Here is a 72,089-nt window from a genome sequence, read left to right as displayed (position 1 = left end):
GTACTACAGAATATTATGTCTAGATTAATGAAGAAGATGAGCTAGACTGACCAAGCAGGGAAGGAATATCCTAGCTGGAGGATGCAGTGGCGGCTTTGTAAATCTATCATGATATTTTGCCACACTACCTCGTGACTACCTCCATGCACCGCCAAGTGGTTCCGGAGTTTATTGATCACATGTTGCCACCTTCCGAGGATGATGACCAAGTAGTTGAATGTATATATATTTATCCTGAGATAGAACTAGAGGAAGAGCCTGAGTTCAATGAAAATGAAGAAGAATTTGAAGAAGACCCGAGGAAGAACCGGAAGAAGAAGAAGAATATATGGGGAATGATTCCGGGGATGGTTATTAGAAGTTGGCTGATTTCACCCCTTTTCCCATTTTGTATCTTTATCCCCAACCTTCTTATTTCCCTAAGGGCAAGTTTGTTTGAGCCCATGTAATCTTATGAATATTGAAAACAATGGTGTAACATTTGCTCCCTAAGAAGCCATAAAAGAAACCTAAATCAGCATCCATCTAGAAGCATAGCAAAAAGAGGAATTGGTCGAGCTCCTTCAACAGTACATTGACGTATTTGCATAGTCGTATGACGACATGCCTGGGTTAAGCACCGACATTGTTTCGCATTGATTGCCTACCAATCTTGCTAGACCGCCAGTCAAAACACAACAAATAAAGTTCTAGACTAACTTGAGTTTGAGGAAAAAAGAAGAAGTAACCAAGAAAACAGAGGCGAACATAGTGACGGTCACTAATTATCCCACATGGTTGGCAAATATCGTACCGGTGCCAAAGAACGATGGAAAAATTGGAATATGTGTGGATTATCGAGACATTAACAATGTCGGGCTAGGAAAAGCTTCCTTTTTCAATTCTAAAAGTTAAGGAGCCTATGTAGAAGAAGTTGTAGAATAGCACCACCACGGTTCAGGTCCCGACACATGGGGGATTAATTAAGCTTCAAGGATCATGAATCAAGGGAAAGGAAGAATGAGACCATAATTTGGAAGTTTCCCCCGACCGAGACCTAGATGGAAACCTAAGCGAGTACATCATAATTGAGAAAGGGAAGACTAAGGCCAGCCCGAAGGACGATTTCCCTTTACCAAATATTCATATCCTCATCGACAACTGCGCGAAGCATGAGATGCAGTCATTCGTGGATTGTTTCGCCAAGTACCATCAGATCCTGATGCATGAAGAAAATGAAGAGAAGACAGCGTTCACTACTCTTGGGGAGTTTACTTTTACAGAGCTATGCCATTCAGCCTCAAGAATGCTCGTGCTACGTACATAAGGGCCATAAATACCCTCTTTCACGACATGATGCATAAATAAATTAAGGTATATATGGACGATGTCATCATCAAGTCTCAAAAGAGTTCAGAACATTTGGACGACTTGAAAAAGATCTTCAAATGCTTGCGGAGGTATAGTTTAAAGTTGAACCCTGCAAAATGCACATTTAGAGTCTCTACCGAAAAATTGGTAGGTTTCATCATAAGATGGAAAGAGATAGAACTGGATCCTTCAAAGATTAAAGACATTCAAGAGTTGCCACCGCCCAAGAGCAAGAAGGATGTGATGAGTTTCCTTGGTTGGCTGAATTATATCAGCCGATTCATAGCCCAGTCCACGGTAATTTGTGAACCTATTTTCAAGCTGCTGAAAAAGGATGCTGCTACAAAATGGACAAAAGAATGTCAGAAAGCTTTCAACAAAATCAAGGACTATTTGTCAAATCCACCAGTGTTGGTTCCTCCTGAACCCGGGAAGCCAATGTTGTTATACCTATTAGTTTTGGATAATGCATTTGAATGCATGTTGGGACAACATGATGAGACAGGAAGAAAGGAGCAAGCTATCTATTATTTAAGCAAGAAGTTCACACCATGTGAGGCCAAATACACTTTGATAGAGCGCACATGTTGCGCCTTGACTTGGATCGCCCAAATATTGCGCCATTACATGTCAGCATACACCACGCATTTAATATCCCGGATCGGCCCGCTCAAGTATATCCTTCAGAAGCCGATGCCTACAGGAAAATTGGCCACATGGTAGATTCTTATCAGTGAATTTGAGATTGTGTATATAACAGAGAAGGACATCAAAGGACAAGCCTTAAGAGACCACCTTGCAGAGAATCCAATGGACAAGGTTATGAGTCGCTCACTACATGATTCCTAGATGAAGAAATATTATTCATCGGTGAAGATATTGCCAAGTCATTCCCAGGGTGGAGAATGTTCTTCGACGGAGCGGCAAATTTCAAAGGAGTAGGAATTGGGGCAGTCCTAATTTCAGAATCATGGCAGCATTACCTGGCATCATCAAAGATAAGGTTCCCTTGCACCAATAATATGGACGAGTACTAAGCATCTATCCTCGGGATTAGGATGGTGGTTGACATGAACATCAAGGAGCTTCTAGTCATAGGGGATTCATATTTATTGATACATCAATTTAAAGGATAATGGACTACCAAGAACGTCAAGATCCTTCCGTACACACACTGTAAAGGAGCTATGCAAGAAATTCACAAAGATCGAGTTCAAGCACATTCCCAAGATCCATAACGAGCTTGCCGACGATCTCGCAACCTCATCATCCATGATCCAGTATCCAAATAAGAATAACATCGACCCTATCGAGATATATTAGGGATAAACATGTGTACTTATTTCATGTAGATGAAGAGCCAAATGATAAGCCATGGTACTACGATATCAAAAGATTCCTTGAGACAAGAGAGTATCCAGAGAAAGCTACTAATAGTCAAAAGCGAGCGCTCAGAAGGGCGGCAAATCACTCTTTCTTCAACGGGGAAGTCCTATATAGGAGTACCCCAAAATTGGGTCTGTTAAGATGTGTAGATGCCACTGAAGCAACCAGACTGCTAGAAGAAATACATGTAGGAACATGCGGACCCCACATGAATGGCTTCACCTTAGCCAAGAAGATTTTAAGAGTCGAATACTTTTGGATGACCATGGAAAACGATAGTATCTTCCATGTGCATAAGTGTCACCAGTTCCAGATCCATAGGGATTTCATCCGGGTTCCACCAAATGAGCTGAACGTAATGGGTTTACCCTGGTCATTTGCCGCTTGGGACATGGACGTAATCGGACCTATAAAACCCGTTGCATCAAATGGAAACTATTTATCTTGGTAGAAATTGACTATTTCACCAAATAGGTTGAAGCTTCGACATACAAGGTCGTCACAAAGAAAGTAGTGACGGATTTTGTCCGTAACAACATAGTCTGCCGATTTGGATACCCGGGTCGATCATCACTAACAACGCAGCCAATCTCAGCAGTGATCTCATGAGAGACATTTGCGAGAAGTTCATAATTTTCCACTGTAACTCTATAGCCTACAGACCGCAAATGAATGGAGCAGTTGAAGTAGACAACAAAAACATCAAAATGATTCTGTGGAAAATAGTTGACAATCATAGGCAATGGCATAAGAAATTATCCTTTGCTTTACTGGGTTAATGGACCACCATGAGGACATCCATTGGGGCAACTCCATACATGTTGGTATATGGCACTGAAGCTATGATACCCGCAGAGGTCGAGATATCATCTTTAAGGGTCATTCAAGTGGCCAAGTTGGACGATGTAGAATGGATACGGGTCAGGCAGGAGAAACTCATGCTCATTGGCGAGAAGAGAATGGACGCATTATTCCATGATCAGTTGTATCAAAATAGGATGTCCAGTGCGTTCAACAAAAGGGTGAAGCCTCGCCAATTTATACCTGGGCAGTTGGTTTTGAAGAAAATATTCCCTCATCAAGAAGAAGCCAAAGGAAAGTTTGCACCGAATTGGCAAGGTCCTTACATGGTCCACTGAGTATTGTTGGGAGGAGCTCTGATCTTGGCAGAGATGGACAGAAGAGTCAGCACGAAGACTATCAACTCAGACGCAATCAAGAGGTACTACATTTGAAGACAGTAGAATTAGGTTTTGGTTGTAACAGAAATACGCTCGACTTCATTTCCCATGGAGGGATATGTAGGCAACCCACGTAGGGTTTGATTCCCCCCCCCCCCTTTTGTATAGAGAATCCAAATACCATTTTGTATGTACTCGGAACTACGCCACAACTTGATTTACTATAGAAGGAATACGTAGGCAATCCTCATCGGATTCAAGCATCTTTTGTAATTGAACTACATTCTGGCCTGATTCCATTTGGATATGTAGGCAGTCTGAGTCAGACTCAGCCATTTCATTTCCAATATCATCATTTTGCATCTGTTGTAATTGAACTACGTTTTGGCCTAATTCTATTTGGATACATAGGCTGCCTGAGTCAAGCTAGGTCATCATCATATTTTCTTTAACAATACCCACGAACTACATTCAGACCTGATTCTATTTCGGATATGTAGGCAACCTGAAAGAATTCGGTCATAACCCTAAGAAAACCTTTGTAATGCATTAGTCTAGATTAGGACGTGATTAAAGCAGCAAGAAGCCTCGTCGTCAGAAGCATTTTGGAGGATCGACTTCAATGGGATGGAGTTTTCCAAAAATAACATTCACGCCTGAAGGACTTCCTAAACATGTCATCATCCGGAACAACGGGATTTTTCATAAAACAAAACATTTTCAAAATGTTTTATAAAATATCATAATCCGTTCCACCTACTGAACTTCATGAAGTAACCTCATCAGGACCGAGGCAAAGCCAGGACTACATTCGACACAAACTAATACCTCCATCCCGTTAAGAATGTTTCTTTAAGCGTAGGACCAACGGAATACACGGAAATGTTGAAGCACACTAGGGCAATGATGGATACACCACTCTCTCATAACTATCATCCCTTTTTCCTTATTCAAATTTTTCATTACATATAATTAAAACTAACTCTTAGATCTTTTGTAGGTATTTCAGAACCAGGCCGCCGATGCAGGCAGAGCATATTGTATATAGCAAACCATCTGCTCAACTGAAAGGAGCATGTTGTATATAACGAGCCATTGGCCCCACCAATCGGAGCCATGTATATAGCAAACCGTCAGCTCAATCAATCGGAGCACCTTGTACAAATTAAGTCTTCAGGTTCGCTAATCGAAGCCCTGTATATAGCAAAACTGTTCGCTTTGCCAACGGGAGTGTTTCGCATCGCCATTCTGCCACATTGGAGATTAGAGTAAATAATTGCAAACCTCATCACCAACGTTCTACCAATCGACGACTGCAATTTAGTTTCACAGTCAAGAGTACCTCTTGGGCATGCTCCTTATTTTATTATTGTTATCTCGAATGTTTTGACATTTTGCTCATGCAACTCATAGGCATGATTGAATTTTTCAAGTCAGAAACTCCCATCGTGCGGAGATACTTAACATTTCAATGCAACCACCCTCATCACGAGGAGATACTTTACATTTCAATGAAACTTCTCCCATCAAGCGGAGATGCATTCTACATTACAATTCAAATATTCCCATCGCGCAGAGACACTCCTAACACGAGGAGACTTAATGATCTGACAGCTGTGGAATGGTACACAGCCCAGCTAAAAATCAAGTCAAATTCAAGTATCCCATCATCCCAATCCCAAATAACGGCTAGCCGGCAGTCAGGCGTTATCATTTCTGCATCATTTATATCACATCTTAAGATATTCTGCATCGCAATATATGGGTATGTGTGTATTTTATTTTTGCAAGAACAAACATCGCAACGTGGAACTTCTTCTAAGCAGCAAACCAAGCTACAACGCAGTGAGAGACAAAAACTCATAAGCCAGCAAAGGATCCGAACTCAAGATCAAATACAATCAGTGGAACTCTAATTCTTCAAATATTTCAAATCAAGCCGCAATTCAGAAGCAATCATGGGTACCAAATCTTCCATCTCGCAGTATCGTCATAATACGATACTGGGGAAATTCTTGCGAGTATCGCCTCCCCAAAATATTCACTCCAGAACTACATGAGGCCTGATCGTCGTTAAGCCCGAGGTATGTAAGCAATTCAAAGCCAAAATTCGGTCCCAACTCTACAAAATTCTCCTGGAATCTTCCTTAACTCCTAACTCTACAACTAGTAATCTTCCTTAAGCTCATATGTTATTCTTGCAATGTATGCTTGAGGTCGGGACAAAATTGGCCTTGGTTCGATTTCTTCGCCTGAAAACTCTTTCATTGTCTCCGGTCAAATAGGGGCAGCTATTGACGACCAATTTTGACCCTCCCTTTAAAATTAATTTATTTATACTTAATAATTTGCAATAAGTATTTTGAAAATATTTTTAATCAATAATACCTATTTTACAAAAGAATGAAGTATTAATGGTGTTGAATTTAATAATTTAGTATTATAATTACAAAATATATCATATTTATTATTTTGAGATTATTAAAATAACATGTATATACATTATATAGGTTTTATAATTAATTTAATAAATTATTCCTTAATTTTTAATTAATTAGTCCAATATTCCAATAATTCAAAATCAATGTCATAATTTGGAAATTAAAGTATTTTTATAAGTAATTAATTAATTACAATAATTAGTGGTGTATTTGATAATATAATTTTACTATATTTTATTGAAAGTAATTAAGTTTATTTAAATTAATTTCAAAAGGGTTAAAAATCTAAAAGGCTACAATTGCAATCTTTTAGTTAAACCTAAAGTGGCTACCATTCAAATCAAAAACGGCCCAATAATCAAGCCAAAGCCAAATCTGACCCAGGTCCAACCCCTTTCTCTCCACATTGGCGATCCCCGTCACCCTCTCTTAGCCAATAAAAACACGCCATGTCACCCATCTCAATCACTCACAAAAGAAGCACAACTGATCTGAGTTGTCCGCCCTCTAGATCAACGGCTCCGAATTTATCTTAATTTTTCCTTTTAATTTCAATACCCATCAAACTTAATCGTGACTGTTGAAACCAAGAGATCTAACGGCCCTCATATTTTCTCCTTAAACACGTTTAAACCCAGAATTATCAAAGATCAATGACCCAGATCCCTTCTCCTAACTTTATCCCTAGAGACGGCTACCCCAATCCCCTAACCCTAAATCATTCTTCGTTTGACCCCGCCGCCCCCTTTCCATTTCCTCTCTCTATTCTCTCAAATGCCATAACCAAATCAGTCACATACCTTGCAAAAGTTTGTTCAAGGTCACAAATCTCGCCGGTGCTTCCCCATTTTGTCATACAAATTTGAAATCTCGAAGTCCTCTGACCTAGACGCAAACATGAAATTTTAGTCCTCAAATCCTTTGATGCTGCAACGAAATCCCTCATGCATGAGCCCCTCGTGATGATTATTCAAAGCCAGAGGTTAAATGCAATGACCTCTGGATTTCCAGTCTTTTTCCGTTGGTTTTCTCTCCTATAACGGCTATCACCCACTCAGGTAAAACTCTCACTGGTTTTTCCCCTCTATTCATTATGATTTTACACAATTATGCTTGCATCACCACTCCTCCATCACTCTCCACTACCGATTTGAATCTGTGAAATCCTAAGGCTTCAATAACCCCAAGTGTTTTAAAATTTAGCCATATCTCACAAGGTTTTGTAAATACAAACATTATACTTCTAAAAACTCTTTCAATCATATAGAGGTAAATATTTTTCTAAATTCTTTTATAAATCTATACCCTCTTTTCAAAATCACATGTATTATTTTTCAAGTAATAGGATTTAAAATAATATATAACATGCTATACTTTTAGCATTAATCAAGTAGAATACAGACAACTAATTCTTTAAACCTAGTGTAAGTCCTATGGAGCTACCTCGGGTAGATTATAAGGGGTGCCTAACACATTCCCCTTAGAAGAACAAGAAACCTTAAAACATGTCCCCTCCCAGTTAATACTATAATTGTCCTACTTGTTTTCTTGTTGCTTTATGTATATATCGGTACAGAATCTGCGTAGGTGTCTTGTCATAGCCTCGTTACTACCTCGTCAGGGTTAGGTTAGACAATTAGGGAGTACATTGAGTCAGTTGTACTCATACTATACTTCTGTACTTCTTGTGCAGATACTGGTGTTTGTCCCTGCGGTTTCTAGTAGTGCTTTTCTCAGATCGCATATACAGCGGAGACTTGAGGTAGAGCTGCTGGCGGTCGCAGTCCCTGAAGTCCCCATCTATTTCCATATTTACTGTTTATCTCATTTCGAACAGTTGTATTTATTTCAAACCATACTTGTAAACTTCTAGTTGCTCATATACTGGTGACACCAAATTTTTGGGATTAGAATAGACCATGTTATGTTATGGGTTTGTTTCATGTATTACAGTTCATTATCATTAATAATTGTTATTACTCTATTTAAAACTGTGAAAATGCTAAATTGGTTATCTAATGTTGGCTTGCCTAGCAAGTAAACGTTAGGCATCATTACGGCCCCGAGGTTGGAAAGTCGAGTCATAACACAAGCATGGCAATACCTTTCATGCATTTCACTCTTCCTCACCAAGCAATCATATACAACACATTACCAAGCAAGGTGGGAAGCGAATTCAACATCAACCCTAGTACTTGGACATAACTCGTCATATGAGAATCTTTCAACAACTAGTACCAATAACCAATCAACAATTCAATGATCTCAACTTCTAGCATCTCGATAATATCAACATAGGAAATAACATGAAAATGAGAAATTAAAGAATTATACAATCTATCTAAAGCATGGAAGACATAATACACAAATAACATGGCACTAATAAGGCTAATTCTACCCGCATGTTTATCCCATGGCCAACACATATACGCCCGTCATCTTGCATATATGCCTCCCCCAACAGATAGATCGTATAGCAGATAGACTCGTTTCTACCCTGATTTTCACAAATCAAGGTTCACCAAGATACTTGCCTCTTCTAGGAATACAATCAACAATCCAACACGAGTTTTCCTTTAGAACAAGCCTCCAAACCACCCGTATCTAGTCAATTATTATTCAAATAATTAAAAACAAGCTTTAGAAACTACCCATGAGTGAAAAAGGTTCAATCATTAACATAATTGAAAAGGCTAACATAAAGTCAACCCGAGCCCACGTGGTCGAAATCAAAAATTAAGAATAAATCTCGATTATCCATTCACCCTCGAGCCCGGATATGTGATTTGTTTTTAAATTTGACCTCAGTTTGAGGCGTAAATCTCAATTTTATAAAATTCCTAAATTCTACTCAAAACCCCCAATTTCTACTTTAAAATTCTTAGATATGCTGATGAAATTCATGAAAAATGAATGAAAACAAGTTAAGATTACTAACCTATGAATTTGGGAAGACATTTCTCTCCAAAATCACCTCTATGGAGTCTAGGTCCCAAAACTTTTATAAAATGAGCTAAGTCACGAAATCCTCACATTTTACCCAGATGCAGATATCGCAATTCCGAACTCTTGTTCACAATTGCGATGGTTGCAAAAGAAAATCACTATTCGCAAAAGCGAATAGTGCCTGAGCTACTCAGTCGAAGGTCCATCCCTCACAAATGCGAACCAAGCTTCACATTTGCGAAGCTGCTCAAACAATGCCCAGTGTCGCAAATACAATACCACAGTCTCAAATGCGATGATCCCCCATCGGCAAATACGATGCAGATTTTGCACAAGTGAAGTGCCCAGCCCCTAGCCCATCTTTCCAAATTCGTGCCATCCCTCGCAAAACCTTGCTTGGATTTGTGAGAAGAACTTTGCAAATGCGAGATCTGCAGAATGGCAACACCAGTATCACAATCCCAATCTCCCTCCTTAAGATGTCGTGATGGAATCTCAACAAGACACTTCCCAAACCCAGTGGAACTGAGTCATAAGCTCTACATAGTAAACTAGAATGTCCACTACATCTCTGTTTGAATGAAAATACAACAGGAAGTAAAGATAAAGGAAGGTGGCTCTGAGCGGATGCCGAGCAGGAATACCTTGAAGTCTCCGGAAGCAGCTAACAGTCGAGTAAAGATAAAGGAGACGTACCTAGATCTGCACAAAAAGATGTACAGAAGTGTAGTACGAGTATACCACAATGGTACCCAGTAAGTATCAACCCTAACCTCGACAGAGTAGTGACGAGACTAGGTTAAGATACCTACTAGGATATAATAGACAGAATGAAATGTAATAACAAAAAGTAATGGAAAGCGGAGAAATTAGTAATATGAAGCAAGTTAATAACATAGACTAATGAAAAGATTGTAAGCATAGACATAACACAAGGGAAGTGTTACATCCCATACCGTAGCATTAGGATGTGCCGTAGTAAATCCACATGAGTTCGAAGGGATTATGTCTATTAGGAGGTTATAGAGGGTTTAAGACATTATTATTATTATGAGACCCTGTAAGTTTACAACCTTGTTACCGTTAGATATTATGTTAGTGTGGTATTTTCTTTTAAGTAGAGTATTTTAGTAAAAATTTTATAAGTATAATTTTGGATAGTTACCATTATTACTATTTTCGGATATGGTAAATTATACTCATAATATAAGAAAGTTTATGAGATTTTCTTTATTGTAAAGATAGAAATTATTTTCTCACAAGAAAAGAAGGTTATCTTTTTACCATTTTAAGAATTAAGCGTATGAGAATTTTTAGTTTTTATATGAGATTAGAAAAATTATAAGTTGAGAAAATATATGTATTTTTGCATGGATGTTTTAATAAAATAATAGTGTAGGTATTTATTTTATATGGTATCACATGACCATGATAGTAAGGTGTATGAGGTATGTTAAAAATGAGTAGTATTTTAAGTCATTTGAGATAATTCTTAATTATGTGGATAATTGGATAATTATTAATTTTTAGTGGGAGATTAATTAAAATCTTTGGATAAAATTTAAGGAATATTAACGTGGCATCCTTTGCCTTAGAAAGTGATGATTCTTAAGTCATAGAGAAAGATATTCACTCTTATAAACTACATCTGTCTAGTTTTGTTTGCTAAGCATTAAAGTGTATTTAGGTGGCAAGACTTAAGGATATGTACATCTTATCTCATTTTTTTTGTTAAGAATGCTTTCAAGAAGACAAAGCAATTGTATGGCATTTTAGTGATCTCTCATTCTTATAGTAAGCAACAGAACCATTTTCGTTTTCAACATCAAATGGCATGAAAAGATTTAGAAAACCAAGTATTGTTTTATCTTTTGGTTTATCACATTTTCTTTTACAACTATTCACATATATGGAAATGATGCACAAAACAAAACGTCCAAGACAAGCAACAAGAAGCCTATTCTACTCTTGTAACATAGTCGTTGCAATTCTATGAGAACACGGTATAATCTTTCTCAAGAATATCATACAAAATTATTTTTCCCTAGTTCGATCCGCCGTTATATTTTTTTTGCAAAAGACATGTGTTAAGGCATTGTCAAGAGAATCGGCTCAGGTATGTTAAGGCTATCCCTCCTTTCTTTTGGCATGATCCAAGTAACGATACGTAAACGTAATGCTATTTCATAAGTATTTATATTCTTAGCGGTTAAGGATGTATATATTAGTTATTCCTGTAAAATGATATTCAAGCATGTCTAAGTATGTTCCTAAGTCCCTATTGAGGTATATGATAGAGATGTTAATGTTTATAATATAGTGATACATGCATCTTCATTTACCACTGTGCTACGGCCGGTCGGGCAGTCATGCATTTACCACCGAGCTATGACCGGTTGGGCAGTTACACATTTACCACCGAGCTACGGCCGGTCGGGAAGTCATGCATTTACCACCGAGCTACGGCCGGTTGGGAAGTTATACATTTACCACTGAGCTATGGCCGGTTGGGCAGTCATGTATTTACCACCGCGCTACGGCCGATCGGGCAGTTATCACTAATCAGTTGGGTAATCATGCATCATACGATATAGATAATAGTCTCAAAGAGAAGCATTATATATATATATATATATGAGTATAATAAGCATGCATATATGGTGTCACTTCAGAGATTCAGGTTGATTCTTATATGTCTTTAATTAATGTTGACTTATTGTTATATTTCAGTTCTGCCTTATATACTCAGTACATTATTCGTACTGACGTCCTTTTGTTGGGAACGCTGCATTCATGCCTGTAGGTATAGATAATCAGTTTGACGAGCTATCATAGTAGACGAGATTGGCATTCAGCAAAGGATCGGTAAAACTCCACCTCATTCGGAGTGCAGCCGAGTCTATGAGTCATAGTGTCAGAGTTTTTCTACAGACTTATGGGTAGGCCGGTACCCTGTCCCATTTGATGTCAAATAATCTTAGAGGCTTTGTAGACAGAGGTTCATTTTGTACAGTATGTTAGAGGCCTTGACGGCCCATATGTATTCATATTTTATGAAATATGGTTCATTGATACAGCGTTTGCCCACTTATAGTTATACATTATGAGTTGTGGCCATGTTGGCCCTTGATAGTTACAGAAGAAGAAAAAAATAAATGAGTTACAGAGTAGTTCGCTCGGGCTAGTACGGCACCGGGTGCCAGCCACGCCTCCCCAGGTTGGGGCGTGACAGGAAGCAATTGAAAAGAACCACAATTTTCATATACGGACAATAACTGATGGAACAAGGAAGAACAAACAACAAGAAGTGCTCCCACCAACAACTCTTTGCAATATGAGATAAACAACAAGAATCACAACGAGGTACCTCCTCGTGTACAATAAGAATCACAACTGAGGTACCACCTCGTACATAACAAGAATCACAACCGAGGTACCGCCTCGTATTCACATTTCTCAATTTCAATCACAATTCTTCCTTATACCGCCACGTGAGCCTGACATTTAAATAGTTTTAAAAACATTTGTCCCGAAATAGCCGCACACTCTTTAGTCCACCTTATGACGTTGCGTGAATTTATGTAATTACCTTACAAGAAACATGCACATAAGTCCCACTTTATGCCTTCGCATGTACATTTACCCCTATTATTATACTGCTCGCCGCATGCGCATCAATATCATATCATAATAACAACTCGCACCACAAGTGCCCATATGTCACAACTTGCCAATAATCAACAATATCAATGTTTTTACAATAATAGCCCATGGCTCAACTATAATGTGTACAAGAATATCAATAGTAACAATGAATGTAAATTTTTCAACAAGAAGTATATCTCAACAAATAACAACTTCGCCTCAACATGATAACGGCTTTCACAACTTCAACATCAATAACCCAACAATGAGAAAGATAATGTGTAACCACGATATTAAACAAGAATTACTCAAAAGAGAAGAGATAACGTGTAACAATTACTTCAAATAATGATAATAAATAATGAAAGAGATAACATGTAACAACAACTTCAAATAGTGGTAAATCAACAATGGAAGAGATAACATGTAACAACTAAAGAGGCAACAGGTTCAACTAAAGCATGAGTAAAATATCAAGTAGGATGTAGAACAAGTGTTAACAAAGTCATTTAAGGCATATAAGGATAGACTAACACAAGTAAGAGTAAATTTGACTCTGAGAATTCAGATCATGATATGACAATTCAATTAGAGCATGGAAAGAGTCTAAGTAGTCTAAACCGGTCAAATTCCACATACAACCCGACTACCCACTCGTCACCTTGCATACACGGTTTTCACATAGCACAATAACACAATCAATCCCAAATCCTAAGGGGTACTTCCCCCACACAAAGTTAAGCAAGATACTTACCTCATCTAGGCCAATTCATCCCTCGGAAATAGCTTTTCCCCTAAATTTTGCCTCCACACGGCTCAAATATAACCAAAATCGACTTAATATCATCAAACAATGCAAGAAAATTCAATTACAATAGATAAAGCTATGATCTTTACACTTTTTCCAAAAGTTAGCAAAAGTCAACTTGGGGCCCGCCCGGTCAAAACCCGGGATCAATGGTAGATTCTGACTACCCATAACCCCACGAGTTCATATAGGTGATTAGTTTCAAAATTCGAGTCCAAATCGACTCTCAAAACTCAAATTCTTGTTTTTCAAAAGCTTGACAAAGTTTCACAAACTTTCACTTTGATTCACATGATTTTCATGTTAAAATCTAAGATATATTGATGGAATATAGTTGGAAATAGATTAGAATCACTTACCCAAAGTTTGTAGATAAAAACCCCCTCTCTAAATAGCCTCCTACCGAGTCTAGGGTTCTAAAATGAGAGAATATGAGATGAAATCCAGACTTCCAGCCCTTTTGATCTGCTGCAGAGTCGCAATTGTGAAGTATTCCTCGCAAATGCGGCCATTGTCACTTCTATGAGGAGGTCGCAATTGAGACTCTGGCTTTGCATTTGAGAAGCTTGTCACCATCGCAAATGTGACTGTTTTGTCGCAAATGCAAGCTACCCCTCTACCTGAGCTTCTTCGCAATTGCGAGCCAGGTATCGCAATTGCAATACTTTAGGGCGCCGACTAATCTCGCAATTGCGAACCTGGTGTTCGAAAATGCGATACCAGAGGCACCAGACACCAGATTTTTCATTTTCAGTCCAAAACCTTCTGAAACATGTCTGAAACCCATCCGAGTCCTCGAGGCTCCAAACCAAACATCTACACAAGTCTAAAAATATCATACCAACTTGCTCGCATGATCAAAATACAAAAATAACATCTAAATCTATGAATCGAATACTAAAACGCATGAATTTCAAAGTAAATTTTAAGAACTACTAGAATTGCATCTAAGAGTCTGAACACTATTAATTCAACTCCAAATGATGTCAAATTTTGCAGACAAGTTCTAAATAGCATAATGGGCCTATTCCAAGTCCAAAATCACATTTCGGACTCGATAGCTAAAAGTTAATGTACGGTCAAACTTTTCAACTTAAAATTGCCAAATTTCGGCAAAACAACACAAATCAACCTATGAACTTTCGAATTCAATTTCGGGCATACACCCAAGTCTGAAATCACAATAAGAAGCTATCAGAGCCATCAAAACACTGTTCCGGGGTCGTTTTCACAAAAGTCAAAGTTTGGTCAACATTTCTAACATAAGCTTCTAAGTCTAGAACCAAAAGGTGCAAAACACCCCGAAATCTTTCCAAAACGAAACTAACCTATCCCGTAAGTCATAAAACCATAAGCACACATGTGTGAAGCATAAAAAGGGGTAATAGGGCGCAATTACACAAAATGACTTGTTGGGTCGTTACATTTCCCCCCTCCCCCCCCCCTAAAACAAATGTTCTTCTTCGAACGTGCATAAGGACATACATGAAGTGATGAATAGATGAGGATAATGACTCTGCATGTTGATATCGGTCTCCCAGGTCGCCTCCTCGACCAGATGACCCCTCTATTAAACCTTCACTGAAGCAATGTTCTTTGATCTCAACTTCCGGACATGTCTGTCCAAAATTGCCACTGGCTCCTCAATATAAGCAAAATCCTCGTCCAATTGGACTTTGCTGAAGTCTAAAACATGAGACAGGTCACCATAATACTTCCGGAGCATAGAAACATGGAACACCGTATGAACCACAGATAAACTAGGTGGCAATGCAAGCTTGTAGTCCACATCACCAATCCTCTCAAGGATCTCAAAAGGTTTGATATACCTAGGGCTCAACTTGCCCTTCTTTCTGAACCTCATCACACCCTTCATGGGTGAAACCCAAAGCAAGACTCGCTCTCTAACCATGAATGCAACATCATGAACCTTTCGATCCACATAACTTTTCTGTCTAGATTGGCTTGTATGAAGCTGATCCTGGATCAACTTGACCTTCTCCAAGGCATCTCGAACAAAATATGTGCCCAATAACTTAGCCTCTCCTAGCTCAAACCAACCAACTGGAGAACAACAATGTATCCCATATAGGGCCTCATAAGGAGCCATTTGAATACTTGATTGGTAGCTATTGTTGTAAACTCTGCAAGTGCCAAGAAATGATCCCAAGAACCCCTGAAATCCATAACACAGGCACGAAGCATATCCTCTAATATCTTAATGGTGCACTTGGACTGTCCGTCCATCTGGGGGTGATATGTTGTACTCAACTCAACCTGTGTGCCTAGCTCACATTACAAAGCTCTCCAAAAATGTGATGTGAACTGTGTACCCCGGTTAGATATAATGGATACAAGCACGCAATGAAGTCGAACAATTTCACGGATATAAATCTGAGCTAGCGGCTCTGAAGAATATGTAGTAACTACCGAAATGTAATGAGCCGACTTGATCAACCTGTCCACAATCACCCATACCGCGTCAAATTTCTTCTGAGTCTGTGGGAGCCCAACAACGAAATCCATGGTGACACGCTTCCATTTCCACTCGGGAATCTCAAGTCTCTGAAGCAAACTGCCCAGCCTATGATGCTCATACTTCATATGCTGACAAATTAGGCAGCGATATACATACTCCACAATGTCTTTCTTCATTCTCCTCCACCAATAGTGCTGCCTCAAATCCTTATACGCTTAGCGGCACCCGAATAAATGGATTACCGCGAACTGTGAGCCTCCTCAAGAATCAACTTACGCAAACTATCCACACTAGGGACACATAATCAGCCCTCCATCTGCAACACCCTGTCATCACCAATAGAAACCTTCTTGGCATCACTGTGTTGTACCGTGTCCTCAAGGACAAGCAAATGGGGGTCGTCATACTGACGCTCTCTAATGCGCTCATATAAAGAAGACCGAGAAACCACGCAAGCAAGAACTCCACTAGGCTCCAAAACATCCAATCTAACAAACTGGTTGGACAAGGCCTGAACATTCAATGCTAATGGCATTTTCGGTACCGGTAGATATGCTAAACAACCCAAACTCTCCGCCTTTTGACTCAAGGCATCGGCCACCACATTGGCCTTTCCAGAATGATATAGAATGGTGATATCATAGTCTTTAAGCAACTCTAACTATCTCTGCTGCTGCAAGTTATAATCTTTCTATTTAAACTGATGATGTAGACTCTGGTAGTCGGTAAAGACCTCACAAGGAACACCGCACAAATAGTGCCACCAAATCTTCAAGGCATGAACAATAGCTGCCAATTCTAAGTCATGGACTGGATAATTCTTCTCATGGGTCTTCAACTGCCGAGACGCGTAGGCATTCACCCTACCGTCTTGTATCAACATCGTGCAAAGGCCAACACGTGACGCGTCACAATACACAGTGTAATACCTCGAACCCTTAGACAATACCAACACTGGGGTTGTATTCAAAGCACTCTTAAGCTTCAAAAAGCTCGCCTTACACTCCTCGGACCATCTGAAAGGAGCACCCTTCTGGGTCAATCTGCTCATGGGTGCAGCAATAGATGAGAAACCCTCTATGAAACGGCGATAATACCTGCCAAACCAAGGAAACTCCGAATCTCAGTAGCTAAAGATGGTCTAGGCCAACTCTGCACTGCTTCAATCTTTTTCGGATCTACCTTGATCCCCTCACTCGCATGACCCAAAAACACCATCGAATCAAGCCAAAATTCACACTTTGAGAATTTTCCATACAATTTCTTCTCCCTCAAGGTCTGGAGCACGATCCTCAGATGTTGCTCATGAGCTTCCCGACTGTAGGAGTATACCAAGATGTCGTCAATAAACAAAATTATGAATGAATCAAGATATGGCTAGAATACAATGTACAGCAGGTGCATAAATGTTATTGGGGCATTGGTCATCCAAAATGACATCATAAGGAACTCGTAGTGACCATACCGAATCCTAAAGGCAGTCTTCAGAATATCTGGATCAGGAATCTTTAGCTGATAGTAACATGATCGCAAACCAATCTTTGAGAACACTCTAGCACCCTGTAGCTGATCAAATAAGTTATCTATGCACGATAATGGATACCTATTCTTCAGTGTAACCTTGTTCAACTACCGATAATCAATACACATGCGCATAGAACCATCCTTCTTCTTCACAAACAAGACCGAAGCACCTCACGGTGACACTCTAGGCCGAATGAAACCTTTATCAAGCAACTCTTGCAACTGCTCCTTTAACTCCTTCAACTCCGTTGGGACCATACGATATGGTGGAATAGAAATAGGCTGAGTGCCTGGAAATAAGTCAATACTAAAATCGATATCCCTATCGGGTAGCATGCCCGGACAATCTGCTAGAAATACATCTAGGAAGTCTCTTACTACCAGAACTGACTCAACGGTAGGAGCATCATCACTGACATCTCTCATAAAGGGTAGATAAGCATTGCACCTCATCTCAACCATCCGCGGAGCCTTTAGAAATGACACAACCCTGTTAGGAACATAATCCAATGCACCCCTCCACTCTAACTATGGAAACCCTGGCATGGCCAATGTCACAGTCTTAGCGTGACAATCCAGAATAGCATGATAGGGCGACAACCAGTCCATTCCCAAGATAACATCAAAGTCTATCATACTATGTAACAACAGATCAACTCTAGTCTCAAAACCACCAATAACAATTAAACACGATCGATACACACGGTCCACAAAAATGGAATCTCCCATAGGCGTGGACACATAAACAAGAGAACTCAAAGAATAACGAGATATACCCAAATACGGAGCAAAGTAAGAGAACACATATGAATAAGTGGATCCCATATCAAATAAGACTGATGCATCTCTATGGAAAACCAGAACCATACCTGTAATAAATGCGTCTGAAGCAATTGCCTCTGTCCTACCCAAAAAAACATAGAATCTTGCCTGCCCCCCTCTAGGGTGACCTCTACCCGCCCGTATCCCACCCCTAGTTGGTTGTGCGGGTGGAGAGGCAACTAGGGCAGCAACCATGGCCTGGGAAGTCAGTGGACCTGACTGAATCCGTGGAGCCTGAGTAGTCAGTGGAAATGTCACCCTCCTGAGTCTGCAGAAATCTCTAACCATATTACGGGTATCACCACACTCAAAGAATCTCTCGGTGGGCATGGCTGCTGGGACTGGCTCGGGCCAAGTCGGCTGGATTGATCGCTGAAGGCACCCCACGCAGGAGGTGCACTAGAAAGTGGTTGAGCAAAGTGTGCAACCTGAGATCTCGGAATTAGCAGAGCACCACTAGAAGCTGGAAGTGTTGAGTGAACTGGACGGCTCACATAGCCTCTACCATGACATGTTGTAGCTGCAGTATCGCCACGATTAAATCCTCTCGTACCTCGAGGCCTTTTGGCCTCCCTGCCCTCTATCTCACAGCCCTACATACCCTCCAACCTCCATGCAATCTCTAACACCTACTAATATGGGGTATCTATCTCCAATTCTCGAGCCATGATGAATCTAATACCATAGTTGATACCATCGATAAATCAACGGACTCGCTCTCTGACTGTAGAAACCATGGCAGTTGCATGTCTAAAAAAATCACTGAATTAAATAGCATGCTCTAACACTGTCATAGTACCCTGGAGTAGCTGCTCAAACTCTGAGCGTCATGCATCCCAAAGTGTCTGAGGAACAAACTCTCTCAAGAATAGCTCTGAAAATTGAGTTCGTGTAAGTGAAGATGCATCGGTTGGGCTACCCTCCTCGTAAACCCGCCACCTCTGATACACTGCTCTTAATAGCTAGAATGTAGTGAAAGAAAACCCGCTCATCTCCACAATACCCATGGTGTAGAAAATATGGTGGAACTCCTCTAGAAAACCATGTGCATCCTCATAAGCTAACCCCCCTGAAAGTAGGAGGGTGATACTTCTTGAATCTCTCAAGTCTAAGTTTCTCTTCCTCAGATGCTGCTGCTCTGGAGTACGGGCTGTGGGAGTTTGATCTCTTCCCCCGGCCTGAGATGTGGCCGGTGCAAGTGGAATCAACCCTGCCAAAGCTAGAGTACCAAACATGCTCAAGAACTGTGCGAGGGTCTCCTGAAGTGCAGGGGTGGCAAGAGGCACCTAAGGTGACTGACCCCCAACTAGAGCAATGGGTGGCTCCTCTATCGCAGCTCGGACAGGTGCTCTAGATGCACCATGTGCCCCTCCTCAGCCTCTACCCAGGCCCCGGCCTCTCGCAGCTCTAGCAGGGGCATGGGTGTCTGATCGTCATATCCAACAGTCCGTATCCTCACCATCTGTGAGAGAATAGAAAGTCAAATATTTAGTTTTCGAAGTCAACCAATTCGCACGATAAGGAATCAAGGAAGTGATGTTTTCCTAACAGTTATGTAGCCTCTCGAAGATAAGTACATATGTATCTGTACTGATCCGCAAAATTCTACTAAACCTGCTTATGACTCATAAAACCTATGAACCTAGAGCTCTAATACCAACTTATCACAACCCCAATTTCCCTTCTTAGGATGTCGTGATCGCACCTAGTCTCTAAGACTAGGTAAGCCTAACATCTAATAATAAATTGACAGAAATAAGTAATAAAAATACTAAAGCAAGACTAATAAACTCATATAATCTTCCAAAATAGAATCTCAACAACACACTTCCCAAAACCGGTGAAACTGAGTCATAAGATCTACAGAGTAAACTTGAATGACTACTACATCATTGTCAAAATGAAAATACAACAGGAAGTAAAGATAAAGGAAGGTGACTCCGAGTCCTGCGGACACCGTGTCGATATACATTGAAGTCTCCGAAAGAAGCTAACAGTCGATCACTAATGTCCGGCATGACCAGACGTACCTGGATCTGTACAAAAGGATGTGCAAAAGCGTAGTACGAGTACACCACAATGGTACCCAGTAAGTATCAAGTCTAACCTCGGTAGAGTAGTTACGAGGCAAGGTCAAGAAATCTACTAGGATATAATACACATAATGTAACGTAATAACAAGAAGTAATGGAAAGCGGAGAAATAAGCAATATGAAGCAAGTTAATAACATAGATTAATGAAAGGATTGTAAGCATAGAGATAACATAAGGGAAGCAATTGAAAAGAACCACAATGTTCACATACGGACAATAACTAATGGAACAAGAAAGAACAAAAAACAAGAGGTTCTCCTACCAATAACCCTTTGCAACATGAGATAAACAACAAGAATCACAATGAGGTACCGTCTTGTGTACAATAAGAATCACAACCGATGTACAACCTCGTATATAACAAGAATCACAACTGAGGTACTGCCTCGTATTCACATTTCTCAATTTCAATCACAATTCTTCCTTATACCGCCGTGAGAGCCTTACATTTAAATAGCTACACGCATTTTAGCACACCTTATGACGCCGCAGGCTTCACGTAATTCCCTTATAAGCAACACACACATAAGTCCCACCTTATGTTGCTACATGCACACTAACCCCTATCCTTATACCGTCGCATTCACATCAATATCACATCAAAATAACAACTCGCACCATAAGTGACCATATGTCACAACTTGCCAATAATCAACAATATCAATGTTTCCACAACAATAGCCCATGGCATAACCACAATGTGTACAAAAATATCAACAATAACAATGAATGTAAATTTCTCAACAAGAAGGATATCTCAACATATAACAACTTCGACTTAACATAATAATGGCTTTCACAACTTCAACACCAATAGCCCAACAATGAGAAAGATAATGTGTAACCACGATATTAAACAAGAATAACTCATAGGGGAAGAGATAACGTGTAACAATGACTTCAAATAATGATAATAAACAATGAAAGAGATAACATGTAACAATAATATCAAATAGTGGTAAATCAATAATCGAAGAGATAACATGCAACAACGAAAGAGGCAAGAAGTTTAACTAAACCATATGAGTAAAATATCAAGTAGGATGTAGAATAAGTGTTAACAAAGTCATTTAAGGCATGTAAGGATAGACTAACACAAGTAAGAGTAAATTTTACTATGAGAATTTAGATCATGACATGACAATTCAATTAGAGCATGGAAAGAGTCTGAATAGACTTAACCGGTCAAATTCCACATGCAACCTGTCTACCCACTCGTCACCTTGCGTACATGGATTTCACATAGCACAATGACACAATCAATCCCAAATCCTAAGGGGTACTTCCCCCGCACAAAGATAGGCAAGATACTTACCTCAACTAGGCCAATTCATCCCACAGATATAGATTTCCCCCTAAAATTCGCCTCCACACGGGGTCAAATCTAACAAAACTCAACTTACTAACATAAAAAAATACAAGGGAAATCAATTACAATAGATTAAGCTATGATCTTTACACTTTTTCCAAAAGTCGGCAAAAGTCAACTCAGGGCATGCCCGGTCAAAATCCGGGTCCAATGGTAGATTTTGACTACCCATAACCCCACGAGTTCATGTATGTGATTAGTTTCAAAATTCGAGTCCAAATCGACTCTCAAAACTAAATTCTTATTTTTCAAAAACTTGACAAAGTTTCACAAATTTTCACTTTGATTCACATAATTTTGATGTTAAAATCTAAGATATATTGATGGAATATAGTTGGAAATAGATAAGAATCACAAACCCAAAGTTTGTAGATGAAAATCCTCTCTCCAAATCGCCTCCTACCGACTCTAGGGTTCTAAAATGAGAGAATATGAGATGAAATCCCGATTTCCTACCCTTTTGATCAGCTGCAGATGTCGAAATTGCGAAGTATTCCTCGCGACCACTGTTAGTCCTATAAGGAGGTCGCAATTGTGACTCTGGCTTCGCATTTGTGAAGCCTATCTCCATCGCAAATGCGACTGTTTTGTCGCACATGCGAACTACCTCTCTACCTGAGCTTCTTCACAATAGCGAGCTAGGTATCGCAATTGCGATACATTGCGATACCTGAGGACCCCTAGTAGGCTCGCACTTGCGACACCTGAGGCACCAGACACCAGAGTTTTCATTTTCAGTCCAAAACCTATCGAAACATGTTTGAAACTCATCCGAGCTCTTGAGACTCCAAACCAAATATCCACACAAGTCTATAAATATCATATTAACTCACTCGCGTGATAATAACACAAAAATAACATCTAAAACTACGAATCAAACACTAATACGCATGAATATTAAAGTAAATTTTAAAAACTACTAGAATTGCATCTAAGCGTCTGAACCCTATGAATTCAACTCCAAATTATGTCAAATTTTGCAGAAAAGTTTTAAATAGCATAAGGGACCTATTACAAGTCCCAAATCATATTTGGGTCACGATAGCTAAAAGTCAGCCTACGGTCAAACTTTTCAACTTGAAATTGCCAAATTAGGGTAAAATAACACAAATCACTCTATGGGCTTCCGAATTCAATTCCGGGCATACGCCCAAGTTCGAAATCACAATATGAAGCTATTGGAGTCAACAAAATACCATTCTGGGGTCGTTTTCATAAAAGTCAAAGTTTGGTCAATATTTCTAACTTAAGCTTCTAAGTCAAGAACCAAAGGGTCCAAAACAACCCGAAATCTTCCTGGAACAAAACTAACCAACCCCGTAAGTCATAAAACCATAAATACACATGTGTGAAGCATAAAAAGGGGTAACGGGGAATAATTGCATAAAATGACCGGTCGGGTGTTTACAACCAGCTCTCCTTCAGTTGACTAAATCATCTTAAACATATCCAAAACCCACCCAAGTCCCTCGGGCTCCAATCCGCACAAGTGAAATAACATTATACAAACTTGATCGTGCACTCAAATCATCAAAATAACATCAAAAAATAAGAATTGATCATAAAACTCAAGATTTTTTATTGGCTAAAAACCCATATTTTTGCATGTAATTTGCCTTGAATTATACCTCGATCTTGTTAACTTTAGTGTGAATATTTGTGACTCGAGCTTAATAATGATATTTATATGTGTAAGAGTCAATTGGAAGTAATTTGGAAAGTTTGCATGCAAAGTGAAGTAAAAATGGAAGAATTTGGAGGAAGTAAAAGTTTAGTGCCCAGGTTCGCACCAAGCACCAACCAAAACGCCAATGGCAGTAGAGCACAAAAGTGTAAAATGTTTGGTGCCCAAGTTCACGCTAGGCGCCAACCAAAACACTGTTGACAGCGGGATAAAGTATTCTTTGTTCAACTTCGCGCCAGGCGCAAAGTGTGACGCTCAAGGGTGGATTTCGTCCTAATTCGGCTGGGACTTGGTGATTTCAACCCTACATGCTCCCAAGATGTATTAAAGGAGTTCTAAACCTACTTTTAAGGGGTTGGACATTATTTGGAGGCGAGAACATCACGTGGAATAACTTTTGGGGGGAAATCATCTAGCTATTCATTCCTTCATATTTTCTTTATAATTTGTTTATGCGAAATACTTGGAAAATTGTCACTACGAACATGAGTGGCTAAGCACTCTAGTTTTTGGGGTTGTAGTTGAAATAATTATTAACGCTTATTTATTACATTTTTGTTAATTTGAACTATCATCTTGTGGTTGTTTCTTTAATTTTAGTTTTAACTCGTGAAAATAATTCACCCTACTATCTATGTTGTGCTTGGGAAAGCCGTGTTTAGATTAGAGTAAAATTAAAGAGAGCTTGTTTCTGAACCCGTGGTTCGGGAACGATTTAGTGGTTAGGATAGGAATATACCTAACAGTCTTTCTTAGTTGAATGTCGTATTATATTCGTTCATGATAGACTCAATACCATAGGAATGTAGGATTGATAAATTGTGGATGGGCGAGTAGTATTGTGGGAACATGCTATTCATATAAATGATCCACTCAATTAGAAACCATGGATAATTTGAATTAACAAGTTTGATTATTAAATTTAATAGGATTAATAAACCGACCACAACCCTGGAATCTTCATCTCCTCTGAGTAAAATCCCACAACAAACTTCTGAGTTCTTTTTAATTTAGTCGATTGCTTATTTAATTTGCACAATAGTAGATTAATTTAAAAATATTTTTTATTATCTTGGACAGTAAATTAATCTTAGTTTGCTCAGTTAATAGTTACTCTAAGTCTCTGTGGGTTCGACATCCGACTTTCGAGTCACTTTATTACTTGACGGCCACGTATACTTGTGTGTACTTGGGGAACAAAAAAATTTTTGCACCGTTGTTGGGGACTTAGAAATTAGCTGCTTGTCTGGGTTAAGATTTTATTTGTTATTTGTTCAAGTTTTAATTTTTAGTTTGCTTTATTTGTGTTAATGCAGGCTCTTCTCTTGAATACGAAGGAGTAGAAGCGTGATCAACGTCCTTCCTCTTGATCCTAAAATAGAACAAACACCTCGCAGGTTAAGGAGGGAAGCCGAAGCTAGAACTAGAATAGCAGGAGAGTTGGACATCGTAGTTCAACCACAACCACTAGAGATGGCAAGTAATACAGAGCGACCAGTGATAGAGGCCGCAAGGTCTAATCTTACTAATATGACTCAGGATATTGTAAAGCCTGATATCATGGGTCACTTTGAGCTCAAAGAGTACATGGTACAGCTCATTCAGTCCATAGGGTAATATGTGGGTCTATCTTATGAAGATCTGCAATAACAAATTCAGAACTTTCTGGAAATTATGAATACTTATAATTATCCGAACGTTTTCAAGGACTACATCAGACTAATATTGTTTCCATTTTCACAGCTGGGGGAAGCCAAAGAATGGTTACAGAAGAAGCACGCACACTCGATCCACACTTGGGTGATATGGCACAAAAGTTCTTAATCAAGTTTTTTTCCCACTAAGAAGACAAAGTCGCTAAGGAGGCAGATTTTTGGGTTCCAACAATGAGATGGCGAGACTATTCGTCAAGCTTGGGTAAGATACAAGAAGCTACTCAGAGACTGCCCACATCATTTTCAGATTGATGAGGTGTTGGGTCACACTTTCGTTGATGGGTTGGATGAGACATCAAAGATCTTGACTTAGCTTGTGGGGGAAGTTATGGCAAGGCTGTATAGTGAAATACAGATCCTACTAACCAATTTCCCTACTAATTATAATAATTGGAAAGGAGATGGGAAACCACAAAGAGCACTTAAATAGAAGGCAGCAAGTGTAATTGTCTCGATGATTTCTCAGCCATGAGGGCAGACATAGAAACATTAGCAAATCGGATGAATAAAATGGCAATGCACCACGTACAACAGAGGCAAGATGTACATCAGATTCCTACGTGTTGCGAGTTATGTGGTGAAGGTCACACGAGGGACATATGTCCCACGAATCCTGAATCTATCTATTATGTGGGGCAACAAAGTAGAGGTTCGATAAATCAGCATGCATAATATAGGAACACATATAACCCAAATTGGAAGAATCACCCTAACTTCTCCTGGGGTGGGAATCAGACGGCTCAGAATTGTTATAAATCCCAAGGAAATTACGGTCAACCTCAATATTCACCTCAACAAGTAGAGGAGAATACGAATGACCTGTTGAAGAAGTTACAGCTTGACAATCAGCAATTCAGGACCGATTTTAGAAATCTTGAGAGACAAGTTGTGCAATTAGTGGCAAATCAAAATACTTAACAGTGATATAGAGAAGAATCCTCAAGTTAATACAGACACACTCAGAAATAGAAGGGAATTATAAGTGCCAAAGAAGAGAAAAGATAAGCTTGAACCTGAAGGGGAGTTGATTCCTAAAGCAACACATGAGTCAAAGAAAGATGATGCAATTTCAGAGCCAGTGGGTGCTGCAAGGCCACCACCGCCTTTTCCCCAAAGGTTGCAGAAGAAGAATGATGATCACATGTTTAACAAATTTCTCTCTATGTTGATCCAGGTTCAATTAAATATTTCATTAGTTGATGTATTTCGTGAAATTCCAAAATATGCTAAGTACATCAAAGATATAGTGGCTCACAAGAGGAGATTGACTGAATTTGATACAATCGCACTTACTGAAGAGTGCACTTCGAGGGTCCAAAATAAGCTTCCTCAAAAGCTTAAGGATCCTGGAAGCTTCACCATCTATGTACGGATTGGTAATGTTGATGTAGGTCGTGCTCTTTGTGATTTAGGGGCGAGCATAAAATCTGATGCCCTTGTCCTTGTTTAAGTAGTTAGGTCTGGGAGCTCCAAGACCAACTACTATAATGTTGCAATTAGCTGATAGATCCATTGCCTACCCTGAATGAGTGATTGAATATGTGTTGTTGCAAATTGGGAAATTCATCCTCCTAGAGGACTTTATTATCCTAGATTATGAGGCTAATGAACAAGTTCCAATCATATTAAAGTGACGACCTCTCTTGGCTACAGGTGATGCAATTATTAAAGTGAGAGAGGGAAAAATGATTATGAGAGAGGATAATGAGGAAGCAGTTTTCAATGTCTACAAGGCGATTCAACTCCCATGCCATTATGAGGAGCTCTCTATGATATCTGTTATAAAGGTGGATGAGTATCTTATAGATTTGAGTGTGTATCTAGACGTTTCTCTAGAGAAAGCACCCATGTTGTTCGATAGTTTAGAGATTGATAACGAGGTTGAGGAGATGATGCATATACTAGATACATCATGTCTATACATGCAGGGATTAACCCCCTTTGAGCCCCTAAATAGGCCAAGTGGGCCTCCACAAAAGCCATCGATTGAAGAGGCTCTACATTTGGAACGTAAACCCTTGTCCCCTCACCTTCATTATGCTTATTTGGGTGGTTTTGACACTTTTCCTGTTATTGTTTGCTCTGACTTGTCTAAATTGCAGGAAGAAAAGCTATTAATAGTGTTGCGTGAGCAGAAGCGAGCAATTAGGTGGACGATGTTTGACATTAGAGGCATTTTTCCGGCCTTCTGCATACATAAAATTCTCATGAAAGAAGTACACAAGCCAAGTGTATAGCACCAATGCCTCCTAAATCCAATCATAAAAGAGATGGTAAGAAAAGAAGTGATTAAATGGCTTGATGCAGGTATTGTATTCCCAATCTCTTATAGCATATGTGTAAGCTCGGTCCAGTGTGTACCTAAGAAGGTAGGGATGACTGGAGTGGTTAATGAACATAATGATTTGATTCCCACAAGAACTGTTATTGGGTGGAGAATTTTCATAGATTATAGAAAATTAAATAATGTCACCCGCAAGGACCATTTTCCCCTAACCTTTATTGACCAAACACTTGATAGACCAGCTGAACAGGAATACTATTGTTTCCTAGATAGATATTCAGGGTATAATCATATTGCCATTGCCCTAGAGGACCAAGAGAAAACCATATTTACGTGCCCCTATGGCACATATGCGTTCAAGAGAATGCCCTTTGGTCTCTGTAATGCACCTATGACTTTTCAAAGGTGTATGATGGCTATTTTTACTAACATGGGTGAAAGATTTGTAGAGGTATTCATGGATAATTTTTCTGTGTTTGGATATTCTTTTGATAACTGTTTAATGAACCTTGATAAAGTGCTTGCTAGGTGTGAAAAGACAAACTTGGTGCTAAACTAGGAGAAATGTCATTTCATGATACGAGAAGGTATAGTCTTAGGGCACAAGGTGTCCAAAAATGGTCTGCATGTGGACAAGGCAAAGGTGGAAGCGATTGAAAAACTGCCCCCACCAACACTCGTTAAGGGCATTCGCAGTTTCTTGGGCCATGCAGGTATTTATTGTCGTTTCATTTTCAAAATTTTCCTCTCCTTTGTGTAGGCTTCTTGAGAAAGATACACCCTTCAAATTTAATGATACTTGTCTGAAAGTATTTGAGGAGATGAAGAAAAGGTTGATGACTGCACCAATTATCCCGAACTGGACTGAACCTTTTGAATTGATGTGTGATGTGAGCGACATCACAATAGGTGTTGTTTTGGGGAAAAGGAAGGATAAAACTCTTCACTCCATTTATTACGCTAGCAAAACTCTTAACCCAACCCAAATGAACTACATTATTACTAAAAAGAGTTGCTTGCAGTAGTGTGGGTGTTTGACAAGTTCGGGTCCTATCTAGTGGGAACTAAAGTCATCATCTACACAGATCACTCAGCTATCAGGTATTTGTTTGAAAGGGAGACATCAAGCCGAGGCTGATTCGTTGGGTTCTTCTCTTGCAAGAATTTGACTTGGAGATTCGAGACCGTAAAGGAATAGAGAATCAAGTGGTCGATTACTTGTCCAGGTTAGAAACTCGAAATCATGTAGCTGAGGGAGATTTCATCAAGGAAACCTTCACGGATGAGCAATTGTTGTTTGTTACTATTAGGGAGGTGCCATGGCATGCTGAACTATCTAGCTAGTGGAGAAATGCCACCTGACCTTGAACCTCATGCTAAAAAGAAGTTCTTGCGGGGTGTGAGATCATATGTGTGGGATGAGACATTTCTATTCAAATTGTGTGCCGATTAGTTGATGAGAAGATATGTGCCCGAGTCTAGATAAATGACATTTTACATGATTGTCATGCGTCTCCCTATGGTGGTCACCATGCGGGTGACAAAACGGCAGCCAAGGTGTGTTTCAATCGGGTTTTTATTGGCCTAGGTTGTTTAAAGATGCACATAAGTTCGTGAGGAATGTGATAGATGCCAGAGAATGGGAAAGATTATGTAAAGGCATGAGATGCCATTGCATAGTAGTATGGAGGTTGAAATTTTTTATGTGTGGGGAGTTGATTTCACGGGTCTGTTTCCCTAGTCCAATGGGTGCAAGTACATTTTGGTGGCCGTTGACTATGTGTCGAAGTGGGTGGAGGCCATTGTTCTTCCTACCAATGATGCCAAGGTTGTGGTCACCTTTGTGAAAAAAACATATCTTTACAAGGTTTGACACTCCGAGAGTGATGATAAGTCATGCGGGCACCCATTTCTATAACAAGTTGTTGGATAATCTCTTAGCGAAATACGGAGTCAAGCACAAGGTTGCAATCGCCTACCATCCTCAGACTAGTGGACAATTTGAGGTGTCATGGGACTCCAACTGACGAGAAGCATAAGCAATCACTCTACTCTCTTGAATCAATACACATCTAATTCCAATCCGCAAAGTATTACAATAAATTGTATATGAACCCGATACTAAAAGCAAAACTAGAACTGGAGTTGTGTTCAAGGCAGTCTTGAGCTTCTAAAAGCTCTCCTCACACTCGTCAGACCACCTGAATAGAGCACCCTTCTGAGTCAATCTGATCAAAGGAGTTGTGATGGATGAAAAACCCTCCACAAAACGGCGATAAAAACCAGCTAAGCCTAGAAAACTCTGGATCTCATTAGCAGAAAACGGTCTGGGACAATTCTGAACTGCTTTCACCTTCTTCGGATCCACCTTAATCCCCTCACTCGACACTACATGACCTAAAACAGCCACCGAAACAAGCCAAAACTCACACTTGGAGAATTTTGCATATAACTTTTTATCCCTCAAGGTCTGGAGCATGATCCTCAAGTACTTCTCATGATTCTCCCAGCAACGAGAATACACCAATATGTCATTAATGAACACGATGATGAAAGAATCAAGATATGGCTGGAACACATTGTTCATCAAGTCCATAAATGTTGTTGGGGAGTTGGTCAGTCCAAATGACATCACCATAAACACATAATGACCATAGAGAGACCTGAAAGCAGTCTTCGGAATATCTGAATCCTGAATCTTCAACTGATGGTACCCCAATCTCAAATCAATCTTCAAGAATACTCGAGCACCCTGAAGTTGGTTGAACAGATCATCAATACATGGTACTGGGTACTTGTTCTTGACTGTAACCTTGTTCATCTGCCTATAATTAATACACATCCTCATTGAGTTGTCTTTCTTCTTCACAAATAGAAATGGATCACCTCAAGGCGAGACAGTCGGCCGGATAAAACCCTTATCAAGCAATTCCTGAAGTTGTTCCATTAATTCCTTCAGCTCCACTGGTGCCATACTATATGGTGGAATAGAAATAGGCTGAGTGCCCGGCACCAGGTCAATACCAAAATCGATATCCCTATCAGGAAGCATGCCCGATACGTCCGCTGGAAACATATCTGGGAAATTTCTCACTACCAGAACTGACTCAACGGTGGAAGTATCAGAACTAACATGCTCACAAAGGCTAGATATGTTTCACACCCCTTATCAACCATTCGATATGCCTTTATAAATGACACTACCCTGCTAGGAATATAATCCAATGTACCTCTCCACTCCAATCGCGGTAACCCTGGCAGAGCCAATGTCATGGTCTTGGCGTGACAATCCAGAATAGCATGATAGGGCGACAACCAATCCATGCCCAAGATCACATCAAAATCTACCATATTGAGTAGCAGAAGATCAACTCTAGTCACATAACCGCTGAATGACCAAACACGAACGATAAACACGGTCTAATATAATAGAATCTCCCACAGTCGTAGACACATATACAGGATCACTCAAAGAATCACGAGATATATCCAAATATGGAGCAAAGAAAGATGACACATACAAATAAGTGGAGCTCGAATCAAATAAAACTAATGCATCCCTATGACAGACCAGAACAACACTTGTGATGACAGCTTATGATGCGATCGCCTCCGTCTTACTAGGAAAAGCATAGAAACGAGACTGGCCTCCCCCTCTAGGCAATCTTTACCCGCCTGACCTCCACCCCTAGCTGGTAGTGTAGGTATAGCGGCAACTGTAGCAGCAATCATAGCATGTGGACTCTACGGCATTCGTGGAGCCTGTATAGTTTGTGGAGGCGCACCCCTACTAAGTCTGGGACAGTCCCTCACTATATGCCTGGTATCACCATACTCGAAACAAGCTCTCTATGGGTGTGGCTGGTAAAACTGACTCTGGCATGGTCGACTAGACTAACTGCTGAAGGCACCCCGTGCAGGAGGTGCGCTTGAAAGTGGTTGTGCATAATGGGCAATCAGAGACCTTGGAATAGTTGGAGCACTGCGAGTAGCTGGAAGCGCTAAATAAACTGGCCGACTCACATAACCTCTGCCATGACGAGCTGAAACTGGAGCGCGGGAACCACTAAATCCTCCAGAATCTTGAGGCCTCTTGGCCTCCCTATCCTCCCTCTCATGGCCCCACATACGCTCCATCCTTCGAGCAATCTCTATAACTTGCTGAAACGGAGTATCCGTCCTCAACTCTCGAGCCATGTTGAATTTAAGACCATAACTGAGCCCCTCGATAAATCTGCAGACTCGCTCTCTGGCTGTAGAAACCAGGGCAAGTGCATGTCAGGACAACTCATTGAACCTGATGGAATAATCCGACACTGTCATAGTCCCCAAACACAGCTGCTCAAACTCTGTGCACCATGCATCCCAAAGGTTCTAGGGAACAAACTCTCTCAAAAACATATTCAAAAATTGAGCCCAAGTGAGTGGGGTTGCATCAATTGGCCTACCTCCTCGTAAGCCTGCCACCACCAATACGCTGCTCCTGACAGCTGAAATGTAGTAAAGGCAACTCTGCTCACCTCCATAATGCCCATGGTGCGAAGAATACGGTGGCATATATCCAAAACACCTTGTGCATCCTCGGTAATTGTGCCACTGAAAGTGGGAGGGTCATACTTCTTGAACCGCTCAAGTCACCTCTACTCCTCATCAGATGCCTCTGGCCTGACCTCAGGCTGAATTGGAATAATGTGATATGCTAGCATAACTCTCGGAACCTGATCAACATGGACCCGTTTCTCTAGAGTACGGGCCACGAGAAAGCTCCTCCCCTGGCCTGAGATGTAGCTGGTGCAACAGGGATCAATCCCACCCGAGCTAAAGTACTGAATATGCTCAAGAATTGTGCTAGGGTCTCCTGCAGTCCAGGGGTAACAACAGGTGCCTCATGTGCATGTCCCTCAACCGGAGCTACTCGGACAAGTGCTCTGGCTAAAGCACGTGCCATTTCTCGGCCTCTACCTCGGCCCCGGCCTCTCGTGGCTCTAGCAGGGGGCACGGGTGTCTAGTCATATGATCTTACAGTGTGTGTCCTCACCATCTGTGATAGAATAGAAAGACAAAGGCTCAGATTTTGAAATCAACAAATTCGCACGATAAGGAATCAAAGAAGTGGAATTTTTCCTAATAGTTCTGTAGCCTCTCGGAGATAAGTACAGACGTCTCTGTACTGATCTGCAAGACTTTACTAAACTTGCTTATGACTCGTAGCACCTATGAACCTAGAGCTCTGATCCCAGCTTGTCACGTCCCCAAATTCCCACCTCGGGGTGTCGTGATGGCACCTAGTCTCTAAGACTAGGTAAGCCTAATACATTGAGAATTTATCATAAATAACAACTAAGATATAAATTAAACTGATAAAATATCACAATGAACCCAAAATGGAACAACAGTCAAATAAAAATCCCCAATATCGGTGAAATTCAGTCATAAGCTCTAAAGTTTATACACTAGTAATCTCAAAATACAACATTGTTTGATATGGAGATAAAAAGTAGAAAAAGGCAATAATAGAAGGTGATTCTGAGACCTGCGAGCGTCAAGCAGGTATACCTTGAAATCTCCGGAATATCTAAGTCAAATCACTGTTGTTCGGCACGATCAGAATTACCTAGATCTACACAAAAGTATGCAGAAGCGTAGCATGAGTACACACAATGGTACCCAGTAAATAACAAGCCTAACCTCGGTAGAATAGTGACGAGGCCAGGTCGAGATACCTACTAGACATAGAAACCTGAACATGATATTAATATAATCTAATAACGGAAAGCAAGGAAATAAATGACAACAAAACAGTACGATGATTTAAGGCTAACAATGGAAATTAAGGCAATAAAGGACAACAAAGAATGAACATATAATAAGAACAACGAGTGATCAAATACAGTCAAAATACAAGTAAAACGAATGAAAGAAAGACAATACGTATTCAAATCAACAAGCCTTTTAAACATAGAATGTACAACAAGAATCACAACCGAGGTACTACACCTCATATTCACATTTCACAAGTCACAATCACAATCTTCCTTATGTCTTCGCGTGAGCCTTGCATTTATTTTAAAAATATTTTTTCCGAAATAGCTACACGCGCTTTAGCCCCTTTATCTCACCGTGTGGCTTCAAGTAATTTCATTACTAGCAACATGCATATAAATCCCATCTTATCTCACCGCATGCGCATCAACCCCTACCCTTATACCATTGCATGCGCATCAATATCACAACAGAATAATCAACTCGCACCACACGTGCCCATATGCCACAACATTGCCAAAATAAACAATACCAATGTTATCACAACACATAGCCCACGGATCAACCACAAAGTGTATAAAAATCTCAATAACAACAAATTGAACAAAAAATAACCCAACAAGGAAAGGTATCCCAATAACCAACAATTTCAATCACAGCCGTGTTAATAGCTTTCAACAACTACAACTTCAATAACTCAACAACGAAAGTATTTCCATGAAATGGCATCTTCCAATTCTAATGCATAACATAAGCTTAACAAATAAATAGAAAGCATGAAATAGCAACTATGACTAAATGCATTAGAATAACTCAACAATGAAAAGAATAGCATGTAACATCAACTACTAACAAATGCATATAAGGAAAATCTTGATAATGGAAACTAGAACATGTAATAACAATTTCAAGTAAAGCATGCAAGAATAAACTTGACAACGAAAGATAGAACAAATAGTAACAAATTCAATTAAATACTTATCAGTAACCTAAGAGTCTAAACGAGTCAATTTTTCACATATAAGCCCATGTACATATTCGTCACCTCATGTACACGTCTCCCATATAACTCAAATAGTACAATCAACCCAATCCAAAGGGTTAGTTCCCCCACACAAAGTTAGGCAAGATACTTACCTTAAATAAGCTAAATCAATCCACTAATAAGCCCTTCTCGCGCAAATCCAACTCCGGACAGCTCGAATCTAGCCAAAATATCTTAATATCATAAATAAAATCCATAGGAAGTAATTTCGGATAATAAAGATTCAATCTTTTATGAAAATTAAAAAGTCAACTCAAAAAGTCAACCCCGGTCTCGCACCTCAAAACCCGACAAACTCATAAATTCCGAACACCCATTTCGATACGAGTCCAACCATACCAAAATCATTCAATTCCGACCTCAAATCGACCTTCAAATCCTCAATTTATTGTTTAAAGAAGTTTTTACAAAAATTCTCAATTTCTCCAATTCAAATCATCAATTAAATGATAAAAATAAAGACGGAATCATGAATAATGGAAAAATTCGAGTTAAAAACACTTACCCCGATCTAAATCGTGAAAATCCCCTTCAATATCGCCCAAACTCGAGTTCTCTAACTCAAAATGTGGTAAAGAAATAAAACCCTCGTCTAAGCTATTTCTGCCCAGAGAATTCTGCATCTGCGGACAAACAGTCGCATCTATGACCCCGCATCTGCGAAAAAAGCATCGCAGATGTGGCCTTCCATTAAGTCCAAAAAGTCCACTTCTGTGGACCCAAAATGCACACTTGTGCTTCCGCTTCTACAGACAAATCACCGCACCTGCGGTCCGTCGCCAACAGCCCAAAATCCTCTTCTACGAAATATTTTCGCTTCTGCAGTTGCGCACCTGCGCATCCTTGTCCGCACCTGTGGACCCAATTCCCTTAGCCAACTACTGCATCTACAGCCAACTAGCCGCTTCTGCGGCACCACGCCTGTGGCCCAAAAATTGCAGGTGCGAAAACACCATACCTCAGCATACTTCAGCCATCCTCTAAGTCTCCAATTGGTCCGAACTCAACCTCAAACACACCCGGGGAACCCAGGAACCCGTCCAAACATACCAAACCATCCCAAAACACAACATGAACCTACTTGAGGCCTTAAATCATACCAAACAACATCAAAACTATGAATCGTACCCCAATTAAAGCCTAATGAACTAATTAACATTTCCAAATTCAAAACTTGCGCCGAATAAGCCTTAACAACTCCGAATGACCTCAAATTTTGCATGCAAGTTCCAAATGATACAACAGACCTATACCAACTCCCGAAATCACAATCTGAGCCAGATATTAATAAAGTCAACCCTCGATCAAACCTATCAACCTTCAACTTTCTAACTTTTGCCGATTCGAGACAAAATAAGCTACGGACCTCCAAATTTACATTCAGACATACGCCTAAGTCCAAAATCATCATACGAAGCTATTTGTCACGACCCCAAAATCTGGCTAATCATGATGGCACCTAACTCAACCCGCTAGGTAAGCCAAATGACAGTCAACACGACTTAAATAAGAAATACAGGCGTCAATGAGTACAATAACTGAACTTCTATGTAAAATCCCAAAGATTGGTAGTACAAATCATGAACTTCTAAGACTTAGAATTTACAACACTGGTACGAAATAAATACATCGTCTGTTCGAAATATACATAAATAGAGTTGCAAATCTAAAGCTACCAAGGACAAGTGGCAGCTATAACTGGAACGTTGGTACATCTTCAATGTCAGCTACCGCCATACATAGCAACATCAGCTCCAAGATTTGCACGCAAGGTGCAGAAGTGTAGCATGAGTACAACCGACCCCATGTACTCTATAAGTATCTTGACTAACCTCGGTGAAGTAGCGGTGAGATTTTAAGTCAAAAGATACTCACTCAATATTTTACCTGTGTAGATTATAAACAAAAAGAGCGATACGAGAAAGAGATACAAATAACCACGTAGTAGATAAAACGAGAGCACAAATAACTGAGGGCCCAAGAATGTCGTCACGTCTCAGTCTCACAACATAATATGATTAAAAAAAATAGACAAGAATAACCATAATTCATCTCCTCCGTCGCATCGTGCAATCCGATCTATATATATATATATATATATATATATATATATAGAAAATGTCTTCTCTGTTGCAACGCGCAACCTGATCCACAACTATATATATAAATTGTCTTCTCCGTTAAGGTGTGCAAGCCAATCCACAATATATAATATAAATACCATTGCGGCATGCAACCTGATCCCATATATCATATCAATATAGTTGTGGCGTGCAACCCGATCCCATATATCATATCAATATTGTTGTGGCATGTAACCCTATCCATAATATATAGTATAAATATTATTGCGGCATGCAACCCGATCCCATATATTATAATATCTTCTCCATTATGACACGCAACCCGATCCACAGATACACATATATATAAATTTATATGTAACTATTCTACAACAACCGAGCACAAGAAATATGCAGCGTAATATAAAGAAAACTAACACTCGGAAGTCAACTAGGAATACAAACTCAACAAGATAAGATGAGCAACACAGCACCACAGATCTAGCCTCCCATATATAAAGACAAGGCTTCCACAAAGCGTAAACACACAATCAATCTAAAAGTCACCGAATCCAATTAGCAAAGGAAAGTAGAATATGAAATGAGTAAAGATGTATTTCAAGTAAGAACAGATATCAAAAGAAGGCTTTCAATATAAATGAAACCATGTAGCATATAGAAACATGTAGTGAAGACATTTAACAAGTAAAAGCATATGGTGAGTAGGGGAATATGATAAGTGGAAGGCATGTAGTAAGTGAAGACATATAGAAGGTTAAGGCATCTAACAAGTAAATCATGTGATAATTAGAGGCATATAACAGGTATGGGCTAATAAAAAGTAAAGGCATGAATTCGAAGAGGACATGTAGCAAAAGTAAATCAAGTGAAAGCGTAGGTGTAATAGTAACAGATAAGGTAAAGATATAGCTATAACTATAACAGGCAAAAGGGAAATCACAGAGGTAACTACGTAAGGAACACGAACAAAAAGTACCATACAAAACAACAAATATTAATAGAAACCAAACTAAAGGACATGTAAGTACTTACGAATGAGTAATCATAACAGAAATCCAACTCCCTTTCCTTTCGGACGGTAATAACCAACAAACTAATTTTATTTCAAATCGCACGGAAATACTCATCGTGCCAAATATTATATCAACCGCACAGAAATAACTCTCGTGTCAAACATAGCCCTAAGGCCTCAATCAATATTACGGATAAAGAAACTCAGGTAGAAAGACAATAACAGGTATAAATGGGTGTTCATGATACTACGGTCAATTAAGTATGTAAACAGTCTGAAAACAACATACTAAATCCTTTTTAATATGTCATATGTTCTAACATGATTTCTAACAAAGTTAATTGAGTTTATTAATCATAGGATTAAATAAATCATAAGTTAAAGAATCACCAGATTCATTAAAGCACAAAGAAAGCTTATAATTTCCCTCTCCCGACCATGGAAAATCATGGCACATGCATATACGCTCGTCACCTCGTATATGCATCACCCCCGTATATAGAAAATAATATCAATTAGTAGGAAAAATTTTCTCAACAAATCTAGGCAAGACACTTTCTCAAACAAGCCAAATCGATACACTAGAAGCGTCATCCCACACAAATTGACCTCTGAACTACTCGAAACTTTCCAAAAGCAACTCAAATCATCAAATAATGTCATAGGAAGCAAACCCAAACGATAAATGTCGAATCTTTAATCAAATACTCAAAGTCAACCAAATAGTAAAGCAGGCCCGCACCCTGGAATCCGAAAAACTCATAAATTCTGATAACCCTTCGAATACAAGTCCAAGCATATTAATTTCACTCAAATCCGACTCTGAATCGATGTTCAAAACCCAATTATTCACTTTATGAAAGTTTAGACAAAAAAAAACCAATTTTTCTTTTAGATTCATCAAATTAAATGCCAAAATCAAAAATGGAATCATGTAATATAATTAAATTCGAGTCAAAAATACTTACCCCAATCTATGTGTTGAAAATCCCCTCCAAAATCGCACAAATCTAAGCTCTATAACTCAAAATATGATCAAATGAGCTCAAGGTCCGAAATAGAGTACTTTATAATCACTGAACAATCATATGCATCACGATCGCGTAGAAGAAAAACCACACCGCCTCGAATAAGCCTTCGCGTTCACGGCACCAACCTCATAAACGCGTAGAACAAATGCCAGTCAAGCCTGCCAAGCATCGCGATCGTGACGTCCTTATGCGACCGCGAAGAACTAATCATCCAGGCATCGCGAATGCGTCCCAACTTCACGAACGCGATGAGCTATCCACTAAACCTCCTAGAATACGCTGCTTCTCCCCCGAATGCGTAGAGTAAAAACACCCAGCTCACACATGCACACAGCGATCGCGAAGAACACCTGGAGCACCAGAAAACCATCAATTCAATCAACCTCCGAAATGGTTCAAAATCAATCTGAAACGCACCCGAGCCCCACGGGACCCTGTCCAGAACATACCAACGAGTCCCAAAACACAATACGAACCTACTTGAGGTCTAAACTCACACAAAATGACATCAAAATCATGAATCGCACCCCAAATCAAACTTAATGAACTATTGAACTTTAAACTTCCAAAACTCGTGTCGAACCACATCAAATCAATTCGGAATGACCTCAAATTTTGCACACAAGTTCCAAATGACATAACAAACATATTCCAACGTCCGGAATAACAATCTGAACCTGATAATATCAAAGTCAACTCCCGGTCAAACTTGTGAATTATCCAACACTTCAAATTGCCAATTTTGGCCAATTAGAGCAAAAGCCTTCTAAAAATATCCAAATGCAAATATGGGCATACACCCTAGTCCAAAATCACTATCCTTACCTACCGGAACTATCAAAACTCCGATCCAAGGTAAAATACACAAAAGTCAAACTTGGTCAATTCTTTCAACTTCAAGCTTCTCAAGTGGGAATCATCCTTCTAAATCAATCCCGAACCACTCAAAAATCAAAGACGACAATACACGCAAGTCATAATACACCTTACGAATCTACTCATGGCCTCAAACTACTTAACTGAATGCAAATGTTGAAAGCAACTGGTCGGGTCGTTACACTATTGGAGCCATCAAAACACCATTCTGGAGTCTTCTATACAAAAGTCAAACTCAGGTCAACTCTTACAATTATAGCCTCCAACCAAGGGACTAAGTGTCCTAAATCAATCCAAAACTCACCTGAAACCAAATCAATCACCCCAGCAAGCGTATAACCACAAATACACATACGCAAAATATCAAATAGGGGAATCGGGGATAAAATACTCAAAACGATCGGTTGGGTCATTACAGAAATTTTCATATAAGATATTGGGGTAAGTAATTTTTACTCATTTTTTGTGTTTATTCAAGAATCTACATAAATTATAAATATCCAATACATGGAATTTACAGATAAAATTTTGGATTTTTGCCTACACTTTAAAGGAGTGTATTTTGTGGATTTGAGTACCGATTTGGACTCGGTTTTGAAAATTAATTATATTTTGGACGCGAGAGGTTATGGGTCATCGTATTTTGATATTGGTTTCGGATTTTGGGCACGCAGGCCCGGATTAACTTTCGTTGACTCTTTTGGGAATTCTTCAAAGATCGAAACTTTATGGATTGGGATGAATTCCTCTTGCATTGGTTGACTTCCTTGGATGATGTTTGGTTAGATTCGAGCTGGTTGGAGGTGATTTATCAAGGAAAGACAATTTTGGAGATTTGGACTAGCCCAGATGAGGTAAGTGTCTTGCTTAGCTTTGGTTAAGGGAATTTTTCCTAATAATTGATATTGTTTGCTACAAGCAGGGGTTATGTATATATGAAGTGAAGAGGGTATGTACATGTACCATGGGTATTCATGCTCGGTGTAGATTTTAGACTACTCCCTGACTTATTTGGTTGTGTGTTCTATTTGTTTTATATTTTACTCAATTAATTGACTACATGAGCATGATAAACCATGCTAGAGTTAATGTCTAGGATAATCATACCTTATTTTGATCACGATGAGCTATTCTTGAGATCATTGTTATACTTGCTTTTGACGTAGTCACATGTATATTATGAACATACCCGTACTTGTTATTCTTGTGTTATGCCTTAAATTGATGTATGACTACTTGAGTTTTCTTGCCCACATTATAGACTATGAAATAGATTTTGATGCTTATTCGGGCATGATGATTATTTGGATAATATATTATATCCAGGGTCCGTGGTCATATGTACATATAGGCATACATCTTACCTACGGATCATCCCCCATATACATGATACCCATGCATGGTTATTTCTCTGTCCATATGTATTATATATACTTATCTCTTATTCATATGCGTACATTCCTGCATATGGTTCTTAGATACAACTAAGATTATAGAGCGAGGTTTCTGTTGTGAAGATATTGTGATACTGTTATTGATTTGGCACGAGATCTATATCGTTCGATGATTGTGATATTGTTAATGATATGGCACGATATATTTGTTGTGCAATTTTGGTGATATTGATATTATTGTAGCATGAGGTTGTTGTCGTGCAGTGCATGAGGCTTCAGTCATGCACTATGTGGATATGTATCCATCCCTCTAGGGTGGCCCTCTCGTGTTTCTCTCTTGATAGAGTACACGTAGTTCGTGAATATTGAGCGGATTGATTTGAAAATAGCATGAGGTTTTTGTTCGTGAATATGATGATATTGTTACTATTATGGCACGAGTTTTAAACTATGCAGCGTGTGAATTTGGATCCATCACCCTAGAGTCATCCTCTCATATTTCTCTCTTGATGGCGTACACACTAGTTGTGAGAAACATGCGGGTTTCTGGTTGATCGCAATGTGGGATCCTATGTGATGAGCCATTGGGCATAAAAGTAAAAGTTTGGCCAATCAAGTGATCCTTTGTGCGTATTCATGCATTTTACAAGCTTTATCCACTCATATGATCTACATATGCTAGTTGATGCATTTTACATATGTATGAGACTTGTTAATAAGTTGTTAGACACTTAGAGGGTGTCGGATTGATGTAAAGCGAGAGTTAGCATTATACATTAATATGTTGGACCCATGTAAAGGTTCATAAACATGGTACTTACAAATGAATATGGTAGTGGATCATTGTTATGTACAGAAACTCTACATTCATGTATGAGTATTTGAGCACACACTTCTTGGTGCATGTCTCTTTGGTGTGCAGAGTTGGTGCAAATCATATTTACTTGATCTGCTTAATTGGCAAAGCTTGTTTACTACATTTATCCAGTTGCACACCTTATTTATTGATATATGTTATTTTGTGATTGTCTCTTTGGATACTTCTCTGTATTATACATGTTATTGAGTTGCACGGGTTATATTAAGTGAGTATCTTTTTGACTTAAGAACCTTATCACTACTTCACTGAGGTTAGTCAAGATACTTACTGAGTACATGGGATCGATTGTATTCATACTACACTGCTCCATCTTGCGTGAAGATTCTGGGGAGTTTAGTGGCAGTAGAGGTTGAAGCCTAGCATTAAAGACGTACCAGCATCCCGAATACAAGTTACCACTTGTTCATGGTAGTTTAGGACTCATATTTCTATTTAGTAAATTTTAAATATATGTTGTATTTTCTTTATACTAGCATTGTAAATCTTAATTGTAGTGGCTCATGACTTGTACTACCAGACCTTGGGATAGTTGTATTGATATTTCGCATTCTTATTTATTATTTATTGATGATTTCTCGTTGTAGTTGTATCCTATATTGGTTGGTTTACCTAGCAGTTGGGTTAGGGGTCATCACGACTTGATGGGATTTTGGGTCGTGACATCAATATTTAGGCACGATTATTCCTCAAAATACAAATAAGTTATGATGGAATCCTTTTAGGATTGCAGACCCCTTTGGACTTCGGCATGGTCATACTGTCAGACTTAATATACCAAGTATGTTAAGTCAACCTAGGTTGATAGAAAACATCATCTTTTTTCTTAAAATGATGTCAGGTTAAGCTGTATGGAACATATTGACATACAGAGAAGATATGTACTATAAATCAATTATTCAATCAAAGCAGCATATAGAGAAGATATGCATAAAGAGGCAAGTACACATTCTGAAGCTAGCATATAGAGGAGATATGCAATGAAAATTATGTATACATCCAAGGTGTTTGCATATAGAGAAGATACACAAAAATCAACACTGGCCAGTTTTTTAATCTGCATGTACGTTATCAAGGAGAAACATGAGAGGACGACCCTAAGAGGATGGATCCTTATCCACACGTCGTACGGACAACTCATGTGCCACAATCATAACAACCACATGGACAACTCACATTCTATCAATCCAGTTCATCGCACAGAAAGAATATTCAAGACTACATGTATACGAACAATAAATATCAAATCACATACTCATGGATTATATTTAGTAAAATAGCATGTTAAGGTACATGTAATAAGCATCATGCTCAAACGGGAAATCAAACCCGCCCATGATTTCTAGCATGGTTCAAGAAGTTCACGTAGTCATACAATGATTGAGACATGAATCATAGAAATCACACAATCCAAACAAGGTTAATAGAAGTCGAAAGTCTAATGCGGTCATAATTCATACATAACACCGCATATATACTCATCACCTCGTATATACGTCACATCCAACACATTCCAATTAGACAAATAAGGTCATATACTAAAGGTTTTCCCTTACAACAAAATTAGGCAATATACTTACCTTAACAAGCCTAAATCAACCTTCCAAAATCGCCTTTCCCTTAGAAATCGCCTTTAATGGGCTCGAATCGAGCCAAATAACACTCAATAACAACAATCAAAGCTATAAAAATCAATTCCAAATAATAAAGTTTTAATCTTTAATCAATTCCCAAGAAGTCAGCAAATGTCAACCTTAGGCCCACATGGTCAAAACACGAATCTAGGGATAGATCTCGTTTACCCATAGTCCTTTTAATATGCATAGTTGGGTGTGATTAGTAACCTAATGGTGAAAAAAATTCTTTACATAGTCAGCGAATATATAAGTAATAGCATATTTGGCCAAGCTTCTAAAATCAGCTTATTTTGATAAGTGTTTTTCTCAAAAGTACTTTTCAATAAGTGCTTTTGGTGAGAAGCAGTTTGTGTTTGGTTAATTAATTTAAAAGGAAATTTTGAGTAGTAATTAGTGTTTGGCCAAGCTTTTAAAAACTGCTTCTAAGTGTATTTTTCTCAAAAGTGTTACTCAGGGAGAGAAGCTATTTTTTTCTGCTTCTCAAAAACTGCTCCTGCTTCTCCTCAAAAGTATTTTTTTCCATCTAAAAGCTTGGCCAAACACCTCAATTTTTTGCCAAAAGTACTTTTGGCCCAAAAAAAAGTTTGTAAATACTCTATTCAATACTCTTATAATTTCATTATTATCTGAATACACTTGACGTAGATACAGTTGAAAAGCTCGGGTAGGGTGATGCATGCCTTTAATTTATTATCAGAGAATATTAAAGTTATTCTTCTTCTTATTTTGTATTTCTTGAGAAATAAAAAGGAAATCACTATGTTCATACACTTAGAATCTTAATTTCTCAAGTCGGAAAGATCTTCAAGATTTTCTAATTAGCACTATCATGCACTGTATTTGTATTTGAATGAAAGACCAAAAGGACAGTTGAGAAAATACATGCATAGATCAAGAATTCTTAATATAAGCTTTTCAGATACCATTTTTCCATTTTTATATGAGATGCATTTTTGGAGTAAAATTAAAGTTTTATTTTCTCACCAAACACATTGGTCTTGTTGTGGGTGCCAACGGTTGTGTTAGTTCTGGCTGCAGGTACATTGTCACATTAAGAAATGTTCACTTCACCTTTCTCCCTTCTCTATCAAGACAAATACTACTTTTCTTTATCTCCCCATTAGGTGAACCAGCAATATGTTGTTAATATCTTTCTGTGTTCATAAGAAAAAGGAAAAACATTAGTATCATTTTGTCTATTTTTCAACCAATTAAAACCAGTATTTGATTCATTAGGTTACGTTATAATGAACGTAAATAAAACCATGCGTCGTTATGGGAATATCTAATTTCAGCTTTTGAAACTCAAGTACATAGAATTAGTTAAAACACTGAATAGGGAAAAACAAACGCATGGGGATTAATTATGAGGATATTCAATTAAAAAAAAGTTTCTTGCTTTATTGTTAATATGATTGCTTCAAATTTTTAGGTCTAATTAGGGAATATTTGTCAACCTAAAGTCAGTCAAATGGTTTTGCTTACAATTGCCGTTAGCTTCCTCTGTGGAAAATGATCATCAACCGCTTGACCTAGAAACCAAATACAGCTAAAATAATTAGGATGTAAGTTTTATACACTACTGGTATAATTTTTACGCTGTCAATACAATAAGTTTTATACACTCTCAGCATAAAATTACAACTGATCTTTCTATTTTTAATTTATAATTTATATAAATCATTGATCTCATACTATAAGCACATGGTCTGCATTATTATTAACCCTAATCAGTTACAACTGATCTTTCTATTTTTCATGTTACCATACTAGGCTCAGCATAAAAATCAAGTATTTGTTATTATACATTAACCTAATTTAATGATATATAAAATTTATATACTCTCAGTGCGAACTTTAATTGTTAATTAACATGGTTAGCCCCCAACCACTCACCCTAGAAGTGTAAATAAAAGATAGCTTCAATTCTTTGTTCTACATTCTCGAACAAGTGATTGAGTTTCCCTCTCTTCATCCCACACCCAACTCTTCAAGCTCCATAACCCCTTCAAATTAATTTCTTGAAATTGACTTCTTGGAGCCTAAAATTCATTGGTATAGCCACGACTATTTCCATTTTCTAGAGGTACATACATTTTCTTACAAGTTTCTTCATGTATATATGTTTTTTTCTTTTGTCCTTTCTTTTTGTTATATTAATATTATTTTGTGTTTTACATGAATTTGGTTAGGATTCCTCCGGTTTTCAAGTTAATTAATCATATTTAAATGTAAACTCTCATCATAATCATCTCCTTTGATTCGATATTGAGGTAATCCATGACAATATGCAAAGATACATTATAGTCTTGATACACAAGCACTTTTTTTTTCGTCAATTTCTATCTTGTGTCACTATGGCTCCATTTGATAGTTTGGTTCATCCAACAAGTCCAAAAGCTAATACCAGTATAAGTGTCGTTAACTTTGACCACCAAAATTAAACCAGTGGCGAAATTAGAAATTCTAATTAATAAAATAATTTAAAATTTATGAAAATATCACATTTGAGATTTGCACGGGGTACTTAATTCTCTTACGTTAAGGTGATTCAAAAGATTTTGTACGTACGAAAATAGATATTTTTATCCTATTTTTGCAGTATAACGAATCAATTATATGGCCTTCCATGCTTGATTGACTTTGACAGTCTCCTAGTAATTTTTGTTTCTGCCGAAATGATGTAGACATTTTTAACCTAAGCTTATATCATCCTTATTTAGCCAATATTAATCAAACAATTTAAAGAGATGAAGCAACTAGCTGATTTTATTTGTTTCGGGTGTTGTTTTGATTTGATAAAGATGGGTGAGAAGACAAACTTGCAGCTGGGTGTGGTAGGAGCATTATTTCTGTCAGTGGCATCCTCAGTCTCCATTGTTATCTGCAACAAAGCTTTGATGAGCAATCTTGGTTTTCCATTTGGTAACCACTATCTTCCTTTAGCTTTCACCAGCAGTGTTTTTTTGGTTTTTCAATTGCAATAAATTACGTTTTCGTTGCGTAAAGCCCATTAAAAGAGAGAATTATATCCCTACCACAATATTTTTTTGAATTCAGGACTCAAACGTAAGACCAATTTATCCCACCGTAATTCTTGATGGTACCTCCACCAGCAGTTGGTAGAATACAGCTTATTATCATTATAATAGTATCTGTTTATTGCCACCAAACTCTTAATAGCATTACATCTACTGTTAGTTAACCATGTGTGTTTGGTGTGCAGGCATATGTAAAATAAAAAATTAATTTATGAATAATATAGATTCTTTTTCATTAAGTTGATTTCCTAGTTATATTAGAGTTTAGTTACTTATTATCTATCAAAATCAATATTCTTATCAATTATAATACTTATTGTCGGAAGCATAAAATTGTCAAAAAAAAAAAAAAATAGTAGATCAATTTGTGTCCTCTACTAGTGTGCAATTTTTATTTTTATTTTTGGGGTGGGGGTGTTTGGGGGAGGATTAACTTGTATGTTCACATTTGAAAGTGTAAATCTTTTCCTATATTATTAGGGTATTTTATTTGTAGTAACAGATAATTTTCTTTAATTTTTAGATTATTAATCTCACTTTTTATGGACGAGCCTGTAATTAATTATTTTTGAGATAACGTGATAGTATTATAAAATACTAATTTTTATTTTTATTTTGATACTTCCAGCAACAACGTTGACAAGTTGGCATCTGATGGTGACATTTGTTACACTTCATGTGGCACTTAGATTCAATTTCTTTGAGAACAAACCTATTGATATGAAGACTGTGATGCTCTTTGGTATCTTAAATGGAGTTTCCATTGGCTTTCTCAATCTTAGCCTCGGTTTTAATTCTATTGGCTTCTACCAGGTAATTAAAATACACTTCTCACTTCTACTGCATGATAAATTAGATCACCAAAATACTCCTAAGAATCACCAAAAGTGAATATGTTGTTCAAGACATTCTTATAAAGTACTTTAAGCTAAGTTCAAAATAAAAAGATTTTGTGTTTACATAATTATACAGGGAGTCTTACGAAAATGTTCCAAATAAGTTCCAACTTACTTACCTCTAACCATTAATTATAGACTTACCAAAACTAACCAAGCACATATAAAAATTAAAAACCCAAATAAATAAGGATTCTTTCTCTACAATAATCACACACAAAGATCTCCTTCCATATTTTTAATTGTGATAAGCAACATTAGATACAAGACGGAAAGGAAATTTTATGGATGAGATAGTAAACAAGGTGATGAAATACAATATATATATATTCCAAAAATTCATTGTTAGTGGGTATATATATATATTCCAAAAATCCAAGCAGAAAGGGACCTTTTTCAATGGGTATGGTTGAAATTTATTGAAAATATATAAATGAGTCAATATACAAATTTTGAGAAAGATTGGAGGTAATTAGTATCAAACTTCCAATCTTGTATGTATATACATGTATCTCACACATATGTCTACATGGATATACATGTGGTACACATTTTGATACAATATGATACATATGTGATACACAAATGATACACAGTGTGATACACATATTATTATTTTTTTCATGTTCATCTTGTACTTCGAATTTTTAATTCAAACCACCTAAATACTCTATCCAATCATCCCAAAACTGAGATTTAAATTCCTTAAGATATATCCAATTTATTTCAACAACACCCACTCAAAAGAAAGCAAAAATTTAATATTTTTTAGGCTAAAAATAGATAATTGGCTAATATTAGTAATATTTTATGAATTAACTAATTCTACTTACTTACTTATGAGCTGACATAACTGGTAATTTCCTAACTATATATGATTACCACTTACATAAAGACACTTAAAACTTTATGAAAGACGAAAAGAATAAAGTCATTAGATTAAAACAATATTAACGACAATAATAATTTTTCCCTCCTCTTGACTGGCTACACTACAAGAAAAATAGCTATTAACACAGAAGAAAAAACTAGTTTCTAAAAGTCAAATTTTGGTCCCTAAAAAAGTCAATAGCGATCAAAAAGTCTGATTCACTCATCATTACAAGTTTTTACCGACCAAAAGTTTTTCCAATCCCTAAAAGTGCTTTAGGGAAAGAAATGTGCTAACACTGTCTTTTGTGTTGTTTTTTCAGATGACAAAGTTAGCAATTATACCTTTCACTGTACTTTTAGAAACCATTTTCTTGAAGAAGCAATTCAGGTAATTCGAAGTTTCATATTTTCCTAAAAAAAAATAAAAAGGCTAGTCTCACAAGATCTCTAAGAAATTATTATTTTGTTACCTTTTTTTTTTATGCAGACGGAATATTAAGTTCTCTCTGTTAATTTTGCTGCTTGGAGTTGGCATTGCCTCCATTACTGATCTTCAGCTCAATTTTGTTGGCACAGTCCTCTCTCTACTAGCCATTGTTACAACTTGTGTTGGACAAATTGTATCCTTTCATTACGTACTCGTCCAAGAATTTATATTATGTGCACCGAATATACTTGCAATAACAGACAGCTCTTTATAACAAACATTATCTTATATAACTTGAAAAGTAGAATAAATGGTATCATGATATAGCAAGTTAAACTACACCGTTGGTGTAAAAGATATAACTTATACTTATCATCCAAATATTATGTCATAAGAAGAAAGATTATGAAAGTTATTTCATTATTTTCTTTGATAAAAGATGTGATTATATTTGAGTCCAAATAATTGTTCAATGGTTATTTCATGCTTTGACTTGACCCTCCAAATCAGCTTACCAACACAATTCAGAAGAGGCTCAATATCTCATCTACACAGCTGTTGTACCAGTCAGCCCCTTACCAAGCAGCTATTCTATTTGTGACAGGGCCTTTGGTGGATCAATTCCTTACCAAAAAGAATGTTTTTGCCTACAAATACTCTAATGTTGTGTTGGTAAGCAAAAATCCTAATCCCTATTTTTTCTTGTGCATGTATGTTTCTACAAATTATTTGTTACTATAATAAGGGGCGAAGTTACAGCAGGCTAAGAATGGTCAGTCGAACACCCTTCATCGGAAAATTATATTATATATATAGGTCAAATACTTTATATACAACTGACCATACTTCGTCAGAAAATTATACTATCAGTTTCCATCGGTTAGATTATTTTTCAGTTAGGTTTAGGAATCTATAAACATAGAAATCTTTGGCTAGATTTATAGAGATATTTTAGAATGAGCAAATGGATAATGAATTGAATTTGCAAAAAATGCAGGGGTTCATATTGCTGTCATGCCTGATTGCTGTGTCAGTGAATTTCAGCACATTTTTGGTGATTGGAAAGACATCACCAGTTACATACCAAGTGTTAGGCCACTTAAAAACATGCCTTGTTCTAGGATTTGGTTATACACTGCTGCATGATCCCTTCACATCAAGAAACATTCTTGGTATACTAGTAGCCATTGTTGGAATGGGGTTGTATTCCTATTTTTGCACACTTGAAACCAAAAAGAAACAGCCTGGAGATCATTCTGCACCTCAAGTAAGAATTTCCTTTATTTAGGAGTTTAACTTCTAAACACTGACAATACAAAAAAAAATCTAAATGTCTGATAATTACATGTTACCGTTCATAAAAACTGACATTTGTAACCTACTAAAAATAAGACAATTTTTGGGCTGCAAGTTAACTGTATTTCCATTAACAGTGTATATAAGTGGAATCATTTTCTAGTGGTTGGACTTTATTCCTAGTAATATTTAATTTTTGTCATCATCTCAGGTTAAAGAAAAAGATATTGCTACACCACTTCTAGCAGGGAAGGATGGTTATCAAGATAAGGAAAATCATGAAACGAAGAAGTTATCCAAGGATTCTCTTGTTTAAGTTTTAGAGTTAATAAAAAGAATTATTTGAATTTAGATACATTCCACTTGATGTAAATGATTTTTGGCTCATTTCAATAATATGCACCAATTTTCCAAGAATTTATTATATTTTGTCTTCCAAATTCTTTTTCACTAATGTGATATAGCCCGTATCATCCACTGATCAGGCCATCAAGCTGCCCATAGGACTCATTCCATAATATTTGTATTTTCTCCTCCAAATGGCTTATTTGACTGAAATCACTCTTTATTTGCTAATCAAATGCATCGCCTATCAATAACTATCATAATAGTTTAAGTTATAATTACTAAGATCTCTATCGCCACCGGAGTGACTACTTACTAGACTTAAGCAAAAGAAAGAATCTTGGCCTAATTGAATTATGATGAATAGACGCTTCTGAATGAATTCTTGAGATGTACATATGTTTGCCATTAACAAATCATCTAGTATTTGTCTTGTCATTAACAGAGCTCTAGTGTGAAATTAATAGACTTCATGTGTCCAAATTTTTTCGAGAAAGAAGGTCCAAGCTTAACCCTTAACTTTTGACAATATTTTAAAGTTACCTTCACGTTATTATTCCGTTAGGGATCAAGGGCAAAAACGAGACCTTTTTTCCTATCACCGGAGGTAATATTAGATAAAAAGTTTAACATAAGTCAAAATTGCTCAATTTTGGATAATACACGGGTAAATTTAACCCCTTTTTCCTTCTTTTTTTGTAAATTGGGATAGCGTATATCCACATTGGATATATGCTGCAAATGACGAGAAGTAGCTAGCTACACCACCCGCATAAAATAGCTCATGTGCCTATTTGCGGGCAGATATCTCTTGCTTTCCAAATACACTGATGCACATAATGTAAGAGTCTAAATTCTGATCCGTTCTACTCTTATGATCTCTCATGTTTGCACTAGGACTCATTGTCTAAGGGTTCGAATAGTAGAAGGGAAAATAAAAAAAACCTAAATGATAATTCAAAGAATGATTAGGTAACACAAATAGTGGGAATGCAAGATACTCCTTGTGAATGAATTTTTCCCTCACCCTTATCAAATGCTTCTTCCATCCTAAAGTTCCTTCTCGTTTTTCTTCTTTTTATTTTTAACGTTTTAAATCTTCTTTTTGGGGGATGAGGTAGAGATAATAGGCACAATGGAAAAGGGTCAATAATACTTGTCTACTATCAAAAATTATTTAGAGTTATACTCCATTATACTAATCGAGCAAAAATACATCTACCGTCTTGCTATTGAGTAAATATACCCCCAAGTTAATGGAGGAGCCATGTGGCAGCCATTTAAGCTATTTGCTCCATCCGGGTTTATTTTTATACTGACCCGACCCAATACCCGGTACCCACCTTAAAACATTAAACCCTTATTCAACCACTTTAAAGTTTGAACCTTACTTTTTGATCCTTACTTCATCAGTTCATATCCTTCCTTGGAGCCTCTTATCGGGCAAATGCACTTTGAAGAACTAAAGAAATGAAGGTCAATCTCTATCTGCACACCCACATTGATAAACCCAAGAAAAGAAAGGTTAATCTCCATAAGAGTAAAAGAAATAACCTGTTTATATTTTTTATCACTTAGACCCACAAATTTACAATATACAATATCAAATCTGGAATTCCTCAAGTTATTGCCATTCGACCAAGCTCAGATAACCTTTTTTCCCCTCTCTAATTCCTTTTGTGAGGGGATAAGTTTAAAGCAATAGAGATTCATGTTAAAGACAAAATTAAATCCAAAAATTGGGGTTCCAGTAAAGAAAACAGAAAAAGAACAAATTAAACCTATAATTTATGTGCTGTTGTTATAGGCATAGATCAACAATGAGACTTCAATTTTATCTTGATCTTTCTATAGAAATGAGAATTCAGTCTTTGTTGTGTCCGTCTCACAGCTCTGTCACTTTTTGTGTAATAGCCAAGAGAATGGTAAATGAATAGGATTTTAAGATCTAGTTATTATGTTGACAACTTTTTAGAGTGGTAATGGATGAAGAAGGTGAGTTTCTTTCTCACTATTTATCCAAAAATCCAAAAATAAACCACATAACAATAAGAAGAGGAAAGCAACAGAAATTCAATACGAGAATTTAATTGCTGAAGAATTTGTTGAAGTTCACAACGAAATTAACATTACGAGGAAGGAAAGGTGTAAACTTGTGCAACAATTAGAATTCGGCAACGTGTGGAGAAGAAGAGGTTAGCTTCAAGACCAATTGAGAGTAGAAATAATGGGAGTGACAGTAGCACTGAATTATTTGAAAGGATAATGCCAAGAAATCCAAGATCAATGGTTTATGGAGGTGGATTGAAAGATTTTATAGAGTTCTTTAGTAGTAGGATTTATAAAGCCAATGCAGACACGTGGCCCCTCCATTAACCCGGGGTATATTTCTCCAATAGTAAAATGATAGGGATATTTTTGCTCGATTAGTATGACGGAAGATAACTTTAAACAATTTTTGGTAGTAGGATATTTTTGACCTTTTTCCGTAGCCACAATTAAAGCCTACATGTTTTCATTTCCCTTACTGGTGCGTCTTGCAAAACATAATCAGCACTTTCTTCAAAGATTTACTACGAGTGCCAAGGTCTACATATTTTCTATTACTATTCCTTTGACGCAAATGGAAACTCTACATTCACACTGCCATGAATAGTTTTTAAAAAAAAATCTCCGACTCATAATGCCATCATCTGAAGTAAATGCAACTGTAATATTAAGTCAGTAAGTTGCGAGATTACCGTTTCACTATTTGCCCAACACCGAGTCTGTCAATAGGAACAAGTTCATCTGATGGACCCTTATCTAAAACAAAGTAGCAATAAAGGATAACTGAATCTTCATCTTCATCTCTATCACTGTTGCCGGGCGCATTATCCGATATGACTCAAAAAAACGAACATTAGACTACACAGTATTTCCTCTAAAAGCTCACTGACCTGTGCTGAAAATTACATCAAGGCAGACCAACAAATTTGGCATACCCTCCTCATTTGCTATCATCAAGGCATTTGCTATGCCAATCACTCCAAACAAGAAAAGCATAAAAGCATTCATGTTTTCACCAAGAAGCCGAAGGACACTTCCTGCAGTAAAAGAAGTGTGCTTCAATCGCTGGCATGCAGGATGTGATATTCTGTAGAAGACTTGCAATGAAGCTGCAGACACAGAACCTCAAGAAACCCATAATCACAAAATGGAAATTTAGTTTGGTACTTACAGATTCTCAATCTCTGACAACTGGACCAGTCATTCGAATAAGAAGCAAGTAGCATCTCCAAATGGAATAAGCATTTCTGATGATGAAGGGAACAGGCACTTTGGAAGACCAATTCAAGAAAAATGAAACAAGCAACTGTTCGATCCCCAATATGGAATTCAGCAACTATTGGCTTTTGTTGGATATCAAATGCACTCAGAATAACATATAACAAAGCCAATTGTATCCATAATTTAACAAAACGAAGATATGAAGCCAGATTATTCCAACACTGCAGCCCTTGAGCCTGCCTTAAACTGGAACTACTTTATCCAGATTTTACACCAGATACAATATTCATAATGTATAGGGAGAAGAGATCAAAAATTTGATAACTGGGAAAAAAAGAAGCTGAACAATAAACATCAAGTGTAACAGTAACTAATAAGTTACAACCATTATATTAGCCTACTGTTTGATCCCAATCAGAGAACAAGTCCACTGTACACAACTGGCTGCATAACCTCACCAACTAAAAATGGGGATCCAAGCAATCAGCGCTGAATCCCAGGTTCAAATGAAGATCAACGGATTTCCGCATACAGTTACTCCAGTACTGCAACTTCTTGGTCAACTCTCCAGTAGTTTGCATCATTGTATTCCTTTATTCCTGCCCCACCATCATCTGTACTCTCCTTTTCAGGATTCTTAGGAACAGTGCTCCTTTTCAAAGGAGCAGCCTCCCCAACAATCCCCTCCTTAAGAGCATGTTCCATTGCCTTTTCAGTACCCTCTAATTCTACGCCAACAAATTCAACATCCTCTTCAAACAAAGAAGGAACAGCAGCTGCTTTCTGACTAGAATCAGATCCAGTTGAAGTTTTGCTAGAATCCAGAGATGTTGAGACACCATTTGGAAGAGATTCTCCACTACCACCAGAAGTGGAACTTACCAAGGGAGTTGTTGCCTCCCCTGAATTGGCCAGATGGCCACTAGAGTTACTAGGATCTTCAAATGGGTTCACAGAGGATCTACCAACTTGAAAATCTGACGCATCCCCCCACGCTGCCCATTCAGGCATAGGCCTGTCTCCAAAGGGGTCATCATTGTCTGACGTCTCAAAGCGGAAGAAACCCATGTCATCTGACACACCTGCTTTCTCGCTTTGTTGACTGAAGTTACCACCATTGACAGAATCCGATCCACCCAATCCACTAACAGCATTTGAAGTAGAAGTGGGTGTTGTATCTGTAGAATTTTTGCTCTCAGCCAATTCGTCCTCCTCTCCTACTACTACCTCGTCATCACTATTGCTATTCCCATCATTTGATGTTCCATTAAGGTTGATCTCTTCCATTGCCTCTGTAGGTGAGGTGTTCATAGGTGCATCGCCAAGTCTATCATCTTGAAAAGCAAACCAGTTTGAGTTTGTGAATAAACTGCTGCACAAAGTGGAAGAAAAGAAAAAGAAACTGTCACACACAAACAATAATAAGTCCATGTAGAAAGAACAGATGCTATAACCTCGCCGCATCACTAACTTACCATTTTTTAACACACGCAAAGGAACCAACGGAACACAAGGGCATGCATTTTCTATGGTCAAATGAACGGAGGAATACAAAAAAAATTCTTTCTCCTCGTCCTCTCTTGTTTTTTCTTTTTCTTGCTTTTAACATTCTTTGGGTTTTTGTTTGGAGGGCCATTTTATTTTTAATTACCTACACCCAATTATAGTACAGACGCTGCAGAAAACGCGTGTAAATTGACTCCTGCACAAAACTTTCCTTTAAAACTACCAAACTGTGAACTCACCTCCCCTGGTCATCTCCCAATCGGAGGGATGATATCACAACTTCAGCAGATTCATCGTCAAAGTAAACATCCTATATGGCATGACCACAGAACCGTGAGAATGCCAGAGGCGAATGATAACATCAATAAAAGAGCGAGTGACCTTTAAAACATTCAAAAGGAAGTAAAGTCAATCACGGAATAAAAGTATTACCTCATCATCTCGATCAAGAGCTGCATGACCCTGTAAAAAAGTGATGAAGACCATGAATGAATTGACAAATGTGTAACCATAACCCAATCGCATCCCAAAGCCCAAAATTGGGGTTATGTGCACAGTTTCCAGAGTGGTATTCCTCTTTTCTTCTCTTCTGCTTGCAGAACACCCTCCCTCACCCAAACCCGCCCCCACCCCTCTAAACTTCCTTCCCCCAAAAAGAAAGAATAGGCTGAGATAGCAACCCTGATTTTTTTGGGAAATAGAATTTTGAAAAGGCAAAAAAAGAGATAGCAACCCTGATTTACAATGCATTAGATAAACCCTTACCTCTTCAGCATCATCATTGTCATATATGGTGTATCGAAATGCTTGGCTAAGATTATTGGCTAAAGCTGCTACATCATAATCTCTATCATGCACATCTTCCTCATCACTGTCCCTCATCCGGTCTTGCAATGCAGTTGGCCGGCTGCTCATGTTTAAAAAATTCGTCATGACCTCTATTCCAGTAGTTGATGTAGGAATTGACAAGGGCACTAGAGCAGAAGAGGCAAGAAGGGAGTAAGCTGGAACACTCAGTTCTTTTGCTCCCAAAAGAGAACTCAACCTAACCACCTCTCCTTCTCCACTCTCTTACGAATTGTGACATTTATGTTTATACTATTCAGATAAGCTCTCCTTGACTATCTGATTGAATGATTTCACTAGAAGCTTTTCATCTAATAAATTGTGACACTTCTTGTCACTACTAGATCACAGTAAAGGACATGACAGTGGTCCACCAAAAACGTATCAACAGTTAATTCCCTGCTTTCCCACCCACCCCCTTATCTTTTCTACCCCATTTTTGACCTCTTTCTTCAGATACTAGAAAGTTCATACATCAAAGTAGGTCCAACAGACCGAGATTGGTGCTCACGAAGACACCTCTCTCTCTCTGAAGTATCTTTATAATATAGTCCGCCTTTTATTTTTAAAACTCCTCGCTGTTTACTACTCCAATCAATTTGAAAATCTGTTTACTTTTTCCATTTTATCATTCCACCAGATGAAGGCAGAGTTGAGATACTTGAAAATGACATGGCACAACAACGATTGTTTTAGTAAAGACAACAAAGTACTAACACTATAAGTGGTTCAGCTGTTGTAGTTGTTATAGTTACGTCGCATCTGGTGTTAGACAGGGGGTTAGAACTTGTATGTCCATATAGGATAAGTATGAAATTAGAAAAGAACCTCTAAAGTTAGAGAATTCCTAATTGCCTTAAAAGACGCGTTACTAGAAGTGTATGAATGGACAAAGGGAATCCATATAGCCAAGCCCTAACTAATTTGGGATGAGCACATATTTGATTGACAGAAAAACATTATAAATGACATAGTATTGGCGAACAGTTATACAATCAAAAAGAAGAGGCAAAACGTACCCACAAGCCCATCGGTAGACATTTTCGATCGTATTACGCTCCTGTAAGACGGTAATTTGCCAATCACTCCATTCCATATTTTTCTGGCATAAAGAAGACAGATTAACATGTGAGAAGATGAAATGTTGCACGAAATCCAATGCCATCAAAAGTTATTATATAGAACGCATGAGGCAGAATCTTTCACCAACTTCTGCTGCTCAATCAATATCATGAGCCAAAAACAATAAAAAGAAGTGACAGGAATCTAATGAGATACTGCAGTAAAAAACTTACATAGGACACCACAAACTAAATATTGACATCAAAGGCATACGAATGATTTTGTTTAACAAAGTAATTAATCACATATTTGTGAAGAGGAACGTGGTGCTTAAAAATCAATCAAACAGTTTTTATTACAATGCACAGTAAAATCAGTGCCAAGCTCTCTTCCCTACTTCTAAAAAACAAGCTAAGATCAATTTCATATCAAAGACAATCCCTTTGAAGCACAGGAGGGTAGGTAACTGTATGTTGAAACTATTTGCCGACGTCCATCCTTAATTCCTTTTTAGTTGTGCAGAGAGCACTGCTTAGAGACATAAACAATTGACTCAGACAGAACTTTCAAAATCTAACTGAACAATTTTGGTTGATGATGTGCTCATATGCAGTTCGTTGTTGTTGAAAGCATATCAAGCAACAATATAAAGCTTTCACACACCTCAAGTTGTTCTTGGATGTGGTTGTCATTCTTTCCCAACTGAACAAGTTTGTTAGAAATCCGTGTTATATGTCCTATGTTACCCACTCGGGGTGCTTGTTTCGCAGTAGCAGGTAAAGTTGGCTGCATCAATTGAAAAACATCATTAAAGCATATCAAGCTATTAAATACAGGGAGGTTGCAGTGCTCCCATTTAACATGTTCTGTTCTTGGAGAGAATGGGGTGCGATAACTCGAAAAGAACGAGGCAATTTCAAAACCTAATAATTTAATAGAAAGTAAATCAGTTATTTAGAAATATCAACCTGTTTTTCATCACTAGAAATTGTGGCCTGCTTATCCGTTTGAAGTATCTTCCCAATCAAATTACACTCATCGAAAAGATGGTCGACAATGATATTGTTTTTGCTGTCCAAGCATGAGTATATTATACTCTCCACATGATGATGTAATGCATTGTTATAAGGGTACCTGTACAGCAATCAAGTAATTTGTTCGGACCAAAGAAGAAAGTAGTAAGAAAGCCTCCAACACAAAATCAATGGCTTTTGGTGAGTAAACCAGCAACTCAGAGTTCCAGAATTCATGAGCATAGGCATAAAATCTTACTCAAAAAAGAGATCCAGGACTCTCTCAATCGTCCCAGAGCTGATCAACTCTTTCTCTGCAGTTTCATTGCCAGCTTTCAGTAGCACAGAAATGAATTCCACAATCTACAATAAAGAAGCAAACCACTAAATATAAAAAGATAAAGAGACTCGGCTAAGATAAACAACTCAATGATTTAACAGTGGAAGTGAAAGGAAGCATGCAAATATTGAACATATGTTCATGCTAACACTCCTTTCTGAGCTTCTACTCCACAGACTAAATGCTGAATACATTTCAACAAATCCACCAAATATAACAAGAAAGGTTATCAAGCTATTTACAATTCATCCAGAATACAATCATGAGCCAACTTGATCTCTAACAGATAATGAAAGTCCATACTATTGGAAATTCTAGCTATAAATATCCTTCTGAAATAACACCAATCAACCTAAATTCATCAAATTGTAGTATAAAAACAAGATCAGCTCACTCGATTCAAAGAACGTATACAATACAAACCTTTAAGCGATGCTTCCCTAGAGGTGGTCTTAGTTCACCATATGTCGTAGGCAGAATCTTCTCATCAGAGGTCACATTCAACAGCTTGACCAAGTCACCTGTTCCAGAATGAGCAACGGTTATTAAACATCTTAAAGATAAGGGTCAAGGGGCAGCAAACACATCAGTTATATTAGGAAGTAAAGGATTCCCTCTCCTTTTTTTTGGTGGCCTGTTCTGCAACAGCTTTGCGTTTTCATGATTTCCTACCACCCACTCTCTTTTAGAAAACTTTGAATTGATCTAAAGGGTAGAAAAGTATCTAAACAAGTATTTAGCAATTCAAAATCATATGAAATTTTTTGCAAAAAGAAACTTACCAAGTTTAGGCAACATTGCATCGATAGTGTCAGGGCTGACATGCATGGGTGACTCATAAACATGCTGGCTCCGGAAGGAATACATCATAAATGATGGGATTGATCTTTTTGAATCCAACAGAGATATGCAGACAGTCAAAGAATGGACAAGGGCAGACTTTGACTGTGAATCTTCAAGGGCATGACAAAATATCCTTGAAACAAAGCTGCATGTAAAGGAAGTTGAGCAACTTATTCAGTCAAAATTAACATCATCAGGAAAGAATCCCAAAGAAAAAAGAGCTTTCAAGAGAAGTATCAACTGGAGTCCTACAGACCTTGGACTAGATAATTTAGTGGCCAGAGGTGATGGGGTGTTTCTGGTAATTGCGCATAGGGTCTCTGCTGCATTAGCATGTACTTCAGGAGGACTCTGGACAATAAAACAGTACATCAGAAATGCTAGATCACCCCCTTTAAAGGGATAGCTAATTCTTGTTCGGTCTTTCTAAAAAATTCAAAAGGAAAAAGCATTGACACATGTATATCTGAATTCTACACTGCTTCACATTTCCCTCCCCCCACCCCCAAGAAAAAACATAAAAAGAAGGAAGCTGCATCTGAGCTAAGCTTGGGAACAGAAGTTTTCTAAATGATAAAGTAAAACAAAAATTATTAATCGTAGGGCAGAACAAGTTGATAAGCCCCCTTTATCTCTGTCCCTATGTTCCCTGTCTGACATGAACATTAGGGAAAAACAGATTTCTAGGTCAAAAATGAAACCTGCTGAAATCAACAAAGAGGAGTCAAAGAGACATGGATCCATCAATGGAAGGAATTTGGTCTTTCAGTTTACTGCTGCAGGAATACATAATTCCTGTCAACTACACATTGCAGCTCCAGTTGCCCCGAAGCAGAATGTCATTAAACTGCCGTACCATTCAATAAGCAATACGCTGACATTTAAAACATAAAAATACACAGTATCGCCAGCAAAATGCACTGCCAATAAGCAAAGATAACTAGGCTTAATTGACAGAATCGATCGACGAAAGCACGAGTGCACAATCATATACTGTTATTCTTAGTGCAAGATGAATACCTAAACAGCCTGTAAATGTCAACCAGAACATATATATCAAAGGAATACTAAAGAAAAGTAGCAGATAATCAGGTAACCACAAATCTCTTTAACTTACAGAGGGGCTCAATTTATCCACGATCATTTCTAACAAATTGCTGTCAGTTAACCATTGCATCACATCCGATGTGTTGGGGTAGATTTGATCATCGGCACCTACAAGTCGCACCAAAACCTATAAAGAAACAGCTCATCAGAGGGATGCCTTCATCAGACTAATTGTCATAGTTGACTGTATGTATCACAATCATACACACATTGTGGCAGATGGAAGAACGGAAAACTACACCACTAACCTCCATTATGGATGTTATACCAATCAAATCGACCATCTGGCGGAAAACATCATGATGCGCCTGTAAGAAAATCAAAATGATCCGGAATATAACCAATACTTTAGGCGGGAGGAGAGAAAGAAAAGCAATAAAACATGTACGCATTGCTAAGGCGTCCTACTAAGGTTTAAATCACTATCCTCCCAAGTTTGCCAAGTGAAAGGAAGGAGTTAGATATGGTCCCCTATGTATTAACTCACTCCCTGTAATAAAGATGCTTGGAGCAACATTTCTTCCCAAAAGTGAGTCCATGCAATTATTTCATACACGACTTAAGCAAGTTTTGAATTCTTGACCCTCCTTGCTCCACCACCCACTAACCATGTGTAAGTAGACATGCAATTATACAGTTAAACTACATCAGAAACTTACTTGTCCAACAGAATAAATATATAACTCCAAAAATTGTTATGCAGTTTACTAAACCCAAAATTACTTTTTTCTTATCTATTCTTTCCTTGGATAAGTAAACATATACTCCAATTACTATTTCAGATCAGACTGCATCTTACTTGAACTTTTCAACAAGGGTGAAACCAAGCATGAGCTGTCCAACAGTAAAATCCAGACAGAGCTAGGTGAGTTCTGTTAAATTACTATACAAGGAAGCTATCTGCCACCTACTTAGGATGATCTAGAAATACAACAACATTTGAAGCTCACAGAGAAATGTAGAAGCAACTTAGATTATGCGAAGAAAACTAACAGAAGCACAAATGGGAATATATTAGTTCATTATCTTTCCTGCCTTCAGATAGTCTACAGGGTAGGGATGCAAACACAGAGGTCAGGGATACATAGGTCAAAGGAGACAGAGTCGTCATTTGAGACAGGTCAGCAATAAAAGACGCAAGAAGCATGAGAGGAAGAGATGAAATAAAAGAGCTAACTCGAATTTGCAGAAAGATTTAACGCTGCCCCCACTAACCCTTCTCAAAAAAGAGAACCCACCCTTGAGAGGACTCAAACTACAATGCTTACCAGGAAAAGAAAGAAAGTAATTATTGGTTGTCTCGGGAAGGAACCTAAGACTATCCTGCAGCGGAATTGAGAGGTTTGCTAAAAATGCAAAATAGACATTTAAGGTAATGGGCAAAGCAGAGTGGTTGTCTCTAGAAACATAGAAATGAAATAGAAGCAACACAAAGAGGGGAAGGACTAACACATCATGAAATTAACAGGCTTAGGGGGCACATCAACAACAATTATCCCAGAATAATCCCACGAGTGGAGTCTGGGGAGGGTAGTGTGTACGCACACCTTACCCCTACCGTGAGGTAGAGAGGCTGTTTCCAAAAAGACCATCGGCTCAAGAAAAGATGCAAGTAAAGCGGTAACAACAAACAGTAATGACAGCAAGAAAACAAGGCAAAAGGAACAATACGAAGTGATAAAAATCTACCAATAATAGAATACAAGACCGCCACTAATACCACTGGAATGGGAAAAAAAACACCTCGACTACCTACTAACCTTTTACCTTAATCTTCGACCTTCACGCCTTTCTATCAAGGGTCATGCCCTCCGACAACTGAAGCAACGCCATATTCTGCCTAATCACATCTTCCCAATACTTCTTTGGCATATCTCTACCTCTTCTCAGATCCACTAAGGCCAACCTCTCGCACCTCCTTACCGGAGCATCTGTGCTTCTTTTCACATGCCCAAACCATCTAATAGCCTGTTTGGCCAAGCTGGAGAAATCAGCTTATTTTGAGAAGTGCTTTTTTCAAAAGTATTTTTGAAAAAAGTACTTTTGGAGAGAGGCAGTTTGTGTTTGGCTAATCACTCTGAAAAGCACTTTTGAGCAATAATTTGTGTTTGGCCAAGCTTTTCAGAAAGTACTTTTAAGTATCAAATTACGAATAAGGACATGAATAGATTTACTTAATAGTTAATTAATAAATAAATAATCTCAAAAATTTGTTATTACAGGCAATAATTAAATCTTTTCATTTTATTTAAGTAAAATATGAAAATAAAATTTAAAAGTACTTAATTCTTTTAATATAAGTTAAATATATTAAAAATCATGCAACAAATATAAAAGCATTCACCCCTAAAGTCACTATATATTAGAAAGTTATCTACAAGTCTAGCTTCCCGCATATTGTCCTCCACGTGGGCCACTCTCACCCTGGCCAAAATATCTTCATTTATAATCTTATCAATCCCGGTATGCCCGCACATCCGTCTCAACATCCTCATCTTCATTTATAATCTTATCAATCCTGTTATACCCGCACATCATTTCTGAAGTTCAACATCTTTTCTACTTTCATCTTCTGGAGATGGGGGTTATTGACTGCCCTAGTCGGTCTAACTAGCACTTTGTAGAACTTACCTTTACGTTTAGGCGACACATTCTTATCACATAAAACACCGGATACGAGTCTCTACTTCACCCACCGCGCTCCAATACGATGGGTAACATTCTCGTCAACCTCCTAATCTCCTTGGATTATAGACTCCAAGTACTTGAAACTATCTCTCTTGGGGATGAGTTGTGTATCAAGCCTCACGTTCACTTCATTAGTCCTGTCACTGAACTTACACTCCAAATACTTTGTCTTGGTCCTACTCAACTTGAAACCCTTAGACTCTGGGGTCTATCTCCAAACCTCCAGTCTCGCGTTAACACCGTCACGCGGCTCGTCAATCAGTACAATATCATTCGCAAATAACATACACCATGTCACCTCCCCTTGAATGTTACGCATCAGTGCATCCAGTGCCAAGGCAACTAAAAGCGGGCTAAGACCTGACCCCTAGTACAACCCCATCACAACTGGAAAGTGGTTTGAGTCCCCTCCCATTGTCCTCACCCGAGTTTTAGCTCTATCGTTCATGTCCGTAATTGCCGTAGTGTAAGCCACAAGAACACCTCTAACCTCCAAACATCTCCATAGAACCTCCCTTGCAACTTTGTCGTATGTTTTCTCTAGATCAATGAACACCATATGCAAGTCCCTCTTCCTCACCCTATACTACTCCACCAACTTCCTTACAAGGTGAATGGTTGTCGTAGTCGAACGACCCCGCATGAATCCGAACTGGTTTTCGAAAAAGATAACTTTCCGTTGCCCAAAACAATCTGATGCTTAATCTTATATAGAAAAATAATATGACATTTGAAATGAATGATGCTAAAGATTATCAACTACTACATCGCTTGGAACAAATTAAAATGACATGACCACAAATAAATATACATAAATATACATACCTCGCTTTTTGATAAATAAATACCCATGCATGTTTATAAAGATAAAATGGGTAGCAAATAATAAATAGGTGTTGAAATGTAAATCCAACATGTAACAAACGAAGACATGTGGCTTTCTAAGGTTGAACTAGTGTTGGAGAGAGAGATTATAAATTTTCAACTTCTGTTCCTTGCAAAAAGGAGACTTCTTTTCATAAAAACTTTGCCGATTCCCGAATATGGACCAAAATCTTGGTATTTAATCTACCAGCATCAAGGAAATGATGTTTTCTTTTCTTTCTACCAAAAAATTATAATTTTATGATTTTCTAGACACTAACTTGAAAACTGGATGAAAATGAACACAAGATCACTTACTAGATGAGCAATTTATAACAACAAGGTGTCAATATAAGATAATATTTAGCCGGAGACTCATATGAGGATTAGACATTTTTCTGGTTAATAACCTTCATCATCAATCAATCAAAACTCTTGGGGTTAAGATAGGTTGAGTTTGACCATATGAATTGAGTTACTGATGAAAGTAAACCAATACTCAAGCCAATCTTTGAGGTCTGCATATAAAATTGCTGCTTTATTAAAATCTTAGTTTCTTCAGCACTGCCATAATAATTAATATAGCATCATATCATACCAGACAAATAATATATCATCATATCAGACTACAAATTCTTCCAAGTTGTTGATTTCCACTAACATAATCCTTTTCTTGATAAAAAAATAACATCTTGTTATTTCTTCAAAATAGAAAGTCAAAATTTTAACTAAATGAAGCAGTAAAGTATCCTGAAGAATGCATCTGCGCATAGACTACACTACCTGGACATAATTCATGAGGGGAACAGTCTTCCGCAACATGAGGCATATCACAACCTGTAATGCAGTAAGAGTACATAAATCAACTTGCTTTAACCAAATAACATTTCATTAATCTTGTATACATGAACCTTGTGGATGAATGAAACTATACCTTACTAAAATACCCAGCAAGCAATGCACTATGTGGACGACTTGGTTCCAAGAAGGAAAAGAGTAAATTCATGAGCTGCGCCAAGATGATAAAAAAGGATTGAGCTCTCAAGCAAAACAATTTCTTCTGTGAAACTAAAATGTAATGACTTTTTTTACAGTTGCAATTTAAAATTAAAATGTAATAACTGCATCCAGTGAATTACCATACCTCTTCTTCTTCCACTAGAGCCTTAAGGATGACATCAATTTCACAGGTGAATATCTCACTGGCAATGAAAGGAAATCTATGGTGCAAAACAATAATTAGAAACAAGAAACTGAAGTGGTACCTAATATCTAAAATTAAAAATAAACATATTGTCTTGCAATTAGATTATTCAAATAATTAAAGCTTATTCATGTTCCATGATAACTTACTTAAACTTCCGTTTGTTATCGGCATCCTCAGAAGGTTCTTCAACAATGTAGCGCAGTAACTGCTCAACCTGGGCTCGATCTCTCAAACTGAAACCTCAAAATCATAAAAATTTGTCAATAAACTTTGGGACTTTAAGTTGTATGAATACTGAATTGTGCGATTATTAATTCTTTCACTAGAACTATATGCCAATTGATGGTTAAAATGAAACAATTAACAGAAGCATATGCATGATAAAAGAAAGGCATTTTTTAAGGTAATGAGAGGCATTTATAAATGAAAACTGCAAGACTGTTTACAAATTTATGAGGCGGCTGTTTAAAGCTTTGCATTCTTGAATTATCTCTTCCTCATCGAGGAGCTCTTCCAATGTGAAGTTTTCCTTGTCTAATACTGCTTCAACCTGCAAATCCAAGGGGAAAAATGTTTCAAAATCTGGATATATCTACAATTTAGAGGAAAACAAAAGCAGAAGCCAATGGATAAGTGTTGGATTATGGTAACAACATAAAGAACAGAAGTCATCAGACATCTTTAAGTCAAAATAGAGAATAGCCAACTTACTATGAAATTCAAAAAAGAGGTTTAAAAGGGTCAAGCTAGAAAAATACCATACTCAGAAGCACGTCAAAGTACGGGAAAATCACACTATGAATAACAGATGGGTCCAACAAGTAGGTGACGACTATGGTTGCAAAGAAGAATCAACAATCTGAAATACTCCATATCAATCCATGAAAGAAAAGACTTTGGACTACTCTACACCAAAAACACTCACAAATTATGCAGAGAACTTAAACTTTCACTTAATCAACATGCACACACAAGAAAACAGTTCCTACAGATAAGTATTTTAAAGAGCGAAAAGCACATAAAAGCGACAAGGTCCCTTGGAGCTTGAAGCGAAAACAGGAAGTGAAGCACACGCTTCTTTCAAGTGAAGCGCACAATTAAAGAAAATTAAAACCAAACATATATGCATTAGTAATATAATAATCAAAATGCAATAAATAAATGAATTCAACACCCAATATACAATTGCCGATTTTATTCCAACTCTTCAAAGTTGAGCTTTAAAGAACCGACAGTTTTTTGTTTAATTCACTTAAGTCATTACTTGAAGCGCACATTTAACTGAAGTGCATGGCTTGACCTACAAAGCAATAACCCCTCGCTTCGAAACGCTACATTGCTTTAAGCGACGAAGCGATGGCTTTTAATAACACTGCTACAGATAGATGAAATATTATCTCTGTTTTCATAAGTAATGGGAGAGTAGTATTATATCAGAAAAAACAGCATAAAGAAAGTGCTGGTCAGTATGTACAACCCAATCAAACTGTGCAGATTATTAATTAGATACTATCTTATCCTAAGTCAATTATCCGTTTTCTCTTCTTTTCTCTTTTCATGATGAAACAGTAAAGATTGTGTTAATGAGTACCAAGAAGGTACTTATAAGAGGATATCAGAAGAGAGGTCTTCCCTATATATATCGAAGGAATTCAAAAGATCCAACAATGAGGCTATGTCAAATTTAAAGTTCTTCCTACACCACAAATAAAGACTCTTACTGTCTTACAGCATCTAGATTTCAGTTGTCTCATTAAAACACCTATTTGTTTCTCTCTAGCCAAATATTCCAGAGAATGCAAGTAGGAACTGCATTCCAATAGTGTGCTTGCTAGCAAATGGTAATGCATACCAGCTGCATAGAGCAAGTTTTATTCTTCCTGGCATAACCCATTGGACTCCAAAAACTCTCAGGAACACTGAAAAGTAATTACGACTTGAGACTAATGATCTTGCCCGTTATTAATATTTGACACTAATGATCTCGAATACTTCCAACACCAGTAAGCCCCACAAATAATATTCTTCCTGGCATAACCCATTGGCATACCAGTTGTTGTTGTTGTTTTAAGATCAACTAGATTTCAACAGAGATAATCATGAGGAGCATCGTTTATAAGAAATTATTAAATTAGATATAACCAATAACATTTATGTACTTAATAAAATAATAAAAATATAACTACAAATAATATTTTGTATACTATAAGTTATGTTTTTAACTCAAAACATTTTGGAACTTGTATGCAGTTAATAGTTATTATATTATTTTTTGGTTACAAGCTACATAATGATTGATATGGGATAGACGTGCAACGCATGTATCCAAAAACTAGTAAGCAGAAATATAATTAAACAAGCACAAGAAGTAACAGCAGAGACAGGAAGTAACTTGCATTTGACCAATGTAGAACCAATAGTGGCGGAGCCACATGCAAGTTGCAACCAAGGGGATTCAATTAAATTCTCCCTCGCCAGAATATTACACTGCATAAATAGGGTAAAAACAATTTGTTTATACAAATATAGAATTTCAATCCTCTTAACATTAGAAAAATACATGTTTAAATCGCATATGTGGCCCCTTGTCAGAATTCCTGACTCCGCCACTGAGCACTAATATAGCATAAGCAAATTACACGATCCAATTAGGGCAATTATAGGCTAAACAAGCGCTCGAGATATAACAGCGCAAAACACGAAGTAATTTTGTTTTTACATAGTCTGTGTGCTCAGATATAGAACATTCATAAACCACACACTTTTCAATTTTAACACATAATACACTGTCCACGAGCTTAAGTCACGCATAATGCGGGGACAAAAGAATGAATCAAAAATTCAAAATTATTCAAAATTCAAATTCCACAAAATCACACTTGCTTATCCAAATCAAAATTACAACTACAAGAGCATTTAGACATGTATAATTGGATCGAGTGACGTTACCGGTGAACAAGCGGAGAGAGATGTGAGCTTCCAAAACATATTTGAAAATAGATCTGTTAACCCTAGAACTGAATCGAGACAAAAAAAGGAAGAGAAGATTCTAGAAGGTGATACCGAGGGGCTTAGGCTTTTTGAAGTTTATGGAGCGAAATAGAGGAAAAGGGAGAAAACCCTAGCTTTTGAGATCAAAAAGAAAGCGAAGCCGTAAAGATGGAGAAAAAGAGAGGGATGAGGTTCTTCTAATGTTTTTTGTTGCTGGAGAAATGAGGACGAAAAAGTACAAAATTAAGGTTTGCAATGTACCAAAGTCGAAAATATGAAAAGATAAAGTGAATTGAAAGAATGTTTAATTAAATAATAATGAAAAATGAGATAAAGACAAAAATGGTTTAAAATATATATATATATATATATATATATTGTTCTTTATTGTCTTTTCCTTTATTGTTCTTGACGAAAGATTCTCCCGTGATTTACTTGAATTGTTGTAGAAATCTTTCTAAGTTAAGACTCGATCGCTTCAATGGAACTACAGGATAACATTTTACTGAGACATCAGCCTTGTTATGTTGTCATAACCAAGATTTACTGCCTAGACTGTTAGATTGCCTCGACTTTATAGTCTCAACCTCATAAACATTGGGTGATACACTATAAAACCAAAAACAAAACATGCTTTAAGAATAGACTAGTATGCATAAGTTCAATACAACACTATTTAGCCTATCATTTAGGCTAAATGAATGTCTATATTATGAAGATAAATAAAAGTAAAAAGTACCTGAGACTGTCAAAGTTGTGGCCAAGTAGCCTTTTCTGATTTTTTATTCCAAATACAAAAATTTTACAAAGGGAGATTTACAAAAGAAATTTAGAGAAAGAAGAGAGCTATCTGATTCTAGAGAGAGGTGGGAGTTATTAGCTGAAGCCTATCCCTAACTAAAGAATTGAGGTCCTTATATAATGGATCTGTCTAAAAACAAACAAAAACTAAACAGTAAAATTGCAGGCAAAATAATTACATGATGGCCCACAAAGAAAAAGCTAAAAGAGAAACGGACATTTAAATTTATAAAAGTAGATTCCCCACAACCTATCATGGTGGGGTCAGATACTTTATTAAAGTTTTTCGTCTCTATTATCCTAATCAAATAACTTTATTTAAGATTCCTCGCAACCTATCATCGAGGTCTACTTCTTCAATTTCTTCAACCTCTTGAGATTCTCCTGTTATGAGTGTGTCTTCTTCCATAGTATGGCTTGTGGACGCCATAGAGATATCATGTGGTATCTCTATTTCTAGATTTTTGATTAAATCTTTTTTAACCTCCTTCATGTATGAGGCCAGTATTTCTGCTTTGATCATAGTACCTTTCTTCATTTGAAGTTGTCTGAATAAACTTAAATTTTCTAAAGACTTGATACTAGTTTCTTTTTGCCTGATGTATTCATCAATCTTCTTTTGGATATTATCCAAAATTTCCTGGCTATATAATTTTCCTTGCTGATCTTTTTGAAGTAATTTACTCCAAAACTTGGTATAAAAAATTCTATTTAGGCATGGGAACCCTTCTGTTATATAGCTGACTTCTACATCCCATTTTATTATCCAAGGGATAGAGAATTCTATAAAAAGGTACATAGTAGTCATTCCATTAAAGAATATTTCTTCTTTATGTAGATTAATTATCTTGGGAGATATATCTACCTATTGAGTATATAAACTCTTAAACTGTTCTGGAAGGATTTTCAATGATGGACCATATAATATCCACCAATTGCAGAACCATTTTGGGATTTGTTGTCCATACATATTAGAACAAAACTTTATAAACCAAGAATGTTTTCTATTAACATTTTCATATAACAAAGCTTTATTAAAGCCTTCAACATAATCCCAATAATTAAATTTTACTGGGAGTTTTTCCTCATGATGGGTATATTCTCTTTCCTTGAATGTATTAAGTCCCCATTCATCTAAGGCTAGAATCCTTTTTATAATAATTTTAGAGAAATTATAAATTCTCTTTGTATTAGTAGGGTAAAAGTGCTGAAATTCAGCTGAGCCCGTAGATGTTAGGACCAATTCATAATGCATTATATACTTATAAGTAAGGGTGGCATATGATGTTGTATCAAAGTATCTGGCCATAAGTTGCCAAGGTTTGTCCTTCCATTTTAGGTCAGGCTGTTCTAAAAGAGTTATTATCTATTTTTTCTCATTTCGGTTATAAACCTCGATAGCCTCATGACTATCATCTGTCAAGGCCGCTGAATAAGATGGATTATCATTATTACCTTGCTTGAATTTCATAAAATCCAGGAATTCTTTGTACATCGGGTGTTCAGTATTAATCCCAGATGTTTCTGCTATATTAGCAGCTAGTAACTGCTGATTTCCAATTTGGGCAAGGATATTCCCTCTGCCATAGGAAGGTGTCCTCCCTCGTCCTCTTCCCCGAGGAGGCCTATATACAAGTCTCATATCCTATCATAAAATTAAAAGAATTATTAATTCAAAAATTCTCTAGTAAGAAAGTCAGGGAGACTATTATATGTCCCTTTTTTGTAAATAATTTCAAAATCAAATGGTTCAAGTAAAGCTTGCCATATTGCAAACATTTGTTTTGATACGTCATGCTTTGCAATCTTTATTAATGATTAAACTTTGCTACTTGGAAATCAGGATTTTTTAAAACTTCTGATTGAAATCAGTTTGAAACTTTAATACACATTTTACTATGGCAAGGATTTTCTTAGCCACAGTAGCATAATTCTTTTGGGAATTATTCCATTTTTCCGACTAGAATTGAACAAGATATTCTTGTTTATCAACTAGAGAACACTGTTTTAATACTCTACCATAACCTATATTTGAGGCATTAGTTTCAACAACCTTTGCCCAATTTGGATTAGCAAGAGTTAAACATGGAAGGTTATTAACCTTTTATTTAATTCTTTTGACTGATTCTGTATGATTATGAGTCCAATGTTTTGGATTTTTCTTCAACCTTTCATATAAAATTGAAGTATCCTTAGCAAGATCCTTTATAAAAGGAGAAGTGTAATTTAAGCTTCCCAAAAATCTTTGAAGCTGAGTTTTATCAGTAATTATATTAGAAAATTTAGAGGCAAATTCAATACTCATTTGAATAGGAATAAATTTTCCTTTTTTTAATATTATGCCCTAAAAATCTTATATTTGTTTGGAAAAGATGCATCTTGGGCTTGGATATTCCCAGACCATTCTGAATTATGATCTTTTTGAAAATATCTAAATGCCTAAAATGCATTTCTATATTTTTAAAAAATACTAAGATATCATCTATATAGACAATTATAAAATTAGTATAAGGTACAAAAATATCATTCATAATTTTTTGAAATTCAGAAGGGGCATTTTACAAATCAAAAGGTATGTCATTCCACTCATATTGGCCCATTGGGACATTAAGAGCAGTTTTATATCTATCTAACTCAGATATCTGAATTTGCCAATAACCAGATTTTAAATCGAATTTTGAAAATATTATAGCATCATGCAATCTGTCCAATAAATCATTTTTATTAGGGATTGGATATCTAATCCATTTCAAAGCCTAATTAAGGGGCTTATAATTAATAACTAACTTTGGAACTCCTCGTTCCTGTTCAACATGTTTATTAACATAAAAGACAGTACAAGACCACTTAGACTTTGAAGGTCTTATAAGACATTTCTGCAACAAAGAATCTTTTTATTTTTTTTGCATAATTCCAAATATTCTGAATTCATTTGGCAAGATCTAGCCTTAGTAGGAATATTATCCTCTGAAAAGTCTTCTTCACAAGGAAGACTAACTATATGCTTTTTTTCTATTCCAAAATTTCTTTGGATGGTCTCCACAAATTTGTAAAGAAAACTGATTTTTCAATAAATCAATTTTTTTCAATGAGTTTAGGAGTTTTTAAATCTTGTTCAATAGTAAGACTACAAATTTCATTTTATAAAAAAAAAAATTAATTTGTCTAGTTTTTGTAGAAATATTATTAAAAATTATCTCATTCAAAAATCTTTGAACTGGTTGGG

General features: G+C 37.4%; 4 protein-coding genes across 7 annotated transcripts; 2 read left to right on the top strand and 2 right to left on the bottom strand.

Moving 5' to 3' along the window:
• Nucleotides 1-3,524: 3,524 nt before the first annotated feature.
• Nucleotides 3,525-3,875, top strand: LOC138906091 (uncharacterized). The gene has a single exon (XM_070194613.1). It carries the CDS (start codon nucleotides 3,525-3,527, stop codon nucleotides 3,873-3,875), a length of 351 nt encoding a protein of 116 aa, XP_070050714.1.
• A 14,413-nt stretch (nucleotides 3,876-18,288) lies between these two features.
• LOC138906090 (uncharacterized) lies at nucleotides 18,289-18,912 on the bottom strand. The gene has a single exon (XM_070194612.1). The coding sequence runs from the start codon at nucleotides 18,910-18,912 to the stop codon at nucleotides 18,289-18,291; it is 624 nt and encodes a 207-aa protein (XP_070050713.1).
• A 26,301-nt stretch (nucleotides 18,913-45,213) lies between these two features.
• Nucleotides 45,214-50,397, top strand: LOC104106260 (UDP-xylose transporter 1-like). 2 transcript variants are annotated; one of them, XM_009614757.4, is made up of 8 exons: nucleotides 45,214-45,533; nucleotides 46,252-46,372; nucleotides 47,117-47,301; nucleotides 48,578-48,645; nucleotides 48,745-48,877; nucleotides 49,195-49,356; nucleotides 49,682-49,951; nucleotides 50,192-50,397. In XM_009614757.4, the coding sequence occupies exons 2-8, from the start codon at nucleotides 46,252-46,254 to the stop codon at nucleotides 50,294-50,296; spliced, it is 1,044 nt and encodes a 347-aa protein (XP_009613052.1). In that variant the 5' UTR covers nucleotides 45,214-45,533; the 3' UTR covers nucleotides 50,297-50,397. The 2 variants fall into 2 exon arrangements, with proteins under 2 accessions (XP_009613052.1, XP_033514579.1); XM_033658688.2 differs by lacking the exon at nucleotides 45,214-45,533 and adding an exon at nucleotides 45,552-45,720.
• A 3,408-nt stretch (nucleotides 50,398-53,805) lies between these two features.
• LOC104106261 (uncharacterized) lies at nucleotides 53,806-68,297 on the bottom strand. 3 transcript variants are annotated; one of them, XM_009614760.4, is made up of 19 exons: nucleotides 68,021-68,297; nucleotides 65,518-65,621; nucleotides 65,218-65,304; nucleotides 65,009-65,084; nucleotides 64,799-64,873; nucleotides 64,648-64,701; nucleotides 60,561-60,620; nucleotides 60,323-60,439; nucleotides 59,462-59,556; nucleotides 59,145-59,350; nucleotides 58,786-58,883; nucleotides 58,282-58,385; nucleotides 57,978-58,143; nucleotides 57,673-57,795; nucleotides 56,967-57,049; nucleotides 55,867-56,008; nucleotides 55,534-55,563; nucleotides 55,341-55,411; nucleotides 53,806-54,964 (listed from the first exon to the last, which is right to left on the bottom strand). In XM_009614760.4, exons 1-19 carry the CDS (start codon nucleotides 68,057-68,059, stop codon nucleotides 54,130-54,132), a joined length of 2,565 nt encoding a protein of 854 aa, XP_009613055.1. In that variant the 5' UTR covers nucleotides 68,060-68,297; the 3' UTR covers nucleotides 53,806-54,129. The 3 variants fall into 3 exon arrangements, with proteins under 3 accessions (XP_009613055.1, XP_009613054.1, XP_009613056.1); XM_009614759.4 differs by having other exon boundaries at nucleotides 53,806-54,967; nucleotides 68,021-68,296; XM_009614761.4 differs by lacking the exons at nucleotides 64,648-64,701; nucleotides 64,799-64,873; nucleotides 65,009-65,084; ... (1 more) ...; nucleotides 65,518-65,621; nucleotides 68,021-68,297 and adding an exon at nucleotides 62,080-62,219 and having other exon boundaries at nucleotides 53,806-54,967.
• Between the last annotated feature and the right edge of the window lie 3,792 nt (nucleotides 68,298-72,089).

The sequence above is a fragment of the Nicotiana tomentosiformis genome, chromosome 2 (assembly GCF_000390325.3).
Source record: "Nicotiana tomentosiformis chromosome 2, ASM39032v3, whole genome shotgun sequence".
Classification (NCBI taxonomy): domain Eukaryota; kingdom Viridiplantae; phylum Streptophyta; class Magnoliopsida; order Solanales; family Solanaceae; genus Nicotiana; species Nicotiana tomentosiformis.
Note: the sequence above shows the minus strand (reverse complement) of the source record. Positions and strands in the feature narration are given on the sequence as shown.

Bases quoted from the DNA above. Each gene is read 5' to 3' on its own strand.
- LOC138906091 (XM_070194613.1), top strand. From the start codon at position 3,525: ATGAGGACATCCATTGGGGCAACTCCATACATGTTGGTATATGGCACT.
- LOC138906090 (XM_070194612.1), bottom strand. From the start codon at position 18,912: ATGCCCACCGAGAGATTCTTTGAGTGTGGTGATACCCGTAATATGGTT.
- LOC104106260 (XM_009614757.4), top strand. From the start codon at position 46,252: ATGGGTGAGAAGACAAACTTGCAGCTGGGTGTGGTAGGAGCATTATTT. The intron at 48,646-48,744 runs GTAATTCGAAGT...TTTTTTATGCAG, and splicing joins TTCTTGAAGAAGCAATTCAG to ACGGAATATTAAGTTCTCTC. The intron at 49,952-50,191 runs GTAAGAATTTCC...TCATCATCTCAG, and splicing joins GAGATCATTCTGCACCTCAA to GTTAAAGAAAAAGATATTGC.
- LOC104106261 (XM_009614759.4), bottom strand. From the start codon at position 68,059: ATGTTTTGGAAGCTCACATCTCTCTCCGCTTGTTCACCG. The intron at 55,564-55,866 runs GTAAGGGTTTAT...ACTTTTTTACAG, and splicing joins ACAATGATGATGCTGAAGAG to GGTCATGCAGCTCTTGATCG. The intron at 54,968-55,340 runs GTGAGTTCACAG...CACTTTGTGCAG, and splicing joins TTGGGAGATGACCAGGGGAG to CAGTTTATTCACAAACTCAA.